The following is a 70,513-nucleotide window of genomic DNA, read 5'->3' as shown; positions in this document are numbered from 1 at the left end:
GGGTGAGGGGAGGTGAGAATTGTTGGAGTGTGAGGGGGCTGAGAATTGTTGGAGGGCGAGGGGAGGTGAGAATTGTTGGAATGTGAGGGGAGTGAGAATTGTTGGAGTGTGCGAGGGTGTGAGAAATGTTGGAGGGTGAGCGGAGGTGAGAATTGTTGGAGTGTGAGAGGAGTGAGAATTGTTGGAGGGTGCGCGGATGTGAGAAATGTTAGAGGGTGAGGGGAGGTGAGAATTATTGGAGAGTGAGGGGAGGTGAGAATTGTTGGAGGGTGCGGGTAGATGAGAATTTTTGGAGGATGAGGGTAGGTGAGAATTGCTGTCGGGTGCGAGGGTGAGTATTGTTGGAGGGTGAGGGGAGGTGAGAATTGATGGAGGGTGAGGGGAGCTGAGAATTTTTGGAGGGTGAGTGGGACCTGGAATTGTTGGAGGGTGTGAGGGACGTGAGAATTGTTGGAGGGTGCGGGGAGGTGAGAATTGTTAGAGGGTGCGAGGGAGTGTGAATTGTTGGAGGGTGCGGGGAGGTGAGACTTGTTGGATGGTGACGGGAGGTGGGAATTGTTGGAGGGTGAGGGGAGCTGAGAATATTTGGAGAGTGCAAGAGAATGAGAATTGTTGGAGGGTGCGGGGTGGTGAGAATTGTTGCAGGGTGAGGGGAGGTGGGAATTGTTGGAGGGTGAGGGTTGGTGAGAATTGTTCAAGGTTGAGCGGATGTGCGAATTGTTGGAGGGTGTGGGGCGGTATGAAATGTTGTTGGGTGCGAGGAGGTGAGAATTGTTGGAGGGTGCTGGAGATGAGAATTGTTGGAGGGTGAGGGAAGGTGAGAATTGTTGGAGGATGTGTGGAGGTGAGAATTGTTGGAGGCTGACGGGAGGTGAGAATTGTTGGAATTTGAGGGGAGTGAGAATTGTTGGAGTGTGCGATCGAGTGAGATTTGTTGGAGGGTGAGGGGAGGTGAGAATTGTTGTAGATTGAGGGGAGGTGAGAATTGTTGGAGGGTGCGGGTAGATGAGAATTGTTGGAGGATGAGGGTAGGTGAGAATTGCTGTAGGGTGCGAGGGCGAGTATTGTTGGAGGGTGAGGGGAGGAGGGAATTGTTGGAGGGTGGGGGCAGGTGAGAATTGTTGGAGGGTTCGGGGAGGTATGGATTGTTGGAGGGTGCGTGGAGGTGAGAATTGTTGCAGGTTGAGGGGAGGTGTGAATTGTTGAAGGGTGAGGGGAGGTGAGAATTGTTGGAGGGTGAGGGGAGGTGAGAATTTTTGATGGATGTGAGCAGGTGAGAATTGTTGGAGGGTGAGGGGAGGTGCGAATTGTTGGAATTTGAGGGGAGTGAGAATTGACGGAGTGTGCGATCGAGTGAGAATTGTTGGAGGATGAGGGGAGGTGTGAATTGTTGAAGGGTTAGGGGACGTGAGAATTGTTGGAGGGTGAGGGGAGGTGAGAATTGTTGAAGGATGTGAGCAGGTGAGAATTGTTGGTGGGTGAGGGGAGGTGAGAATTGTTGGAATTTGAGGGGAGTGAGAATTGTTGGAGTGTGCGATCTAGTGAGAATTGTTGGAGGGTGAGGGGAGGTGAGAATTGTTGGAGGGTTAGGGGAGTGAGAATTGTTGGAGGGCGAGGGCAGGTGAGAATTGTTGGAATGTGAGGGGAGTGAGAATTGGTGGAGTGTGCGAGGGAGTGAGAATTGTTGGAGGGTGAGCGGAGATGAGAATTGTTGGAGGGTGAGGGGAGTGAGAATTGTTGGAGGGTGCGCGGATATGAGAAATGTTATAGGGTGAGGTGACGTGAGAATTGTTGGAGATTGAGGGGAGGTGAGAATTGTTGGAGGGTGCGGGTAGATGAGAATTTTTGGAGGATGAGGGGAGGTGAGAATTGATGTAGGGTGCGAGGGTGAGTATTGTTGGAGGGTGAGGGGAGGTGAGAATTGATGGAGGGTGAGGGGAGCTGAGTATTTTTGGAGGGTGAGAGGGACCTGGAATTGTTGGAGGGTGTGAGTGACGTGAGAATTGTTGGAGGGTGTGAGGTGAGAATTGTTGGAGGGTGCGGGGAGGTGAGAAATGTTGGAGGGTGCGGGGAGGTGAGAATTGTTGGAGGGTGACGGGAGGTGGGAATTGTTGGAGGGTGAGGGGAGCTGAGAATTTTTGAAGAATGCAAGGGAATGAGAATTGTTGGAGGCTGAGGAGAGGTGAGAATTGATGGAGTGTGAGGGGAGCTGAGAATTTTTGGAGGGTGAGAGGGACCTGGAATTGTTGGAGGGTGTGAGGGACGTGAGAATTGTTGGAGGGTGCGGGGAGGTGAGAATTGTTAGACGGTGCGAGGGAGTGTGAATTGATGGAGGGTGCGGGGAGGTGAGACTTGTTGGATGGTGACGGGAGGTGGGAATTGTTGGAGGGTGAGGGGAGCTGAGAATATTTGGAGAGTGCAAGGGAATGGGAATTGTTGGAGGGTGTGGGGTGGTGAGAATTGTTGCAGGGTGAGGGGAGGTGGGAATTGTTGGAGGGTGAGGGTTGGTGAGAATTGTTCAAGGTTGAGGGGACGTGCGAATTGTTGGAGGGTGAGGGGCGGTACGAATTGTTGTTGGGTGCGAGGAGGTGAGAATTGTTGGAGGGTGCTGGAGATGAGAATTGTTGGAGGGTGAGGGAAGGTGAGAATTGTTGGAGGATGTGTGGAGGTGAGAATTGTTGGAGGCTGGCGGGAGGTGAGAATTGTTGGAGGATGAGGGGAGGTGAGAATTGTTGATGGATGTGAGCAGGTGAGAATTGTTGGAGGGTGAGGGGAGGTGAGTATTGTTGGAATTTGAGGGGAGTGAGAATTGACGGAGTGTGCGATCGAGTGAGAATTGTTGGAGGGTGAGGGGAGGTGTGAATTGTTGAAGGGTGAGGGGAGGTGAGAATTGTTGGAGGGTGAGGGGAGGTGAGAATTGTTGAAGGATGTGAGCAGGTGAGAATTGTTGGTGGGTGAGGGGAGGTGAGAATTGTTGGAATTTGCGGGGAGTGAGAATTGTTGGAGTGTGCGATCTAGTGAGAATTGCTGGAGGGTGAGGGGAGGTGAGAATTGTTGGAGGGTGAGGGGAGTGAGAATTGTTGGAGGGCGAGGGCAGGTGAGAATTGTTGGAATGTGAGGGGAGTGAGAATTTTTGGAGTGTGCGAGGGAGTGAGAATTGTTGGAGGGTGAGCGGAGATGAGAATTGTTGGAGGGTGAGGGAAGTGAGAATTGTTGGAGGGTGCGCGGATGTGAGAAATGTTAGAGGGTGAGGGGACGTGAGAATTGTTGGAGAGTGAGGGGAGGTGAGAATTGTTGGAGGGTGCGGGTAGATGAGAATTTTTGGAGGATGATGGTAGGTGAGAATTGCTGTAGGGTGCGAGGGTGAGTATTGTTGGAGGGTGAGGGGAGGTGAGAATTGATGGAGGGCGAGGGGAGCTGAGAATTTTTGGAGGGTGAGAGGGACCTGGAATTGTTGGAGGGTGTGAGTGACGTGAGAATTGTTGGAGGGTGTGAGGTGAGAATTGTTGGAGGGTGCGGGGAGGTGAGAAATGTTGGAGGGTGCGGGGAGGTGAGAATTGTTAGAGGGTGCGAGGGAGTGTGAATTGTTGGAGGGTGTGGGTAGGTGAGAATTGTTGGAGAGTGACGGGAGGTGGGAATTGTTGGAGGGTGAGGGGAGCTGAGAATTTTTGGAGAGTGCAAGGGAATGAGAATTGTTGGAGCATGCGGGGTGGTGAGAATTGTTGCAGGGTGAGGGGAGTGGGAATTGTTGGTGGGTGAGGGGAGGTGAGAATTGTTCAAGGTTGAGGGGACGTGAGAATTGTTGGAGGGTGAGGGGAGGTGAGAATTGTTGGAGGGTTAGGGGAGTGAGAATTGTTGGAGGGCGAGGGCAGTTGAGAATTGTTGGAATGTGAGGGGAGTGAGAATTGGTGGAGTGTGCGAGGGAGTGAGAATTGTTGGAGGGTGAGCGGAGATGAGAATTGTTGGAGGGTGAGGGGAGTGAGAATTGTTGGAGGGTGCGCGGATATGAGAAATGTTATAGGGTGAGGTGACGTGAGAATTGTTGGAGATTGAGGGGAGGTGAGAATTGTTGGAGGGTGCGGGTAGATGAGAATTTTTGGAGGATGAGGGTAGGTGAGAATTGATGTAGGGTGCGAGGGTGAGTATTGTTGGAGGGTGAGGGGAGGTGAGAATTGATGGAGGGTGAGGGGAGCTGAGTATTTTTGGAGGGTGAGAGGGACCTGGAATTGTTGGAGGGTGTGAGTGACGTGAGAATTGTTGGAGGGTGTGAGGTGAGAATTGTTGGAGGGTGCGGGGAGGTGAGAAATGTTGGAGGGTGCGGGGAGGTGAGAATTGTTGGAGGGTGACGGGAGGTGGGAATTGTTGGAGGGTGAGGGGAGCTGAGAATTTTTGAAGAATGCAAGGGAATGAGAATTGTTGGAGGCTGAGGAGAGGTGAGAATTGATGGAGTGTGAGGGGAGCTGAGAATTTTTGGAGGGTGAGAGGGACCTGGAATTGTTGGAGGGTGTGAGGGACGTGAGAATTGTTGGAGGGTGCGGGGAGGTGAGAATTGTTAGACGGTGCGAGGGAGTGTGAATTGATGGAGGGTGCGGGGAGGTGAGACTTGTTGGATGGTGACGGGAGGTGGGAATTGTTGGAGGGTGAGGGGAGCTGAGAATATTTGGAGAGTGCAAGGGAATGGGAATTGTTGGAGGGTGTGGGGTGGTGAGAATTGTTGCAGGGTGAGGGGAGGTGGGAATTGTTGGAGGGTGAGGGTTGGTGAGAATTGTTCAAGGTTGAGGGGACGTGCGAATTGTTGGAGGGTGAGGGGCGGTACGAATTGTTGTTGGGTGCGAGGAGGTGAGAATTGTTGGAGGGTGCTGGAGATGAGAATTGTTGGAGGGTGAGGGAAGGTGAGAATTGTTGGAGGATGTGTGGAGGTGAGAATTGTTGGAGGCTGGCGGGAGGTGAGAATTGTTGGAGGATGAGGGGAGGTGAGAATTGTTGATGGATGTGAGCAGGTGAGAATTGTTGGAGGGTGAGGGGAGGTGAGTATTGTTGGAATTTGAGGGGAGTGAGAATTGACGGAGTGTGCGATCGAGTGAGAATTGTTGGAGGGTGAGGGGAGGTGTGAATTGTTGAAGGGTGAGGGGAGGTGAGAATTGTTGGAGGGTGAGGGGAGGTGAGAATTGTTGAAGGATGTGAGCAGGTGAGAATTGTTGGTGGGTGAGGGGAGGTGAGAATTGTTGGAATTTGCGGGGAGTGAGAATTGTTGGAGTGTGCGATCTAGTGAGAATTGCTGGAGGGTGAGGGGAGGTGAGAATTGTTGGAGGGTGAGGGGAGTGAGAATTGTTGGAGGGCGAGGGCAGGTGAGAATTGTTGGAATGTGAGGGGAGTGAGAATTTTTGGAGTGTGCGAGGGAGTGAGAATTGTTGGAGGGTGAGCGGAGATGAGAATTGTTGGAGGGTGAGGGAAGTGAGAATTGTTGGAGGGTGCGCGGATGTGAGAAATGTTAGAGGGTGAGGGGACGTGAGAATTGTTGGAGAGTGAGGGGAGGTGAGAATTGTTGGAGGGTGCGGGTAGATGAGAATTTTTGGAGGATGATGGTAGGTGAGAATTGCTGTAGGGTGCGAGGGTGAGTATTGTTGGAGGGTGAGGGGAGGTGAGAATTGATGGAGGGCGAGGGGAGCTGAGAATTTTTGGAGGGTGAGAGGGACCTGGAATTGTTGGAGGGTGTGAGTGACGTGAGAATTGTTGGAGGGTGTGAGGTGAGAATTGTTGGAGGGTGCGGGGAGGTGAGAAATGTTGGAGGGTGCGGGGAGGTGAGAATTGTTAGAGGGTGCGAGGGAGTGTGAATTGTTGGAGGGTGTGGGTAGGTGAGAATTGTTGGAGAGTGACGGGAGGTGGGAATTGTTGGAGGGTGAGGGGAGCTGAGAATTTTTGGAGAGTGCAAGGGAATGAGAATTGTTGGAGCATGCGGGGTGGTGAGAATTGTTGCAGGGTGAGGGGAGTGGGAATTGTTGGTGGGTGAGGGGAGGTGAGAATTGTTCAAGGTTGAGGGGACGTGAGAATTGTTGGAGGGTGAGGGGCGGTCCGAATTGTTGTTGGGTGCGAGGAGGTGAGAATTGTTTTGAGGGTGCTGGAGATGAGAATTGTTGGAGGGTGAGGGAAGGTGACAATTGTTGGAGGATGTGAGGAGGTGAGAATTGTTGGAGGCCGAGGGGAGGTGAGATTTGTTGGAATTTGAGGGGAGTGAGAATTATTGGAGTGTGCGATCGAGTGAGAATTGTTGGAGGGTGAGGGGTGGTGAGAATTGTTGGAGGGTGAGGGTAGGTGAGAATCGCGGTAGGGTGCGAGGGTGAGTATTGTTGGAGGGTGAGGGGAGGAGGGAATTGTTGGAGGTTGAGGGGAGGAGGGAATTGTTGGAGGGTGAGGGCAGGTGAGAATTGTTGGAGAGTTCGGGGAGGTATGAATTGCTGGAGGATGCGAGGAGGTGAGAATTGTTGGAGGGTGAGGGCAGGTGAGAATTGTTGGTGGTTTCGGGGAGGTAGGAATTGTTGGAGGGTGAGTGGAGGTGAGAATTGTTGGAGGGTGAGGGGAGGCTTGAATTGTTGAAGGGTGAGGGGAGGTGAGAATTGTTGGAAGGTGAGTTGAGGTGAGCATTGTTTGAGGGTGAGGGGAGGTGAGAATTGTTGAAGGGTGAGGTGAGGTGAGCATTGCTTGAGGGTGAGGGGAGGTGAGAATTGTTTGAGGGTGAGGGGAGGTGAGAACTGTTGGAGGGTTAAAGCAGGTGAGAATTGTTGGATGGCGCAGGAGGTGGAAATTGTTGGAGGGTGAGGGGAGGTGAGAATTGTTGGAGGGTGAGGGGAGCTGAGAATTTTTGGAGGGTGCGAGGGAGCTGAGAATTGTTGGAAGGTGTGAGGGACGTGAGAATTGTTGTAGGGTGTGAGGTGAGATTTGTTGGAGGGTGCGGAGAGGTGAGAATTGTTGGAGGATGCGGGGAGGTGAGAATTGTTAGAGGGTGTAAGGGAGTGTGAATTGTTGGAGGGTGCGGGGAGGTGAGAATTGTTGGTGGGTGACTGGAGGTGGGAATTGTTGGAGGATGCGAGGAGGTGAGAATTGTTGGAGGGTGAGGGCAGGTGAGAATTGTTGGTGGTTTGGGGAGGTAGGAATTGTTGGATGGTGAGTGGAGGTGAGAATTGTTGGAGGGTGAGGGGAGGTTTGAATTGTGGAAAGGTGAGGGGAGGTGGGAATTGTTGGAGGGTAAGGTGAGGTGAGCATTGTTTGAGGGTGAGGGGAGGTGAGAATTGTTGGAGAGTGAGGGGATGTGAGAATTTTTGGAGGGTGCGGGGAAGTGTGAATTGTTGGATGGTGCGGGGAGGTGAGAATTGTTGTAGTGTGACGGGAGGTGGGAATTGTTGGAGGGTGAGGGCAGGTGAGAATTGTTGGACGGTTCAGGGAGGTATGAATTGTTGGAGGGTGAGTGGAGGTGAGAATTGTTGGAGGTTGAGGGGAGGTGTGAATTGTTGAAGGGTGAGGGGAGGTGAGAATTGTTGGAGGGTGAGGGGTGGTGAGAATTGTTTGAGGGTGAGGGGAGGTGAGCATTGTTGGAGGGTGCAAGCAGGAGAGAATTGTTGGATGGCGCAGGAGGTAAAAATTGTTGGAGGGTGAAGTGAGGTGGGAATTGTTGGAGGCTGAGAGGAGTGATAATAATTGGAGTGTGAGGGAAGTGAGAATTGTTGGAGGGTGAGGGGGGTTGAGAATTGTTGGAATGTGAGGGGAGTGAGAATTGTTGGAGTGTGCGATGGAGTTAGAATTGTTGGAGGGTGAGGGGAGGTGAGAATTGTTGGAGGATGAGGGGAGTGAGAATTGTTGGAGGGTGAGGGGAGGTAAGAATTGTTGGAATGTGAGGGGAGTGAGAATTGTTGGAGTGTGCGAGGGAGTGAGAATTGTTGGAGGGTGAGGGAGGTGAGAATGGTTGGAGCGTGTGAGGAGGTGAGAATTGTAGGAGGCTGAGGGGAGGTGAGAATTGTTGGAATATGAGGGGAGTGAGAATTGTTGCAGTGTGCGATTGAGTGAGAATTGTTGGAGGGTGAGGGGAGGTGAGAATTGTTGGAGGATGAGGGGAGGTGAGAATTGTTGGAGGATGCGAGGAGGCGAGAATTGTTGGAGGGTGTGGTGAGGTGAGCATTGTATGAGGGTGAGGAGAGGTGAGAATTGTTGGAGAGTGAGGGGATGTGAGAATTTTTGGAGGGTGCGGGTAGATGAGAATTTTAGGAGGATGAAGGGAGGTGAGAATTGCTGAAGGGTTTGAGGGTGAGTATTGTTGGAGGGTGAGAATTGTTGGAGGGTGAGAGGAGCTGAGAATTTTTGGAGGGTGCGAGGGAGTTGAGAATTGTTGGAGGGTGTGAGGTGAGAATTGTTGGAGGGTGCGGGGAGGTTAGAATTGTTGGAGGGTGCAGGGAGGTGAGAATTGTTAGAGGGTGCAAGGGGCTTTTAATTGTTGGAGGGTGCGGGGAGGTGAGAATTGTTGGAGTGTGACGGGAGGTGGGAATTGTTGGAGGGTGAGGGCAGGTGAGAATTGTTGGACGGTTCGGGGAGGTAAGAATTGTTGGAGGGTGAGTGGAGGTGAGAATTGTTGGAGGTTGAGGTGAGGTGTGAATTGTTGAAGGGTGAGGGGAGGTGAGAATTGTTGGAGGGTGAGGGGAGGTTAGAATTGTTTGAGGGTGAGGGGAGGTGAGCAATGTTGAAGGGTGCAAGAAGGAGAGAATTGTTGGATGGCGCAGGAGGTGAAAATTGTTGGAGGGTGAAGGGAGGTGGGAATTGTTGGAGGCTGAGGGGTGTGAGAATAGTTGGAGAGTGAGGGAAGTGAGAATTGTTGGAGGGTGAGGGGAGGTGAGAATTGTTGGAGAATGAGGGGAGTGAGAATTGTTGGAGGGTGAGGGGAGGCGATAATTGTTGGAGGGTGAGGGGAGCTGAGAATTTTTGGAGGGTGCGAGGGAGCTGAGAATTGTTGGATGGTGTGAGGGACGTGAGAATTGTTGGAGGTTGTGAGATGAGAATTGTTGGAGGGTGCGGGGAGGTGAGAATTGTTAGAGGGTGCGAGGGAGTGTGAATTATTTGAGGGTGCGGGGAGGTGAGAATTGTTGGTGGGTGACGGGAGGTGGGAATTGTTGGAGGATGCGAGGAGGTGAGATTTCTTGGAGGGTGATGGTCGGTGAGAATTGTCGGAGGGTGAGGGCATTGTGAATTGTGGGCGGGTGCGTGGATGTGAGAAATGTTGGAGTGTGAGGGGAGGTGAGAATTGTTGGAGGGTGCGGGTAGATGAGAATTGTTGGAGGATGAGGGGAGGTGAGAATTGTTGGAGGGTGCGAGGGTGAGTATTGTTGGAGGGTGAGGGGAGGTGAGAATTGTTGGAGGGTGAGGGGAGCTGAGAATTTTTGGAGGGTGCGAGGGAGCTGAGAATTGTTGGAAGGTGTGAGGGACATGAGAATTGTTGGAGGGTGTGAGGTGAGATTTGTTGGAGGGTGCGGAGAGGTGAGAATTGTTGGAGGATGCGGGGAGGTGAGAATTGTTAGAGGGTGCGAGGGAGTGTGAATTGTTGAAGGGTGCGGGGAGGTGAGAATTGTTGGTGGGTGACTGGAGGTGGGAATTGTTGGAGGATGCGGGGAGGTGAGAATTGTTGGAGGGTGAGTGCAGGTGAGAATTGTTGGTGGTTTCGGGGAGGTAGGAATTGTTGGAGGGTGAGTGGAGGTGAGAATTGTTGATGGGTGAGGGGAGGTTTGAATTGTTGAAAGGTGAGGGGAGGTGAGAATTGTTGGAGGGTGAGGTGAGGTGAGCATTGTTTGAGGGTGAGGGGAGGTGAGAATTGTTGGAGAGTGAGGGGATGTGAGAATTGTTGGAGGGTGCGGGTAGATGAGAATTTTAGGAGGATGAGGGGAGGTGAGAATTGTTGAAGGGTTTGTGGGTGAGTATTGTTGGAGGGTGAGGGGAGGTGAGAATTGTTGGAGGGTGAGCGGAGCTGAGAATTTTTGGAGGGTGCGAGGGAGCTGAGAATTGTTGGAGGGTGTGAGGTGAGAATTGTTGGATTGTGCGGGGAGGTTAGAATTGTTGGAGGGTGCAGGGAGGTGAGAATTGTTAGAGAGTGCGCGGAAGTGTGAATTGTTGGATGGTGCGGGGAGGTGAGAATTGTTGTAGTGTGACGGGAGGTGGGAATTGTTGGAGGGTGAGGGCAGGTGAGAATTGTATGACGGTTCGGGGAGGTATGAATTGTTGGAGGGTGAGTGGAGTTGAGAATTGTTGGAGGTTGAGGGGAGGTGTGAATTGTTGAAGGGTGAGGGGAGGTGAGAATTGTTGGAGGGTGAGGGAAGGTGAGAATTGTTTGAGGGTGAGGGGAGGTGAGCATTGTTGGAGGGTGCAAGCAGGAGAGAATTGTTGGATGGCGCAGGAGGTAAAAATTGTTGGAGGGTGAAGGGAGGTGGGAATTGTTGGAGGCTGAGAGGAGTGATAATAGTTGGAGTGTGAGGGAAGTGAGAATTGTTGGAGGGTGAGGGGAGTTGAGAATTGTTGGAATGTGAGGGGAGTGGGAATTGTTGGAGTGTGCGATGGAGTTAGAATTGTTGGAGGATGAGGGGAGGTGAGAATTGTTGGAGGATGAGGGGAGTGAGAATTGTTGGAGGGTGAGGGGAGGTAAGAATTGTTGGAATGTGAGGGGAGTGAGAATTGTTGGAGTGTGCGAGGGAGTGAGAATTGTTGGAGGGTGAGGGAGGTGAGAATGGTTGGAGCGTGTGAGGAGGTGAGAATTGTTGGAGGCTGAGGGGAGGTGAGAATTGTTGGAATATGAGGGGAGTGAGAATTGTTGGAGGGTGAGGGCAGGTGAGAATTGTTGGAGGTTTCGGGGAGGTATGAATTGGTGGAGGGTGAGTGGAGGTGAGAATTGTTGGAGGTTGAGGGGAGGTGTGATTTGTTTAAGGGTGAGGGGAGGTGAGAATTGTTGGAGGGTGAGGGGAGGTGAGAGTTGTTTGAGGGTGATGGGAGGTGAGCATTGTTGGAGGGTGCAAGCAGGAGGGAACTGTTGGAAGTCGCAGGAGGTGAAAATTGTTGGAGGGTGAAGGGAGGTGGGAATTGTTGGAGGCTGAGGGGAGTGAGAATAGTTGGAGTGTGAGGGAAATAAGAATTGTTGGATGGTGAGGGGAGGTGAGAATTGATGGAATTTGAGGGGAATGAGAATTGTTGGAGTGTGCGATGGAGTGAGAATTGTTGGTGGGTGAGGGGAGGGGAGAATTGTTGGAGGATGAGGGGAGTGAGAATTGTTGGAGGGTGAGGGGAGGTAAGAATTGTTGGAATGTGAGGGGAGTGAGAATTGTTGGAGTGTGCGAGGGAGTGAGAATTGTTGGAGGGTGAGGGAGGTGAGAATGGTTGGAGCGTGTGAGGAGGTGAGAATTGTTGGAGGCTGAGGGGAGGTGAGAATTGTTGGAATATGAGGGGTGTGAGAATTGTTGCAGTGTGCAATTGAGTGAGAATTGTTGGAGGGTGAGGGGATGTGAGAATTGTTGGAGGATGAGGGGAGTTGAGAATTGTTGGAGGGTGAGGACAGGTGAGAATTGTTGGAGGGTTCGGGGAGGTATGAATTGTTGGAGGGTGAGAGGAGGTGAGAATTGTTGGAGGTTGAGGGGAGGTGTGAATTGTTTAAGGGTGAGGGGAGGTGAGCATTGTTGGAGGGTGCAAGCAGGAGGGAACTGTTGGAAGTCGCAGGTGGTGAAAATTGTTGGAGGGTGAAGGGAGGTGGGAATTGTTGGAGGCTGAGGGGAGTGAGAATAGTTGGAGTGTGAGCGAAATAAGAATTGTTGGAGGGTGAGGGGAGGTGAGAATTGATGGAATTTGAGGGGTATGAGAATTGTTGGAGTGTGCGATGGAGTGAGAATTGTTGGTGGGTGAGGGGAGGTGAGAATTGTTGGAGGATGCGGGGAGTGAGAATTGTTGGAGGGTGAGGGGAGGTGAGAATTGTTGGAATGTGAGGGGAGTGAGAATTGTTGGTGTGTGCGAGGGAGTGAGAATTGTTGGTGGGTGAGGGGAGGTGTGAATTGTTGGAGGGTGCGAGAGAGTGAGATTTCTTGGAGGGTGATGGTAGGTGAGAATTGTTGGAGGCTGAGGGGAGTGAGAATAGTTGGAGTGTGAGGGAAATAAGAATTGTTGGAGGGTGAGGGGAGGTGAGAATTGATGGAATTTGATGGGAATAAGAATTGTTGGAGTGTAAGATGGAGTGAGAATTGTTGGTGGGTGAGGGGAGGGGAGAATTGTTGGAGGATGAGGGGAGTGAGAATTGTTGGAGTGTGCGGGGAGGTGAGAATTATTGGAATGTGAGGGGAGTGAGAATTGTTGGAGTGTGCGAGGGAGTGAGAATTGTTGGTTGGTGAGGGGAGGTGTGAATTGTTGGAGGGTGCGAGAGAGTGAGATTTCTTGGAGGGTGATGGTAGGTGAGAATTGTTGGAGGCTGAGGGGAGTGAGAATAGTTGGAGTGTGAGGGAAATAAGAATTGTTGGAGGGTGAGGGGAGGTGAGAATTGATGGAATTTAAGGGGAATAAGAATTGTTGGAGTGTAAGATGGAGTGAGAATTGTTGGTGGGTGAGGGGAGGGGAGAATTGTTGGAGGATGAGGGGAGTGAGAATTGTTGGAGGGTGAGGGGAGGTGAGAATTGTTGGAATGTGAGGGGAGTGAGAAATGTTGGAGTGTGCGAGGGAGTGAGAATTGTTGGTTGGTGAGGGGAGGTGTGAATTGTTGGAGGGTGCGAGAGAGTGAGATTTCTTGGAGGGTGATGGTAGGTGAGAATTGTTGGAGGGTGAGGGGATTGTGAATTGTGGGCGGGTGCGCGGATATGAGAAATGTTGGAATTTGAGGGGAGTGAGAATTGTTGGAGTGTGCGATCGAGTGAGAATTGTTGGAGGGTGAGGGGAGGTGAGAATTGTTGGAGGATGAGGGGAGGGGAGAATTGTTGGAGGGTGCGGGTAGATGAGAATTCTTGGAGGATGAAGGTAGGTGAGAATTGCTGTAGGGTGTGAGGGTGAGTATTGTTGGAGGGTGAGGGGAGGAAGGAATTGTTGAAGGGTGAGGGCAGGTGAGAATTTTTGGAGGCTTCGGGGTGGTATGAATTGTTGAAGGGTGAGTGGAGGTGTGAATTGTTGAAGGGTGAGAGGAGGTGAGAATTGTTGGAGGGTGAGGGGAGGTGAGAATTGTTTGAGGGTGATGGGAGGTGAGCATTGTTGGAGGGTGCAAGCAGGAGAGAATTGTTGGAAGGCGCAGGAGGTGAAAATTGTTGGAGGGTGAAGGGAGGTGGGAATTGTTGGAGGCTGAGGGGAGTGAGAATAGTTGGAGTGTGAGGGAAATAAGAATTGTTGGAGGGTGAGGGGAGGTGAGAATTGATGGAATTTGAGGGGAATGAGATTTGTTGGAGTGTGCGATGGAGTGAGAATTACTGATGGGTGAGGGGAGGTGAGAATTGTTGGAGGATGAGGGGAGTGAGAATTGTTGGAGGGTGAGGGGAGGTGAGAATTGTTGGAATGTGAGGGGATTGTGAATTGTGGGCGGGTGCGCGGATGTGAGAAATGTTGGAATTTGAGGGGAGTGAGAATTGTTGGAGTGTGCGATCGAGTGAGAATTGTTGGAGGGTGAGGGGAGGTGAGAATTGTTGGAGGATGAAGGTAGGTGAGAATTGCTGTAGGGTGTGACGGTGAGTATTGTTGGAGGGTGAGGGGATGAGGGAATTGTTGAAGGGTGAGAGCAGGTGAGAATTGTTGGAGGGTTCGGGCAGGTATGAATTGTTGGAGGGTGAGTGGAGGTGAGAATTGTTGGAGGTTGAGGGGAGGTGTGAATTGTTGAAGGGTGAGGGGAAGTGAGAATTGATGGAGGGTGAGGGGAGGTGAGAATTGTTTGAGGGTGATGGGAGGTGAGCATTGTTGGAGAGTGCAAGCAGGAGAGAATTGTTGGAAGGCGCAGGAGGTGAAAATTGTTGGAGGGTGAAGGGAGGTGGGAATTGTTGGAGGCTGAGGGGAGTGAGAATAGTTGGAGTGTGAGGGAAATGAGAATTGTTGGAGGGTGAGGGGAGGTGAAAATTGATGGAATTTGAGGGGAATGAGAATTGCTGGAGTGTGCGATGGAGTGAGAATTGTTGGTGGGTGAGGGGAGGTGAGAATTGTTGGAGGGTGAGGGGAGGTAAGAATTGTTGGAATGTGAGTGGAGGTGTGAATTGTTGAAGGGTGCGAGTGAGTGAGATTTCTTGGAGGTTGATGGTATGTGAGAATTGTTGGAGGGTGAGGGGATGTGAGAATTGTTGAAGGGTTTGAGGGTGAGTATTGTTGGAGGGTGAGGGGAGGTGAGAATTGTTGGAGGGTGCGGGTAAATGAGAATTTTAGGAGAATGAGGGGAGGTGAGAATTGTTGAAGGGTTTGAGGGTGAGTATTGTTGGAGGGTGAGGGGAGGTGAGAATTGTTGGAGGGTGCGAGGGAGCTGAGAATTGTTGGAGGGTGTGAGGTGAGAATTGTTGGAGGGTGCGGGGAGGTGAGAATTGTTGGAGGGTGCGGGGAGTGAGAATTGTTACCGGGTGCGAGGGAGTGTGAATTGTTGGAGGGTACGGGGAGGTGAGAATTGTTGGAGTGTGACGGGAGATGGGAATTGTTGGAGGGTGAGGGCAGGTGAGAATTGTTGGACGGTTCGGGGAGGTATGAATTGTTGGAGGGTGAGTGGAGGTGAGAATTGTTGGAGGTTGAGGGGAGGTGTGAATTGTTGAAGGGTCAGGGGAGGTGAGAATTGTTGGAGGGTGAGGGGAGGTGAGAATTGTTTGAGGGTGAGGGGAGGTGAGCATTGTTGGAGGGTGCAAGCAGGAGAGAATTGTTGGATGACGCAGGAGGTGAGAATTGTTGGAGGGTGAAGGGAGGTGGGAATTGTTGGAGGCTGAGGGGAGTGAGAATAGTTGGAGTGTGAGGGAAGTGAGAATTGTTGGAGGGTGCGGGGAGGTGAGAATTGTTGGAAAGTGAGGGGAGTGAGAATTGTTGGAGTGTGCGATGGAGTGAGAATTGTTGGAGGATGAGGGGAGGTGAGAATTGTTGGAGGGTGCGAGAGAATGAGATTTCTTGGCGGGTGATGTTAGGTGAGAATTGTTGGAGGGTGAGGGGATTGTGAATTGTGGGTGGGTGCGCGGATGTGAAAAATGTTGGAGGGTGAGGGGAGGTGAGAATTGTTGTAGGGTGCGGGTAGATGTGAATTGTTGGAGGATGAGGGGAGGTAAGAATTGTTGGAGGGTGTGAGGGTGAGTATTGTTGGAGGGTGAGGGGAGGTGAGAATTGTTGGAGGGTGAGGGGAGCTGAGAATTTTAGGAGGGTGTGAGGGAGCTGAGAATTGTTGGAGGGTGTGAGGGAGGTGAGAATTGTTGGAGGGTGTGAGGTGAGAATTGTTGGAGGGTGCGGGGAGGTGAGAATTGTTGGAGGGTGCGGGGAGGTGAGAATTGTTACCGGGTGCGAGGGAGTGTGAATTGTTGGAGGGTGCGGGGAGGTGAGAATTGTTGGTGGGTGACGGGAGGTGGGAATTGTTGGAGGATGCGAGGAGGTGAGAATTGTTGGAGGGTGAGGGCAGGTGAGAATTGTTTGTGGGTGACGGGAGGTGGGAATTGTTGGAGGATGCGAGGAGGTGAGAATTGTTGGTGGTTTCGGGGAGGTAGGAATTGTTGGAGGGTGAGTGGAGGTGAGAATTGTTGAAGGGTGAGGGGAGGCTTGAATTGTTGAAGGGTGATGGGAGGTGAGAATTGTTGGAGGGTGCAGGAGGTGAGAACTGTTGGAGGATGAGGGGAGGTGGGAATTGTTGGAGGCTGAGGGGAGTGAGAATAGTTGGAGTGTGAGGGAAGTGAGAATTGTTGGAGGGTGAGGGGAGTGATAATTGTTGGAGGGTGCGGGGAGGTGAGAATGTTTCAGGGTGAGGGGGTGAGAATTGTTGGAGGTTGAGGGGGGGTGAGGTTTATTAGCGGGTGTGAGGGAGTGAGAATTGTTGGAGGGTGGGGGTGTGGTGAATTGTTGGAGGGTGAGGGGGATGAGAATTGTTGGAGGGTGCGGGGAGTGAGAATTGTTGTCAGGTTTGGACCGTGAGCATTGTCAGGGTTGGGCAGTGAGCATTGTCAGGGTTGGGCGGTGAGTATTGTCAGGGTTGGGCAGTGAGCATTGTCAGGGTTGGGCGGTGAGTATTGTCAGGGTTGGGCGGTGAGCATTGTCAGGGTTGGGCGGTGAGCATTGTCAGGGTTGGGCGGTGAGTATTGTCAGGGTTGGGCAGTAAGCATTGTCAGGGTTGGGCGGTGAGTATTGTCAGGCTTGGGCGGTGATCATTGTCAGGGTTGGGCAGTGAGCATTGTCAGGGTTCGCGGTGAGCATTGTCATGGTTGGGCGGTGAGCATTGTCATGGTTGGGCGGTGAGCATTGTCAGGGTTGGGCGGTGAGCAATGTCAGGGTTGAGCCGTGAGCATTGTCAGGGTTGGGTGATGAGTATTGTCAGGGTTGGGCGGTGAGCATTGTCATGATTGGGCGGTGAGCATTGTCAGGGTTTGGCGGTGAGCAATGTCAGGGTTGAGCCGTGAGCATTGTCAGGGTTGGGCGGTGAGCATTGTCAGGGTTGGGCAGTGAGCATTGTCAGGGTTGGGCAGTGAGCATTGTCAGAGTTGGGCGGTGAGTATTGTCAGGATTGGGCGGAGAGCATTGTCAGGGTTGGGCATTGAGCATTGTCAGGGTTGGGCGGTGAGCATTGTCAGGGTTGGGCGGTGAGCATTGTCAGGGTTGGGCGGTGAGCATTGTCAGGGTTGGGCAGTGAGCATTGTCAGGGCTGGGCGGTGAGCATTGTCAGGGTTGTGCAGTGAGCATTGTCAGTGTTGGGCGTTGAGCATTGTTAGGGTTGGGCAGTGAGCATTGTCATGGTTGGGCGGCGAGCATTGTCAGGGTTGGGCAGTGAGTATTGTCAGGGCTGGGCGGTGAGCATTGTCAGGGTTATGCGGTGAGCATTGTCAGGGTTGGACGGTGAGTATTGTCAGGGTTGGACGGTGAGCATTGTCAGGGTTCGGCGGTGAGCATTGTCAGGGTTGGGCGGTGAGCATTGTCAGGGCTGGGCAGTGAGCATTGTCAGGGCTGGGCGGTGAGCATTGTCAGGGTTGGGCAGTGAGCATTGTCAGGGTTGGGCGGTGAGCATTGTCAGGGTTGGGCAGTGAGAATTGTCAGGGTTGGGCGGTGAGTATTGTCAGGGTTGGGCGGCGAGCATTGTCAGTGTTGGGCGGTGAGCATTGTCAGGATTGGGCGGTGAGTATTGTCAGGGTTGGGCAGTGAGCATTGTCAGGGTTGGGCGGTGAGCATTGTCAGGGTTGGGCGGTGAGCATTGTCAGGGTTTGGCGGTGAGTATTGTCAGGGTTGGGTGGTGAGTATTGTCAGGGTTCGGCGGTGAGCATTGTCAGGGTTGGGCGGTGAGCATTGTCAGTGTTGGGCGCTGAGCATTGTCAGGGTTGGGCAGTGAGCATTGTCAGGGATGGGCGGTGAGCATTGCCAGGGTCGGGCGGTGAGTATTGTCAGGGTTGGGCGGTGAGCATTGTCAGGGTTGGGCGGTGAGTATTGTCAGAGTTGAGCGGTGAGCATTGTCAGGGTTGGGCGGTGAGCATTGTCAGGGTTGGGCGGTGAGCATTGTCAGGGCTGGGCGTTGAGCATTGTCAGGGTTGGGGGGTGACTATTGTCAGGGTTGGCGGTGAGCATTGTCAGGGTGGGCGGTGAGCATTGTCAGGGCTGGGCGGTGAGCATTGTCAGGGTTGGGGTGAGCATTGTCAGGGTTGGGCGATGAGCATTGTCTAGGTTGGGGGGTGAGTATTGTCAGGGTTGGGCGGTGAGTATTGTCATTTTTGGGCGGTGAGCATTGTCAGGGTTGGATGAGTATTGTCAGTGTTGGGCGGTGAGCATTGTCAGGGTTGGGCGGTGAGCATTGTCAGGGTTGGGCGGTGAGCATTGTCAGGGTTGGGTGATGAGCATTGTCAGGGTTGGGCGGTGAGCATTGTCAGGGTTGGATGGTGAGCATTGGCTGGGTTGGACAGTGAGCATTGTCAGGGTTGGGCGGTGAGTATTGTCAGGGTTGGCCGGTGAGCATTGTCAGGGTTGGGCGGTGAGCATTGTCAGGGTTGGGCGGTGAGCATTGTCATGGTTGGGCGGTGAGCAGTGTCAGGGTTGGGCAGTGAGCATTGTCAGGGTTGGGCGGTGAGCATTGTCAGTGTTGGGCAGTGAGCAGTGTCAGGGCTGGGCGGTGAGTATTGTCAGTGTTGAGCGGTGAGCATTGTCAGGGTTGGGCTGTGAGCAATGTCAGGGTTGGGCGGTGAGCATTATCAGGGTTGGGGGGTGAGCATTGTCAGGGTTGGGCGGTGAGCATTGTCAGGGTTGGGCAGTGAGCATTGTCAGGGTTGAGCGGTGAGCATTGTCAGGGTTGAGCGGTGAGCATTGTCAGGGTTGGGCTGTGAGCATTGTCAGGGTTGGGCGGTGAGCATTGTCAGGGTTGGGGGGTGAGCATTGTCAGGGTTGGGCGGTGAGCATTGTCAGGGTTGAGCGGTGAGCATTGTCAGGGTTGGGCGGTGAGCATTGTCAGGGTTGGGCAGTGAGCATTGTCAGGGTTGGGTGGTGAGCATTGTCAGGGCCGGGCGGTGTGCATTGTCAGGGTAGGGCGGTGAGCATTGTTAGGGTTGGCGTTGAGCATTGTCAGGGTTGGGCGGTGAGTATTGTCAGGGTGGGGTGGTGAGCATTGTCAGGGTTGGGCGGTGAGCATTGTCAGGATTGGGGGTGAGCATTGTCAGGGTTGGGCGGAGAGCATTGTCAGGGTTGGGCGGTGAGCATTGTCAGGGTTGGGCGGTGAGCATTGTCAGGGTTGGGGGGTGAGCATTGTCAGGGTTGGGCAGTGAGCATTGTCAGGGTTGGGCAGTGAGCATTGTCAGGGTTTGGCGGTGAGCATTGTCAGGGTTGGGCAGTGAGCATTGTCAGGGTCGGGCGGTGAGCATTGTCAGGGTTGGGCAGTGAGCATTGTCAGGGTTGGGCGTTGAGCATTGTCAGGGTTGGGCAGTGAGCATTGTCAGGGTTGGGCGGTGAGCATTGTCAGGGTTGGACGGTGAGCATTGTCCGCGTTGGGTGGTGAGCATTGTCAGGGTTGGGCGGTGAGTATTGTCAGGGTTCGGCAGTGAGCATTGTCAGTGTTGGGTGGTGAGCATTGTCAAGGTTGGGGGGTGAGCAATGTCAGGGTTGGACGGTGAGTATTGTCAGGGTTGGGCGGTGAGTATTGTCAGGATTGGACGGTGAGCATTGTCCGCGTTGGGTGGTGAGCATTGTCAGGGTTGGGGTGGTGAGCATTGTCAGGGTTCGGCGGAGAGCATTGTCAGGGTTGGGCAGTGAGCATTGTCAGGGTCGGGCGGTGAGCATTGTCAGGGTTGGGGGGTGAGCATTGTCAGGGTTGGGGGATGAGCATTGTCAGGGTTCGGCGGAGAGCATTGACAGGGTTGGGGGGTGAGCATTGTCAGGGTCGGGCGGTGAGCATTGTCAGGGTTGGGGGGTGAGCATTGTCAGGGATGGGGGATGAGCATTGTCAGGGTTCGGCGGAGAGCATTGACAGGGTTGGGGGGTGAGCATTGTCAGGGTTGGGTAGTGAGCATTGTCAGGGATGGGCGGTGAGCATTGTCAGGGTTGGGTTGTGAGCATTGTCATGGTCGGACGGTGAGCATTGTCAGGGTTGGGGGGTGAGCATTGTCAGTGTTGGGTGGTGAGCATTGTCAGGGTCGGACGGTGAGTATTGTCATGGTTGAGCGGTGACCATTGTCAGGGTTGGGCGGTGAGCATTGTCAGGGTTGGGCAGTGAGCATTGTCAGGGTTGGGTGGTGAGCATTGTCAGGGCCGGGCGGTGTGCATTGTCAGGGTTGGGCGGTGAGAATTGTTAGGGTTGGCGGTGAGCATTGTCAGGGTTGGGCGGTGAGTATTGTCAGGGTTGGGTGGTGAGCATTGTCAGGGTTGGGCGGTGAGCATTGTCAGGATTGGGGGTGAGCATTGTCAGGGTTGGGCGGAGAGCATTGTCAGGGTTGGGCGGTGAGCATTGTCAGGGTTGGGCAGTGAGCATTGTCAGGGTTGGGCGGTGAGTATTTTCAGGGTTGGGCGGCGAGCATTGTCAGTGTTGGGCGGTGAGCATTGTCAGGATTGGGCGGTGAGTATTGTCAGGGTTGGGCGGTGAGTATTGTCAGGGTTGGGCAGTGAGCATTGTCAGGGTTGGGCGGTGAGCATTGTCAGGGTTGGGCGGTGAGCATTTTCAGGGTTGGGCTGTGAGCATTGTCAGGGTTGGCGGTGAGCATTGTCAGGGTTGGGCGTTGAGTATTGTCTGGGTTGGCGGTGAGCATTGTCAGGGTTGGACGGTGAGCATTGTGAGGGATGGGCTGTGAGCATTGTCAGGGTTGGCGGTGAGCATTGTCAGGGTTGGACGGTGAGCATTGTCAGGGATGGGCGGTGAGCATTGTCAGGGTTGGGCGGTGAGCATTGTCAGGGTTGGGCAGTGAGCATTGTCAGGGTTGGGCGGTGAGCATTGTCAGGGTTGGGCAGTAAGCATTGTCAGGGATGGGCGGTGAGCATTGTCAGGGTTGGGCTGTGAGCATTGTCAGGGTTTGGCGGTGAGTATTGTCAGGGTTGGGTGGTGAGTATTGTCAGGGTTCGGCGGTGAGCATTGTCAGGGTTGGGCGGTGAGCAATGTCATGGTTGGGCGCTGAGCATTGTCAGGGTTGGGCAGTGAGCATTGTCAGGGATGGGCGGTGAGCATTGCCAGGGTTGGGCGGTGAGTATTGTCAGGGTTGGGCGGTGAGCATTGTCAGGGTTGGGCGGTGAGTATTGTCAGAGTTGAGCGGTGAGCATTGTCAGGGTTGGGCGGTGAGCATTGTCAGGGTTGGCCGGTGAGCATTGTCAGGGCTGGGCGGTGAGCATTGTCAGGGTTGGGGGGTGACTATTGTCAGGGTTGGCGGTGAGCATTGTCAGGGTTGGATGAGTATTGTCAGTGTTGGGCGGTCAGCATTGTCAGGGTTGGGCGGTGAGCATTGTCAGAGTTGGGCGGTGAGCATTGTCAGGGTTGGGCGGTGAGCATTGTCAGGGTTGGGCGGTGAGCATTGTCAGGGCTGGGCAGTGAGCATTGTCAGGGTTGGATGGTGAGCATTGGCTGGGTTGGACAGTGAGCATTGTCAGGGTTGGGCGGTGAGTATTGTCAGGGTTGGGCGGTGAGCATTGTCAGGGTTGGGCGGTGAGCATTGTCAGGGTTGGGCGGTGAGCATTGTCAGGGTTGGGCAGTGAGCATTGTCAGGGTTGGGCGGTGAGCATTGTCAGGGTTGGGCAGTAAGCATTGTCAGGGATGGGCGGTGAGCATTGTCAGGGTTGGGCTGTGAGCATTGTCAGGGTTTGGCGGTGAGTATTGTCAGGGTTGGGTGGTGAGTATTGTCAGGGTTCGGCGGTGAGCATTGTCAGGGTTGGGCGGTGAGCAATGTCATGGTTGGGCGCTGAGCATTGTCAGGGTTGGGCAGTGAGCATTGTCAGGGATGGGCGGTGAGCATTGCCAGGGTTGGGCGGTGAGTATTGTCAGGGTTGGGCGGTGAGCATTGTCAGGGTTGGGCGGTGAGTATTGTCAGAGTTGAGCGGTGAGCATTGTCAGGGTTGGGCGGTGAGCATTGTCAGGGTTGGCCGGTGAGCATTGTCAGGGCTGGGCGGTGAGCATTGTCAGGGTTGGGGGGTGACTATTGTCAGGGTTGGCGGTGAGCATTGTCAGGGTTGGATGAGTATTGTCAGTGTTGGGCGGTCAGCATTGTCAGGGTTGGGCGGTGAGCATTGTCAGGGTTGGGCGGTGAGCATTGTCAGGGTTGGGCGGTGAGCATTGTCAGGGTTGGGCGGTGAGCATTGTCAGGGCTGGGCAGTGAGCATTGTCAGGGTTGGATGGTGAGCATTGGCTGGGTTGGACAGTGAGCATTGTCAGGGTTGGGCGGTGAGTATTGTCAGGGTTGGGCGGTGAGCATTGTCAGGGTTGGGCGGTGAGCATTGTCAGGGTTGGGCGGTGAGCATTGTCATGGTTGGGCGGTGAGCAGTGTCAGGGTTGGGCAGTGAGCATTGTCAGGGTTGGGCGGTGAGCATTGTCAGTGTTGGGCAGTAAGCAGTGTCAGGGCTGGGCGGTGAGTATTGTCAGGGTTGAGCGGTGAGCATTGTCAGGGTTGGGCGGTGTGCATTGTCAGGGTTGGGCAGTGTGCATTGTCAGGGTTGGGTGGTGAGCATTGTCAGGGCCGGGCGGTGTGCATTGTCAGGGTAGGGCGGTGAGCATTGTTAGGGTTGGCGGTGAGCATTGTCAGGGTTGGGCGGTGAGTATTGTCAGGGTGGGGTGGTGAGCATTGTCAGGGTTGGGCGGTGAGCATTGTCAGGATTGGGGGTGAGCATTGTCAGGGTTGGGCGGAGAGCATTGTCAGGGTTGGGCGGTGAGCATTGTCAGGGTTGGGCGGTGAGCATTGTCAGGGTTGGGGGGTGAGCATTATCAGGGTTGGGCAGTGAGCATTGTCAGGGTTGGGCAGTGAGCATTGTCAGGGTTTGGCGGTGAGCATTGTCAGGGTTGGGCAGTGAGCATTGTCAGGGTCGGGCGGTGAGCATTGTCAGGGTTAGGCAGTGAGCATTGTCAGGGTTGGGCGGTGAGCATTGTCAGGGTTGGGCAGTGAGCATTGTCAGGGTTGGGCGGTGAGCATTGTCAGGGTTGGACGGTGAGCATTGTCCGCGTTGGGTGGTGAGCATTGTCAGGGTTGGGCGGTGAGTATTGTCAGGGTTCGGCAGTGAGCATTGTCAGGGTTGGGTGGTGAGCATTGTCAAGGTTGGGGGGTGAGCAATGTCAGGGTTGGACGGTGAGTATTGTCAGGATTGGACGGTGAGCATTGTCCGCGTTGGGTGGTGAGCATTGTCAGGATTGGGGTGGTGAGCATTGTCAGGGTTCGGCGGAGAGCATTGTCAGGGTTGGACGGTGAGCATTGTCAGGGTTGGGCAGTGAGCATTGTCAGGGTCGGGCGGTGAGCATTGTCAGGCTTGGGGGGTGAGCATGGTCAGGGTTGGGGGATGAGCATTGTCAGGGTTCGGCGGAGAGCATTGACAGGGTTGGGGGGTGAGCATTGTCAGGGTTGGGCAGTGAGCATTGTCAGGGATGGGCGGTGAGCATTGTCAGGGTTGGGTGGTGAGCATGGTCAGGGTCGGACGGTGAGCATTGTCAGGGTTGGGGGGTGAGCATTGTCAGTGTTGGGGGGTGAGCATTGTCAGGGTCGGACGGTGAGTATTGTCAGGGTTGGGCGGTGAGCATTGTCAGGGTTGGGCGGTGAGCATTGTCAGGGTTGGGGGGTGAGCATTGTCAGGGTTGGGCAGTGAGCATTGTCAGGGTTGGGCAGTGAGCATTGTCAGGGTTTGGCGGTGAGCATTGTCAGGGTTGGGCAGTGAGCATTGTCAGGGTCGGGCAGTGAGCATTGTCAGGGTTGGGCAGTGAGCATTGTCAGGGTTTGGCGGTGAGCATTGTCAGGGTTGGCGGTGAGCATTGTCAGGGTTGGGTGGTGAGCATTGTCAGTGCCGGGCGGTGAGCATTGTCAGGGTTGGGCGGTGAGCATTGTCAGGGTTGGGGGGTGAGCATTGTCAGGGTTGGGCGGTGAGCATTGTCAGGGTTGGGCGGTGAGCATTGTCAGGGTTGGCGGTGAGCATTGTCAGGGTTGGGCAGTGAGCATTGTCAGGGTTGGGCAGTGAGCATTGTCAGGGTTTGGCGGTGAGCATTGTCAGGGTTGGGCGGTGAGCATTGTCATGGTTGGGCGGTGAGTATTGTCAGGGTTGGGCTGTGAGCATTGTCAGGATTGGCGGTGAGCATTGTCAGGGTCGGGCGGTGAGCATTGTCAGGGTTGGACGGTGAGCATTGTCCGCGTTGGGTGGTGAGTATTGTCAGGGTTGGGCAGTGAGCATTGTCAGGGTTGGGGGGGTGAGCATTGTCAGGGTCGGGCGGTGAGCATTGTCAGGGTTGTGTGGTGAGCATTGTGAGGGTTGGGGGGTGAGCAATGTCAGGGTTGGACGGTGAGTATTGTCAGGGTTGGGCGGTGAGTATTGTCAGGATTGGACGGTGAGCATTGTCCGTGCTGGGTGGTGAGCATTGTCAGGGTTGGGGGTTGAGCATTGTCAGGGTTGGCGGTGACCATTGTCAGGTTTGGGCGGTGAGTATTGTCAGGGTTGGGCAGTGAGTATTGTCAGGGTTGGGCGGTGAGCATTGTCAGGGTTGGGCAGTGAGCATTGTCAGGGATGGGCGGTGAGCATTGTCAGGGTTGGGCTGTGAGTATTGTCAGGGCTGGGCGGTGAGCATTGTCAGGGTTGGGCAGTGAGCATTGTCAGGGTTGGGCGGTGAGCATTGTCAGGGTTGGGCAGTGAGCATTGTCAGGGTTGGGCGGTGAGCATTGTCAGGTTTGGGCGGCGAGCATTGTCAGGGTTGGGCGGTGAGCATTGTCAGGATTGGGCGGTGAGTATTGTCAGGGTTGGGCGGTGAGTATTGTCAGGGTTGGGCAGTGAGCATTGTCACGGTTGGGCGGTGAGCATTGTCAGGGTTGGGCAGTGAGCATTGTCACGGTTGGGCTGTGAGCATTGTCAGGGATGGCGGTGAGCATTGTCAGGGTTGGGCGGTGAGTATTGTCAGGGCTGGGCGGTGAGTATTGTCAGGGTTGGGCGGTGAGCATTGTCAGGGTTGGGCGGTGAGTATTGTCAGGGTTGGGCAGTGAGCATTGTCAGGGATGGGCGGTGAGCATTGTCAGGGTTGGGCGGTGAGTATTGTCAGTGTTGGGCGGTGAGCATTGTCAGGGTTGGGCGGTGAGCATTGTCAGGGCTGGGCGGTGAGCATTGTCAGGGTTGGGGGGTGACTATTGTCAGGGTTGGCGGTGAGCGTTGTCAGGGTGGGCGGTGAGCATTGTCAGGGTTGGGGTGAGCATTGTCAGGGTTGGGCGATGAGCATTGTCTGGGTTGGGGGGTGAGTATTGTAAGGGTTGGGCGGTGAGTATTGTCATTGTTGGGCGGTGAGCATTGTCAGGGTTGGGGTGAGTATTGTCAGGGTTGGGGTGAGTATTGTCAGTGTTGGGCGTTGAGCATTGTCAGGGTTGGGCGGTGAGCATTGTCAGGGTTGGGCGGTGAGCATTGTCAGGGTTGGGCGGTGAGCATTGTCAGGGTTGGATGGTGAGCATTGGCTGGGTTGGACAGTGAGCATTGTCAGGGTTGGGCGGTGAGTATTGTCAGGGTTGGGCGGTGAGCATTGTCAGGGTTGGGCGGTGAGCATTGTCAGGGTTGGGCGGTGAGCATTGTCAGGGTTGGGCAGTGAGCATTGTCAGGGCTGGGCGGTGAGTATTGTCAGGGTTGAGCGGTGAGCATTGTCAGGGTTGGGCGGTGAGCATTGTCAGGGTTGGGCAGTGAGCATTGTCAGGGTTGGGTGGTGAGCATTGTCAGGGCCGGGCGGTGTGCATTGTCAGGGTTGGGTGGTGAGCATTGTTAGGGTTGGCGGTGAGCATTGTCAGGGTTGGCCGGTGAGTATTGTCAGGGTTGGGGGTTGAGCATTGACAGTGTTGGGCGGTGAGCATTGTCAGGGTTGGGCGGTGAGCATTTTCAGGGTTGGGCGGTGAGCATTGTCAGGGTTGGGCGGTGAGCATTGTCAGGATTGGGGGTGAGCATTGTCAGGGTTGGGCAGAGAGCATTGTCAGGGTTGGGCGGTGAGCATTGTCAGGGTTGGGCGGTGAGCATTGTCAGGGTTGGGGGGTGAGCATTGTCAGGGTTGGGCAGTGAGCATTGTCAGGGTTGGGCAGTGAGCATTGTCAGGGTTTGGCGGTGAGCATTGTCAGGGTTGGGCAGTGAGCATTGTCAGGGTCGGGCGGTGAACATTGTCAGGGTTGGGGGGTGAGCATTGTCAGGGTTGGGGGGTGAGCATTGTCAGGGTTCGGCGGAGAGCATTGACAGGGTTGGGGGGTGAGCATTGTCAGGGTTGGGCAGTGAGCATTGTCAGGGTTGGGTGGTGAGCATTGTCAGGGTCGGACGGTGAGCATTGTCAGGGTTGGGGGGTGAGCATTGTCAGGGTTGGGGGGTGAGCATTGTCAGGGTTCGGGGGAGAGCATTGTCAGGGTTGGACGGTGAGCATTGTCAGGGTTGGGCAGTGAGCATTGTCAGGGTTGGGCAGTGAGCATTGTCAGGGTTGGGTGGTGAGCATTGTCAGGGTCGGGCGGTGAGCATTGTCAGGGTTGGGCGGTGAGCATTGTCAGGGTTGGACGGTGAGCATTGTCAGGGTTGGGCGGTGAGCATTGTCAGGGTTGGCGGTGAGCATTGTCAGGGTTGGGCAGTGAGCATTGTCAGGGTTGGGCAGTGAGCATTGTCAGGGTTTGGCGGTGAGCATTGTCAGGGTTGGGCGGTGAGCATTGTCAGGGTTGGGCGGTGAGCATTGTCAGGGTTGGGCAGTGAGCATTGTCAGGGTTGGGCAGTGAGCATTGTCAGGGTTTGGCGGTGAGCATTGTCAGGGCTGGGCGGTGAGCATTGTCATGGTTGGCGGTGAGCATTGTCAGGGTTGGGCGGTGAGCATTGTCAGGTTTGGCGGTGAGCATTGTCAGGGTTGGTCAGTGAGCATTGTCAGGGTTGGGCAGTGAGCATTGTCAGGATTTGGCGGTGAGCATTGTCAGGGTTGGGCGGTGAGCATTGTCATGGTTGGGCGGTGAGTATTGTCAGGGTTGGGCTGTGAGCATTGTCAGGGTTGGCGGTGAGCATTGTCAGGGTCGGGCGGTGAGCATTGTCAGGGTTGGACGGTGAGCATTTTCCGCGTTGGGTGGTGAGTATTGTCAGGGATGGGCAGTGAGCATTGTCAGGGTTGGTGGGGTGAGCATTGTCAGGGTCGGGCGGTGAGCATTGTCAGGGTTGTGTGGTGAGCTTTGTGAGGGTTGGGGGGTGAGCAATGTCAGGATTGGACGGTGAGTATTGTCAGGGTTGGGCGGTGAGTATTGTCAGGATAGGACGGTGAGCATTGTCCGCGTTGGGTGGTGAGCATTGTCAGGCTTGGGGGTTAAGCATTGTCAGGGTTGGCGGTGAGCATTGTCAGGGTTGGGCGTTGAGTATTGTCAGGGTTGGGCAGTGAGCATTGTCAGGGTTGGGCGGTGAGCATTGTCAGGGTTGGGCAGTGAGCATTGTGAGGGATGGGCGGTGAGCATTGTCAGGGTTGGGCTGTGAGCATTGTCAGGGCTGGGCGGTGAGCATTGTCATGGTTGGGCAGTGAGCATTGTCAGGGTTCGGCGGTGAGCATTGTCAGGGTTGGGCAGTGAGCATTGTCAGGGTTGGGCGGTGAGCATTGTCAGGGTTGGGCGGCGAGCATTGTCAGGGTTGGGCGGCGAGCATTGTCAGGATTGGGAGGTGAGTATTGTCAGGGTTGTGCGGTGAGTATTGTCAGGGTTGGGCAGTGAGCATTGTCAGGGTTGGGCGGTGAGCATTGTCAGGGTTGGGCAGTGAGCATTGTCAGGGTTGGGCTGTGAGCATTGTCAGGGTTGGCGGTGAGCATTGTCAGCGTTGGGCGGTGAGTATTGTCAGGGCTGGGCGGTGAGTATTGTCAGGGTTGGGCGGTGAGCATTGTCAGGGTTGGGCGGTGAGTATTGTCAGGATTGGGCAGTGAGCATTGTCAGGGTTGGACGGTGAGCATTGTCAGGGATGGGCGGTGAGCATTGTCAGGGATGGGCGGTGAGTATTGTCAGGGTTGGGCGGTGAGCATTGTCAGGGTTGGGCGGTGAGCATTGTCAGGGTTTGACAGTGAGCATTGTCAGGATTGGGAGGTGAGTATTGTCAGGGTTGGGCGGTGAGTATTGTCAGGGTTGGGCAGTGAGCATTGTCAGGGTTGGGCGGTGAGCATTGTCAGGGTTGGGCAGTGAGCATTGTCAGGGTTGGGCTGTGAGCATTGTCAGGGTTGGCGGTGAGCATTGTCAGGGTTGGGCGGTGAGTATTGTCAGGGCTGGGCGGTGAGTATTGTCAGGGTTGGGCGGTGAGCATTGTCAGGGTTGGGCGGTGAGTATTGTCAGGGTTGGGCAGTGAGCATTGTCAGGGTTGGGCGGTGAGTATTGTCAGGGTTGGGCGGTGAGCATTGTCAGGGTTGGGCGGTGAGTATTGTCAGGGTTGGGCGGTGAGCATTGTCAGGGTTGGGGGGTGAGTATTGTCAGGGTTGGGCGGTGAGTATTGTCAGGGTTGGGCGGTGAGCATTGTCAGGGATGGGCGGTGAGCATTGTCAGGGTTGGGCGGTGAGTATTGTCAGGGTTGGGCGGTGAGCATTGTCAGGGTTGGGCGGTGAGCATTGTCAGGGTTGGGCGGTGAGTATTGTCAGGGTTGGGCAGTGAGCATTGTCAGGGATGGGCGGTGAGCATTGTCAGGGTTGGGCGGTGAGCATTGTCAGGGTTGGGCTGTGAGCATTGTCATGGTTGGCGGTGAGCATTGTCAGGGTTGGGCGGTGAGTATTGTCAGGGTTGGGCAGTGAGCATTTTCAGGGTTGGGCGGTGAGCATTGTCAGGGTTGGGCAGTGAGCATTGTCAGGGATGGGCGGTGGGTATTGTCAGGGTTGGGCGGTGAGCATTGTCAGGGTTGGGCTGTGAGCATTGTCAGGGTTTGGCGGTGAGTATTGTCAGGGTTTGGCGGTGAGTATTGTCAGGGTTGGGTGGTGAGTATTATCAGGGTTCGGCGGTGAGCATTGTCAGGGTTGGGTGGTGAGCATTGTCAGGGTTGGGCGGTGAGCATTGTCAGGGATGGGCGGTGAGCATTGTCAGGGTTGGGCGGTGAGTATTGTCAGGGTTGGGCGGTGAGCATTGTCAGGGTTGGGCGGTGAGTATTGTCAGGGTTGAACGGTGAGCATTGTCAGGGTTGGGCGGTGAGCATTGTCAGGGTTGGGCGGTGAGCATTGTCAGGGCTGGGCAGTGAGCATTGTCAGGGTTGGGGAGTGAGTATTGTCAGGGTTGGCGGTGAGCATTGTCAGGGTTGGCGGTGAGCATTGTCAGGGTTGGGGGGTGAGTATTGTCAGGGTTGGGCGGTGAGCATTGTCAGGGCTGGGCGGTGAGCATTGTCAGGGTTGGGGTGAGCATTGTCAGGGTTGGGCGATGAGCATTGTCTGGGTTGGGGGGTGAGTATTGTCAGGGTTGGGCGGTGAGCATTGTCAGGGTTGGGGTGAGTATTGTCATTGTTGGGCGGTGAGCATTGTCAGGGTTGGGGTGAGTATTGTCAGTGTTGGGCGGTGAGCATTGTCAGGGTTGGGCGGTGAGCATTGTCAGGGTTGGGCGGTGAGCATTGTCAGGGTTGGGCGGTGAGCATTGTCAGGGTTGGGCCGTGAGCATTGTCAGGGTTGGACGGTGAGCATTATCAGGGTTGGGAGGTGAGCATTGTCAGGGTTGGGTGGTGAGCATTGTCAGGATTGATAAGTGAGCATTGTCAGGGTTGAGCGGTGAGCATTGTCAGGGTTGAGCGGTGAGCATTGTTACGGTTGGGGGGTGAGCATTGTCATGGTTGGGCCGTGAGCATTGTCAGGGTTGGACGGTGAGCATTGTCAGGGTTGGACGGTGAGCATTGTCATGGTTGGGGGGTGAGCATTGCCAGGGTTGATCAGTGAGCATTGTCAGGGTTGGGCGGTGAGCATTGTCAGGGTTGGGGGGTGAGCATTGTCATGGTTGGGCCGTGAGCATTGTCAGGGTTGGGGGGTGAGCATTGTCATGGTTGGGCCGTGAGCATTGTCAGGGTTGGGCGGTGAGCATTGTCAGGGTTGGACGGTGAGCATTGTCAGGGTTGGACAGTGAGTATTCTCAGGGTTGGGCGGTGAGCATTGTCAGGGTTGGGCGGTGAGCATTGTCAGGGTTGGACGGTGAGCATTGTCAGGGTTGGACGGTGAGCATTGTCAGGGTTGGACGGTGAGCATTGTCAGGGTGTGGGCGGTGAGCAATGTTGGTGTTGGCGGTGACCATTGTCAGAGTGTGGGGGGTGTGTGTTGAGCAGTGTCAGAGTTATCATTGGTGCTAGTCTCTTTCGTCACTCAATCTCATTTACTTGGAGATGTGCTCGTGCTTAGGGTTTTCACGTGCTAAGAACAGCATAATATAGGGAAATCAGCAAAAATTAGAGGTCAGGGTTGGGGTGAGTATTGTCAGTGTTGGGCGGTGAGCATTGTCAGGGTTGGGCGGTGAGCATTGTCAGGGTTGGGTGGTGAGGACAGGACCATCAGCGAAGGCTCCAAAGGAGCCATTCCTGACTCCATGTCATGGAGTCATGCGTAAGTTCCCTGGAACTTCGGTAAAGATTGCAGCTCTTCACCGCTATTGGAATTGGAAAATCTGAGCCAATATGTTCACTTCTCTCTGAAAACTTTGGGAGAAAAGTAAATCCAGATAAGAACTCAAACTAGGGAAAGGAAATTTGGAAAATTCCTCTCCAACCCTCTGTGATGAATCTATTTCACACGGTAACTCTGGCTCTGATTGGGCGGCATGGTGGCACAATCGTGAGCGCTGCTCCCTTATCGCGCCAAGGACCCGGTTTTGATCCCGCCCCAGGTCACCGTTCGTGTGGAGTTTGCACATTCTCCCCGTGTCTGCGTCGGCCTTACCCCCACAACCCAAAGAGATGTGCAGGGTAGGTGGATTGACCACGCTAAATTGCTCCTTAATTGGGGAAAAAAGAATTGGGTACTTTAAATTTATTTTTAAAGACCTCTGGTTCTGATAAACGGAATACAGTACCTAACATTTGTACAAGGTGATTCCCGGCCAGGACAGAAACTGGTCCAACCCTTTCTTGAAGGTATTCAGCAAATGAACATTCACTACATTCTCAAGGAAAAAAATTAGCTGCTGACATCTAAGCTAGCTCTGGTCTTATAAAGCTTAAGATTATGAGTTCTGGTCCTTCCTAACATTTAGCTGATATAAACTGTCCACATGAACACAAGCTATTCACTAAATCATCTAAAAAACCACAGACAAATTACCTCCAAGTTATCAGGAATATTTACTCTGTTATGTTTGAATCAAAATTGTGCTTAGTTGAGCATATTTTTTAACGTCACAATTATTGCAGCAGCATTTCAAACCAAGAATAGTTCTTACAATCAGTGAATATAAGAAAAAGTAAAGAAATGTTACATTCAGCAGTATGCTTTTCTGCCAAGTTTTTCTTGTGGTTGTGGTATTAGTTGATAGGTAAAATGCTAATATTAAATGTTATAAAGAGCATTTCATAATAAAATAATTGTAGCACAAAATACAAATTGCTGTACTTCATTGATGTCTCCTTTGCCAGGTAGCATCCTCAATTATTTGAGGACTGCTGAACCAAAGATTATGCTGTGATTTTTACCACAGGTCGGCAAGGGGGCAAACCGCTAAACTTCAGTTAGCACGGGGTTCAATCCGTGGTTGGTTTCACTCTGAACCATATGCTAGCCATCAAGCCAACGGGGCTAACCGACCCCCCCACTGCTCTCTAGATCATCCAAAGAACAGGGCCCATCTTATCATAGAGTGTCTACAGTGCAGAAGGAGCCCATTCAGCCCATCGAGTCTGCACCAATCATCTGAAAGAGCCCCCATGTCCCCACCCTATCCACATAACCCAGTAAGCCTACCTAATCTTTTGGTCAGTAAGGGGAAATTTAGCATAGCCAAACCACCTAACCTTCACATCTTTGGACTGGGGGAGGAAACCGGAGCACCTGGAGGAAACCCACGCAGACACGGGGAGAACATGCAAACTCCACAACGTTGAGAATTTTCATCGGCACTCTAAAAGAGCAGCTGACTTTAAGACCCAAACTCAATCCCCAGTCTTTGCTGTGTGAACTGATATCAGTATGGGTGACAGAAGGTAGAGGACAATTGACCTTACCAAACATGACATGAAAATTGTAAAGCTATTGAGGTAATCTTGCTCCTGGTTGGCCCTTGTGGAAATATGCATATGTGCATGGTAGGTGAAGACAAAATTGGACCTGACCATGATGCCCCAGTAGTCAAACACCTTAGCATGATTTTCTGTCAAAGATCCATCGCCTTAGCAGAGCAGAGGGATGGATGAGAACAAATTAATGAGGGGATAAAAACTTGACTATCCCTATTCAAAAAAACAAAATGTTTAAACTTTTGCCAATGCACAGTGGATTTGATCTCCCTTGCGCTGGAAGATAAAGATCAAAGCTCTGTTTCTTCAAACCAGCGCGTGTGCTGGACTGTATCAAATTAGAATTTGATGCATGTGCTGTGCTTTACAGCTGGACAGGACCATTTACAATAGCCTGATTCCAATCCATTTGTTTTAGAGGCAGATTTAAACTGGAGGTGGGAGTTTTACTGTATGCTAAACATCAGAATAAATAAATTCAAAACATCTGTGCATCTGAACCTACAACTGATGTGTAAAGGGCCACAATATATTTACTGAACCATTCTTGTCATGGATTATTAAGATTCTTAGTTATAATTATATTTTATCCCCCGTTCAAAAATTTCCCTTCCAACTCTAGTGTCCTTGTTTCCTGCGCAACAAAGGTACTAAAAATTAATTCTATTTGTTTTAGTGTTAATATCTACAACAATTAAGTCAATGAAAATGTATTGCTCTAGCCGTGTAATGACAAAGGCATGATGAGTTGAAACTGAGGGTAAGAATTAAGCAAATCAATCAGCAAAGTGGGCGAATTTATTTCATACATTTCGTACTTTGCAATTAGATAACTACGTTTATGATTAAATTATAGCTCCGAGCAAACCCTAAGCAGCACAATTTTTCCAACATGCTGATAGTCATTCAGTGAGAAAGGTAAAAATAACAGCTGAGTTATAAACTAGTGGTCTGTAGTGATGACATCATAAATTATTTAAAAAGGGCATATTCAGTACGACCATAAAGCCATCAATCATAACAGATGCTGATGACAAAAAACAGCTTCACTCACTTCCTATCAACACTGAGAACAATTCTATCTTGCAGGTGGCTGTGAAGTGCCAGGGTGACCCAATGTCACTTGCATTGTGTCTCTACCCTTTGAACAGTTAGGCTAGTCCTTCTCAATCTTAGAATCGAATGAGTAAATAAATTCTCAGCTCACCCACATATTCTTTCAGAGTACACACTTCAATTTCTCTAACAATGGGAAAAAATAGAAAAGCAAAAATCCCTTTAAGAGTATGGATGAATTTTTTATAGAATGCCAGGATTGAGCTACAAAAAGTTTTTTTTTGTGCCTGTGTTTGTAATGGTCAGAGTCACAGCACTCAGAGGGTTCTCTAGGGATTTTGGTGTTTTTAAATACAATTTGTTAACCTCCAGATGTTCAGTCCATAAGTCACATTATTCCTTTTGTTGGAAAAAGCATAAATACCCCCTGTATTTAAGGATCAGTCGGGGCTCTATTGAATTGATGCAAAATGTTTTCATTTTCTTTGTATATTTTGACATTATTTCAAAGTATAATGACAATGAATTTTAGTTAAAGTATACACTTATGACCAAGGTATGCCATATATGTCTGTGGATGATTGTGGATCATTTAAATAACAAAACACTTATCTTATCAACATTGAGAATTCTCATCAGTATGCACCTTTTTGTTTTAGCAAATCAGTGTATTCAGAATAAAATAGTTTGCCAGCAGATAACCCTAATTTACAGAAATATAGGAAATGAAAGACACAATACCCCATTAAAAAAATTTCTAATGTATGGCATCAAAGCAGTTCTAACTTGAAAGAACAGTCACCAATTAAATGTTTCAAGACAGTAATTTAAAGTTTATTGTCTTCATTACCTAAAAGTGATCAGCCAGACTTATGGGTATGACTGGAAGGATAGGCTCCTGTCGGGTAGCAACCTGTAGTCTTCATCATATTCATATGGGGTTCACTGAAGGCTCTGAAGGTTAAAAAGGGGGAAAACTTATTGCATTTAAAAGGTTTGGCAGGAATTCCATTTCAACTTAGCATTATTTTGAGAACATTTCTGAATTAATGTTCGAAAGATGGGACTGAAACCTTTAAGTATAGCAGCCCATTATCACCATATGCATATTGGAGGAAATATGATTATTTTATATCTATAGTGTTCACCTCATTCCAACCCAAGTAATGTTTTATAACATTAATACCCATAGGAATTAACCGAAGCATATTCTGAACTCACTGAATTTGTTTTTTGTCACTTCTGCTAAATAGTGCTTTTTTTTCAAATGACTGTTTAGCACATTTCTAATAACAATAAAAATGAACAACTCTCATTCACCCATTGAAATAAAAAATTGAGATATTTTAAAAATTGCAATGCAGCAGCAAATTCATATGATCAATGAAATGTAAAATGCCAGGCCATTTGGTAATTTCTATCTTGAATTATTTTGAGAATGATGTGCACCTTTTTACATCGAGAGCAACCATTCCGTACCATTGTGACATTGTCCATATCAGCTGTTTTCCTTCAGAAATCACCCCCCTGCCAAAAAAAGGCCATTTTATATTGCAAAACATATGAAGAAGTTTCTGGTTGGCAGATTGCAGACTAGGAAGTGTGTTCACTTGTAGGACAATTATATTGGAAACATTACCATGGGGGTCAGCTCTGTCAACTGTTTTCAGTGGTGCAGTTACCATCTTTTTTTTAAAAAAGCAGTCTCAGATTAAAACATATGTGCTGCCTTACCCAAAGTTCATTGCTGCTAATTAGTAGCAGTTGGGACTTTTCTACCAGTCATTATTTCTACACAGAGCTGCCAAATGTTACCAACTGCTACAGATTCACCAAGCGCAAAGTATCCAGCTGCCCACCACCCGCCAGAACAGCATGTCTATTTGCTGCTTCCTGTCATCTTTAAACACCTGTGAAGAAAAACATCCACTGGGCAAATACATCTTTCTCCTCTCGGTCTCTAATTATGCAGAAATACCTGCTATAGATATCATTGCAGCAAACTCTCTCGTTCAATTCTACCACCACAGGCAAAATTTGTAATAAATCATTTTCACTGTTACCTCCCAGTTGAAATCAATGTATGCATTATAGATTTTGTAGTTCTGAGTGTGCTTTATGAGTAACAGGTCAGAAATAATAACACAATCCAGGATGTCAATAAAGATGTCTGTTTAAAATAAGAGGGAAGGGAAAGTGTCTTTGAGATTCAGCAAAAAAATGTAAGAAGAATGCCACAACTTTGATTAATAATTGATTAAATAAACTGTTCAACATCAAAGACAGGAAGAAGAGCTGCTTGGCTGAAAGGCTAGACTGTTAAATGGTACTTTGTTGTCTTAAATGTTTCTCAGATCAGCAGCTTTACATAGTGAGTCCTGCATTAATGCTAGTGGTTGTAAGGAATGGGCAGTAAGTATAAATATTATATATATATATATTAGCAATAAACAAAATTAACCTTTGCCACGATAAGCTTGGGCTCCAGGTAGCTTTTACATCAAAATAAATGGGGTATGAGAAATAAATCTGGTCATTCTAGCACAGATAAAGCCAGAGGAGAACATGTTTATAAAGCATGACACATCTGATTCAAACAGTTTCCATAAATATGCACAAGAATACTACAAAATATGACTCACTAAATTTGCATGTTAGGTCACCCCCTTAACCTATAAACTCAGATTTGGGTGACATCCTAAGTATTCTGTAATTATACTGCAGATATTGGTATGACATGTGTTAGGTACCATCTTCCAAGTGGTGTGAGGCAGCATTAAAGAGTAACATTACAAATATTAAACAGTTGATGCCAAACTGAGAACATTTGTCATGATAAAAAAATCAGTTTAAAATATACTTTCATCTTGGTTTTGGTTATACGACAGCTGGATTGAAGTACAAAGTAAGTTCCTGAGATGGTGTTGTGCCTGACAAAGAAACCTTAACCAAGTTTGTTCTTGAAGTAACATTATTTGGGTGAGCTGCCAGTGCCCGTCAGGCCTGCACAGGTAGCATGGTCATATTAAATGCATGAATTCTGGCTGCTTGCAACACCAGCATTGGCTTGTCGAGATGTCCCAGGATGGGGAGTGGGGCAAGAATGTTTGTGGGGGGTTAAAAATATTATGGAGTCAGGGAAATATTCCCGTTCTCCCAGCTCCACAGGAATATTTAAAGAAATGATAAAATCCAATCTTTTTGTTATAAGTATTGCTCAGGCTGTGGCAATTACTGAAGCATCCTGAGCAGAATAGCCCCAACCCCTACTCCACACTGTAATGTCCAGTTTGATAGAGGGGGCCTAAAGCAGACATTTGGGGCAGGATTCTCTCAGCCCGGGGCCAGGCCGGAGAATCCCCAAGACCGGGCCACGCCCCCCTGACGCCGGCATGCGATTCTCCGCAGAGCGGAGAATCGGCGCCATTGGCGCAGGCGTGGTTGGCGCGGCGCCGGTCACGGGCCGCTCTATGCGGCCGGCCCACCAATTCTTGGCCCAGGAAAGGCCAAGCGGCCGTAGTGAAAATGCTGAGTCCCGCCGGCGCCGTCCACACCTGCTCACAGCCGGCGGGAACTCTGCGTGGAAGTGTCAGGGGGCGACCTGGAAGGGGGGGGGCTCCGACCCCGGGGGGTCGGCCTGGCTAACCGATCGGCGGGCCGGCCTCCCTGTCCCACGGCCTCCTTTCTTCCGCGCTGGCCCCTGTACTCCTGCACCATGTTGCGTCGGGCCGGCGCGTTGAAGGAGGCCACAGCGCATGCGCGGATCCTGTGGCACCCAGTTTGTGCCAGGATTTGCAGCTGGAGCGCCGTGAACCGCTCCAGCACCGTGCTGGCCCCCTATAGGGGCCAGAATTACTCCGGGCAGCGGCCCATTCACGCCGTCGTAAAACGCGATGCCGTTTACGACGGCATGGACACTCTGCCGCATGATGGGAGAATCCCGCCTGAGGTCTGTTGCCTGAATTAGGTGGAATGATGCCTGAACAATAGTGCTACCCAATATTGGACATACGGATATTGGTCTCTGAAATTCAGCCATGTTTTGTACCCATGGTCGAATTTCTACCCCCGACTTACTTCAAATATGCAGGACAGAAATCAAACTGAATCATTCTGAGAGAATTTAGTCTTTGGAAACCTTCAAATATATTGGTCATTGGTTCCATTGCTGCTGAACAGGCAACAAGATTGGAACTAAGTTTGGAAGTAAATATTACTACAAGGGTAATGATCTTAAATGAACAGTTAAATTGGGCAGGCTATATGAGGAAGCCTTTTTTAATATTTATGAAAGAGTTTAAATCAACATATATTTTACGGGACTTCCGGGTGCGGCGATGACCAGCTGAGTCGCACGTTTCGGCAGCTCCCGGTGAAACGGGCTTTTGGGCTCTTGATAGGAGCCCCAACGGCAATTTTGACGGCTAAAAACACTGTGCGGTAAACCAGAAGGGAATTCCCCCCTGGATACGGATGGAAAAAGGAGGAGAAAGTGGCCGGATTGCAGTGGATCCTTTAGAACAGTGGCAAGGAAGGCAAGCAAAAACCAAGATGGGGACGGAAGGTGGCAGTTTAACATGGGGCCCTGAACAACAAGAGTTCTTGAAATGCTGTGTGGAAGAGCTCAAAAAGGAAATGAAGAAAGAGCTGTTGGCCCCGATACTACAGGCGATCGAAGGGCTAAAGGAGGAACAAAAGACCCAGGAGCGGGAGCTTCGGGTCGTGAAGGCAAAGGCAGCCGAGAATGAGGACGACATACAGGGCCTGGTGGTGAAGACGGAGATGCATGAGGCACATCAGAAACGATGTGTGGAAAGGTTGGAGGCACTGGAGAACAACGCAAGGAGGAACAACTTGAGGATTCTTGGTCTTCCTGAAGGTGCGGAGGGAGCGGACGTCGGGGCATATGTGAGCACGATGCTGCACTCGTTAATGGGAGCGGAGGCCCCGGCGGGTCCTTTGGAGGTGGAGGGAGCATACCGAGTGATGGTGCGAGGACTGAGAGCAGGAGAAATTCCCAGAGCCATAGTGGTGAGATTCCTCCGTTTTAAGGATAGAGAAATGGTCCTTAGATGGGCAAAGAAAACTCGGAGCAGTAAATGGGAGAACGCGGTGATCCGCGTTTATCAAGACTGGAGTGCGGAGGTGGCGAGAAGGAGGACGAGCTTTAATCGGGCCAAGGCGGTGCTTCATAAAAAGAAGATAAAATTTGGAATGCTGCAACCGGCAAGACTGTGGGTCACATATCGAGGGAGGCACCACTACTTTGAGACGGCGGATGAAGCATGGACTTTTATTGTGGAAGAAAAACTGGAATGAGCGGGTTATTAAAAAGAACGTTTGAACAAAGTGGTGGGGCGAATGTGGGGGGCGAAGAGGGGGGTTAAAAAGGGGGGAAAGAGGAGTTTTATGTACTAATCCTGCGATGTGGTAACTTTTCTCTCTTCCACAGGTGGTGATGGGGGGAGGAGGGGAGGTGGAGGAGATGGGGCGTTGGCCATTGGGGGCGGGGCCAAGGGAGAAGCGCGGGCTTGGTTCCCGCGCTATGATAATCATGGCGGGAATAGAGAAGCAGGAAGGAGGGGGCGTCGCACGGTGCGAGCCGAGGTCACGGGGGGAAGCCGAGGTTGGCCAGAGTTTGCTGACTTCTGGGAGCAACATGGGGGGAGTAATTACGCTAGCGGGGGATCTAGCGGGGGGGGGGTGGGAGGGGGGAATTACTGGGTTGCTGCTGCTGGGGAGAGGGGGGAGCTGGTATGGGAGGGGATGGGCGGGGGGGCACCGCCTGGGGGAGATACAGCTGCGTGGGAACCGGGTGAGGAGCTGGAAAAAGGGGATGGCTAATCGACAAGGGGTGGGGGGTAGGAAGCCCCCCAACCCGGCTGATCACGTGGAACGTGAGAGGGCTGAACGGGCCGATAAAGAGGGCACGGGTACTCGCACACCTTAAGAAACTTAAGGCAGATGTGGTTATGTTACAGGAAACGCACCTGAAACTGATAGACCAGGTTAGGCTACGCAAAGGATGGGTGGGGCAGGTGTTCCATTCGGGGCTAGATGCGAAAAACAGGGGGGTGGCTATATTAGTGGGGAAGCGGGTAATGTTCGAGGCAAAGACTATAGTGGCGGATAACGGGGGCAGATACGTGATGGTGAGTGGCAAACTACAGGGGGAGACGGTGGTTTTGGTAAACGTATATGCCCCGAACTGGGATGATGCCAATTTTATGAGGCGGATGCTAGGACGCATTCCGGACCTAGAGATGGGAAAGCTGATAATGGGGGGAGATTTTAATACGGTGTTGGAACCAGGGCTGGATAGGTCGAAGTCCAGGACTGGAAGGAGGCCGGCAGCAGCCAAGGTACTTAAAGATTTTATGGAGCAGATGGGAGGTGTAGACCCGTGGAGATTTAGCAGACCTAGGAGTAAGGAGTTCTCGTTTTTCTCCTATGTCCATAAAGTCTACTCGCGAATAGACTTTTTTGTGCTGGGAAGGGCGTTGATCCCGAAGGTGAGGGGAATGGAGTATACGGCTATAGCCATTTCGGATCACACTCCACACTGGGTAGACTTGGAGATAGGGGAGGAAACAGGAGGGCGCCCACCCTGGAGAATGGACATGGGACTAATGGCAGATGAGGGGGTGTGTCTAAGGGTGAGGGGGTGCATTGAAAAGTACTTGGAACTCAATGATAATGAGGAGGTCCAGGTGGGAGTGGTCTGGGAGGCGCTGAAGGCGGTGGTTAGAGGGAAGCTGACATCAATAAGGGCACATAAAGGGAAGCAGGAGAGTAAGGAACGGGAGCGGTTGCTGCAAGAACTTTTGAGGGTGGACAGACAATATGCGGAAGCACCGGAGGAGGGACTGTACAGGGAAAGGCAAAGGCTACATGTAGAATTTGACTTGCTGACTACGGGCACTGCAGAGGCACAATGGAGGAAGGCACAGGGTGTACAGTACGAATATGGGGAGAAGGCGAGCAGGTTGCTGGCCCACCAATTGAGGAAAAGGGGAGCAGCGAGGGAAATAGGGGGAGTGAGGGATGAGGAAGGAGAGATGGAGCGGGGAGCGGAGAGAGTGAATGGAGTGTTCAAGACATTTTATAAAAAATTATATGAAGCTCAACCCCCGGATGGGAGGGAGAGAATGATGGGCTTTTTGGATCGGCTGGAATTTCCCAAGGTGGAAGAGCAGGAAAGGGTGGGACTGGGAGCACAGATCGAGGTAGAAGAAGTGGTGAAAGGAATTAGGAGCATGCAGGCGGGAAAGGCCCCGGGACCGGATGGATTCCCAGTCGAATTCTATAGAAAATATGTGGACTTGCTCGCCCCGGTATTGACGAGGACCTTTAATGAGGCAAAGGAAAGGGGACAACTGCCCCCGACTATGTCTGAAGCAACAATATCGCTTCTCTTAAAGAAGGAAAAGGACCCGCTACAATGCGGGTCCTATAGACCTATTTCCCTCCTAAATGTAGATGCCAAGATCCTGGCCAAGGTAATGGCAATGAGAATAGAGGAATGTGTCCCGGGGGTGGTCCACGAGGACCAAACTGGGTTTGTGAAGGGGAGACAGCTGAACACGAATATAAGGAGGCTGTTAGGGGTAATGATGATGCCCCCACCAGAGGGGGAAACGGAGATAGTAGTGGCGATGGATGCCGAGAAAGCATTTGATAGAGTGGAGTGGGATTATTTGTGGGAGGTGTTGAGGAGATTTGGTTTTGGAGAGGGGTATGTTAGATGGGTGCAGCTGTTGTATAGGACCCCGATGGCGAGCGTGGTCACGAATGGACGGGGATCTGCATATTTTCGGCTCCATAGAGGGACAAGGCAGGGATGCCCTCTGTCCCCATTATTGTTTGCACTGGCGATTGAGCCCCTGGCGATAGCGTTGAGGGGTTCCAAGAAGTGGAGGGGAGTACTTAGAGGAGGAGAAGAACACCGGGTATCTTTGTATGCGGACGATTTGTTACTATATGTGGCAGACCCGGCGGAGGGGATGCCAGAAATAATGCGGATACTTGGGGAGTTTGGGGATTTTTCAGGGTATAAATTGAACATGGGGAAAAGTGAGTTGTTTGTGGTGCATCCAGGGGAGCAGAGTAGAGAAATAGAGGACCTACCGTTGAGGAAGGTAACAAGGGACTTTCGTTACCTGGGGATCCAGATAGCCAAGAATTGGGGCACATTGCATAGGTTAAATTTAACGCGGTTGGTGGAACAAATGGAGGAGGATTTCAAGAGATGGGATATGGTATCCCTGTCACTGGCAGGGAGGGTGCAGGCGGTTAAGATGGTGGTCCTCCCGAGATTCCTCTTTGTGTTTCAGTGCCTCCCGGTGGTGATCACAAAGGCTTTTTTTAAAAGGATTGAAAAGAGCATCATGGGTTTTGTGTGGGCCGGGAAGACCCCGAGAGTGAGGAAGGGATTCTTACAGCGTAGCAGGGATAGGGGGGTGCTGGCACTACCGAGCCTAAGTGAGTATTATTGGGCCGCTAATATTTCAATGGTGAGTAAGTGGATGGGAGAGGAGGAGGGAGCGGCGTGGAAGAGATTAGAGAGGGCGTCCTGTAGGGGGACTAGCCTACAGGCTATGGTGACAGCCCCATTGCCGTTCTCACCGAGGAACTACACCACAAGCCCGGTGGTGGTGGCTACACTGAAGATTTGGGGACAGTGGAGACGGCATAGGGGAAAGACTGGAGCCTTGGGGGGGTCCCCGATAAGAAACAACCATAGGTTTGCCCCAGGGGGAATGGATGGGGGATATGGAATGTGACAAAGAGCAGGAATAACGCAACTGAAAGATCTGTTTGTGGATGGGAAGTTTGCGAGTCTGGGAGCGCTGACCGAGAAATATGGGTTGCCCCAAGGGAATGCATTCAGGTATATGCAACTGAGGGCTTTTGCGAGGCAACAGGTGAGGGAATTCCCGCAGCTCCCGACACAAGAGGTGCAGGACAGAGTGATCTCAAAGACATGGGTGGGGGATGGTAAGGTGTCAGATATATATAGGGAAATGAGGGACGAAGGGGAGACTATGGTAGATGAACTAAAAGGGAAATGGGAAGAAGAGCTGGGGGAGGAGATCGAGGAGGGGCTGTGGGCAGATGCCCTAAGCAGGGTAAACTCGTCATCCTCGTGTGCCAGGCTAAGCCTGATTCAGTTTAAGGTATTACACAGGGCGCATATGACTGGAGCACGGCTCAGTAAATTTTTTGGGGTGGAGGATAGGTGTACGAGGTGCTCGAGAAGCCCAGCGAATCATACCCATATGTTTTGGTCATGCCCGGCACTACAGGGGTTTTGGATGGGGGTGACAAAGGTGCTTTCAAAAGTAGTGGGGGTCCGGGTCGAACCAAGCTGGGGGTTGGCTATATTTGGGGTTGCACAAGAGCCGGGAGTGCAGGAGGCGAGAGAGGCCGATGTTTTGGCCTTTGCGTCCCTAGTAGCCCGGCGCAGGATATTGTTAATGTGGAAAGAAGCCAAGCCCCCGGGGGTGGAGACCTGGATAAATGACATGGCAGGGTTTATAAAGCTAGAGCGGATTAAGTTCGTTCTAAGGGGGTCGGCTCAAGGGTTCACCAGGTGGTGGCAACCGTTCGTCGAATACCTCGCAGAAAGATAGATGGAATGGAAAAAAGAAGGCAGCAGCAGCAGCCCAGGATCGGGGGTGGGGTGGGGGGGGGGGTGGGGGGGGAGGAGGAACCAGAAGGACTCTCAGGGTTGTTAATATATACTGTATAATATGTATAGGTCGTTGCTACAGATAATTATATATTGGACTGTTAAATTATATTTTTGGAGAGTGTTACTTGTGATAAGGCAGTTGCCAATTAGGGTTAGTTTTCATTTTTGTTATTTATTATTTATTCATTTTCTGTTTATAAAATAGGTCATTGTTATTTGTGTTGTTATAATATTGTGTAAAGGATGCACAATGTACTGTGTTGGTTGACCAAAAATTTTCAATAAAATATTTTATTAAAAAAAAACATATATTTTACAACTGCTATCGCACATTTTTATTACATGGTACTTGTGGAAAGAGAATGTCAATAGATTAAAGTTCCTTGGGGCAGGATCTTACGGTCCTTCCCACTGGCGGGAGTGTCCCGTCGAATGTGATCCCCTATGGTTCTCCGGTGGTTCAGCCAGAGAGCCATGCAAAACAGAGGGACTGGAATATCCTGCTGGAGGCCAATGGTGACTTGCCTTCACTGCTGGAAAATACGCTCAGGCACTTAACTGGTTAGAGGCAGCCTACCTAGAGCAGTCGGCCAATTAGAGGCCAGCAGCTCTATTAAATGGCATCACGACCAGGGAGGCAGTAACTGCTGCCGGTACGTCCCCTGAGGCATAGTATTTTCACTAGATGCCAGACTGCAGGTGAATATAGTGGGGAGGGTAATATAGTGGAGTTGCCAAAATGGGTGGTCAGCAGCAAAGACAAGAGGGTGCCACTACCCGCCCCCTCACTACCCAATGCTGGATTCATCGATCAGGCAATGAGTATCTTTGAATGAGGGACTTCCCCCTGAACAAGAAGAAGGTCAAAGGTGCCCCCGCCCTCCGCTCACCACGAGAACAATTGAGACTCTTAAGTGTCAAATTAGTGGCTGCTTACGGCCTTCATCTCACCACAATTGGTATTCTACCAGCAGTAGATGGGGTCTTATACCACATGGGGAAGCTGTTCTGGGAGGGCCCTCCTAATTGGGCACTCTCTGGCACATGAAGGGGCCCCACCAAAAGGGTACCCCCAATGGAAGTGCTCCCCGAGCCCTTTTCAATAATTACCCCCCTAACTGGCATATGTGTCTGGCCAACTTACTTTCATTCCGGGGCCTCCTCCATCTTGGATGCTGCAAGGCCTGCAGCAGTCCCAGCAGTGACTACCATTGGTGCTGTGGGGACTGAAGAGCTGCCGCACCTCCAAGTGGCCGGAGGCTCTTGAAATGTGACCTCCATCCTTAAAGGCACATGAGCCTCAATGACAGGAATTTAATTGTCTGACTGACATTGAATTTCTATCAGGGCTCCAAAAATTGATTGCAGCATTCTTCTCTCTGGCCGTCACACCTGTGGGACTGTTAAATTCAGTCTATAGTCTTCTATTTTCCACTTATTAGTCATGTCTACAAATCATATATTGGGGATGTTTATGGAGTTATATTTGAAAGGATAACATTAACTAAAATATGAGCTTGTCCACATTGGAAGGAAGAATGGAAAATCAGTATATTGTTTAAATGTAGAGAGATTTTAGAATTCTGAAATACAGAAGGATCTGGGTGCCCTGGTACATAAATCACAAAATGTTAGAATGCAGATAGAAGTAATTAGGAAGGCAAATTGATTTTTAATAACATACTTAGTCATAACTTGTGCTGCTGAAAAACCACTCTAGCACTGGAAAACTAATTTTATATTTGTGTAATATCAAATTTTACCATTATGATGACAAATAAATTGTTTTTACATATAATATAAATTATTTTGTTCAACATTTGTTTACAATATTTCAACTTCTAATGTATGTGTTTCAATCTTCATATTGCTCTCTCAATTCTTTAAGAAGTGAAGTCCTTTTTACTTTCTGGTTTACTGTCTGTGGGAATTCTTCAATATGAGTGGCTGCTTAGCCTGCATGACAGCATTCTGGTTGCTGGCCAGTGGAGATCCTCTTGAGTTGGCACCTGATTCAAATTAGGGTTTGAAAAGGAGAAATCAAAGCCATAGAAATCATTAGATCTTTGCGTGGAGATCTTTGTGGTCGACCAGATTACCCAGGGCATTCGGTGCTGATCATAACATTTGTGAGGAGTAGAACATTTTTTCTCTTTCTATCTGAGGTAGCACAAGTCAAATGAAAGCCAGAGTTTCTATGCCAACTGCCCGAGACATAGCTCAACCTCAGAAAAGCAGGCTAACTTCACCAGCATAATCAATCAATCAATTTCCCACACTATTTATTATTTCAGTCTCTCTGATGGCAAATGCCCAGTTACAAGAATTGGAACACAGTTGTTTCTCATTTCACTTAAAACATCAACAATCAGAGAATGGAAAAATGGGAACAGAGTCCCATAACGAGGGCTGAATTCCTCAGTGTAGAAGGAGATTGGAATGTCATTTTTAAATCGTGTCCTGATCTCTCGCACCTCCCTTCTCCGACGAGACTCCCGAACCCCTAAAGCTCCAACTCACCTATAAAGGGGTCCTTGGGTCGTCCCGCACCCCCTGCAGGAAGATTGCCAGCTTGTCAACTTGGCACTGCCAGCCTGCCCCATGCAATGCCCCTGCCAGCTGACAGTGCCACCTGGCACCATGTCACCTCGCCTGAGATCTTCAAAGCGAAGGGGTTCGACCCGAGTGCCTTGGTTAGATCATAGGTGTGCACATTAGAGTGAGAATAGTTGTCTCACACGAATGTGCAGATTTTCTAAAGCGTGATCCACCCATAATGGATCTCTCGGCACCTACCAGCCATGTTGTGCCATGTTGTGTTACCTTTAGGGCGTAAAGCAGCTGGTCGATCACGCCATTTATGTTTGGCTCAAAGTTAGCAAATCTTCTGGGGTCAGAAATGCAATGGCTTATACTTATCATAGATCATAGAATTAACACTGCAGGAGGAGGCCATTCAGCCCATTGAGTCTGCACCGGCCCTTGGGAAGAGCACCCTTTTTAAGCCCACGCTTCCACCCTATCCCATAACCCAGTAACCCCACCTATCCTTTTTGGACACTAAGGGCAACTTATCATGGCCAATCCACCTAACCTGCACATCTTTGGACTGGGGGAGGAAACCGAAGCACCCGGAGGAAACCCACGCAGACTCGGGGAGACCGTGCAGACTCCCACAGACAGTTACCCATGCGGGATTCAAGTCTGGGACCCTGGAGCTGTGAAGCAACTGTGTTAACCACTGTGCTACCATGCTGCCCATTATATACCTTCCTTTGCCAAATTTTGAATCAAAAAATATAACTTCAGTTAGGTTTTATTATGCTGTTAATGTAATCTTGTAAAGGTAATGAATGCAGTATAAACTCCCGTCTATCACAGGAAGTGCCATAAAAAACCCTTCATATCCACTTACGTGAGGCAAAATTGCATCCTCTGGAGTTCAGAAATTGAGACAAGCTGCAAATACTTCAATCACAAGAGCCGTTTTGCACAGTAGGGCACTAAATCTGAAGATAAGCTTGATAAACATGGTCACTGGTACTGGAAACATAATGCTACACCAAAAAGCTTTCAATTGCAATAATATTTGATAACCCACTATCATGTTAGTGGAGCTGGTGACAAATTATTTGAAAACAAGCAATATCATAATCTTGGCAAATTAATGTGTGGAAGTAGCACGCTCAGGAATGGTTTCTTTTATTTTCTTTCATACAGGAGGAAAATGGCACTAAAATACTCAGTCGTAATCTCAGGAACACTACTCCTGATTGTATTTGTATAAGGATTGTGCAATTACTTAACTTTCACATGCAATGGTTAGTTAGTTAGTTATTTCGTAGTTAGTTAGTTAAATGTGCATAACTAATCAGTTAAGAGTGAATAACTGGAAAGTGACAACCAGGAATCTGGAATTTCACTATATCCCGTCTCACAGGTTCTTTTCCTGGAGTTGATTTCTTAGAAATGATTTAATTGATCAATTTTTCAAGTTTATTATGCCATGTTATATTTGCATATGTTTCAGTGCCACTTGATGGATGTGAAATTATGATTTGGATTAGATCAATCGTGCCTGTGACTGATAAGATGCTGTAGTAATTCAGAAATCTTCATTCTTCCTCCAGCACTATTTCTCATTGAAGTTCTAAGATCAATTTTGAAATGTGTATGTGAAAGAAAACAGTTCTTTAAATATTAAATGGATGGATGAGCCAAGAGAGAAAATAATTTCACATTCAGTAGCCCTGGATAATTAATGTTGACATTTGCAGCGAGCTAGATGCCACAGTGTTTGCTAGACCATTGTCATTTAACTTTGCATAGCTTTATTTGATTTTAAGTGTAGGAAAGTGGTTTCTATTCTCTGATAACCATTAAGGGCCCTAAGTAAGTGAGTCAGTTTCATTTTCAAGGAACACAGCTCTTGAACATAAAGATGACCTGAAATCTTTCACCCATTTACATTAATTTAATAATTTTGTCAAGGATTAAATGAGGACAGAGAATGCTAAAACAAACTGTTTCTCGATCTATGATCCATCAACCCACACTTGAGCAGTGACTGTTTGATGCTGCAATAGGTTTTGAATTGGAACAAGCATGTCTCTCAGAACCATAAGTACAGTAAATGCATAAAACCGTTTTTTTAATGTAATGCTATTGAAACTTTAAATGTTAATCTCCACTAATACTAATATTATATCTATAACCATTCATTTTCTAAATCTTAAAAAAGAATATGAAATGTCTTTCTTAATTTAAAAAAATACAACTTTTTAAACTGTCTTCTTTATTGTTCATCAATTTTTCATTTAATTGCACGAATTTTAATTTTCCACTCTCTCCTTGCAGTTTTCACTTAATTCTTAATTTTCTCTGGGTTGTTTAATTATTCCTTTATGACAATATAGTTTTGTCCATATTATTTAGCTGTTGAACACAAGTCAGTGTTCAACACAGACCTATCTAATTTTCATGTTGACAGTTTCAGTATTGGGGCAGCACAGTGGTGCAGTGGTTGGCACACTGGTGCAGTGGTTAGCACTGCTGCCTCATGGCACCAAGGGCCCAGGTTTGATCCCGGCCCACGTCACTGTCCATGTGGAGTTTGCACATTCTCCCAATATATGCAGGGTAGATGGATTTGCCACATTAAATTGCTCCTTAATTGGGAAAATTTATAAGGAAAAGACAATTGTAGTATTCATTTATTTCTGTCTGTGCAGAGATAAGAATTTGAAACTTTACACACTGTATATTTAACACTGACACTGCAAATTGTAATTGAGCAATGAATAATAATGGATAATAACACTAAATTGTAATTTCCTTGTCTTGCATATTATAGAGCACATAAAACAATAAGCATGACTTAAAACTAACTACCAATGTAACTTAGGGTTCAGACAATTTATTTTGACTATACTTTGATATCAGTCTTTGACAGACACCTTAACCAAATTTACAGATTTTAGCTACTTGGTCAGATACCATCATATTTTCCTCATGATTAACATGCACAAAGTAACATAAATAATATAATATAATAATAACATGTGATCTTTCAATAAATTCTCATACAAACTGAATTAATTAATTTATACATTTACAATAAAAAAGCTAATTAACTTATGGAAGTTATACTCATGTTACCAAATACTCTCAACATGGGTAATCAATACATGTTTGAAGTTACTACGCTAAGTGCTCAATAATGCATTACTGCATCTCATCTAGTACGTTTACATTCAATAATACATAGAAGATATCTGTAGCAAAATCTGAAGAATCATTATTAATGAATGTGATTCAATTTAATATTTTTAATATTAAAATTTTAATATTTTTAATATAATATTTAATATATCAACTCTGTGGTACAAGATAAAGGACACAAAAAACAATTTTCAGAATCAGGAAAACATAATTAGAGCCACAAAACTCATCCTATTTTGACAGAAGTTCGCTGAAATATTTAAAAATATTATGAGTAAAGGCTTATAATTTTTATTTTGAGTACCCAATTATTTTTTTTCCAATTAAGGGGCAATTTAGCGTAGCCAATCTACCTACCCTGCTCATCTTTGGGTTGTGCGGGTGAGACCCACGCAAACACAGGGAGAATGTGCGAATACCACACATACAGTGACCTGGGGCCAGGATCAAACCGAGGGTCTCAGCGCCTTGAGGCAGCGGTGTTAACCACTGTGCCACCATGCCACCCTGGGAAAAAGCTTGCACATCCAAAATATTTCACCTAATTTCAAAATATGATGCCACTTTCATGCTAATCCTCTATGATCTTCTTAACTTTAAATAATATAAAATATAAGTATCAATGAGAAAAGACATGAACCACTCCAATATACTATTTCTGAAGCATGCTAAGATCATTTTGTGATGTGAAAATGGGGGTAAATTTTTACCTTCACTGCCTGGGTAGTATCCAACAGCCTGTCACAAGTCCACTGTAGAATTCACCTTATTGAATCAATGACATAAACATTCGGTATGTTATGCAATGGACGAATAACTAATTCCACCAGTTAACACAATATAACTAAGAAAAAATAGACTCCAAGAACATTCGACAAAATTCAAATGCAAGCAGAAATGTGAAATATGATAATGTCATAGATTAAAAAGATATCTTTCTACCATTAACAAATCTACCTACCCTTACGAGGCTTTCTAATGCCTGCCAGGCCAGAGTAGGGCCTGAGTAGGATTGCCACCCTTCTGATTGTCCAGGAGTATCATGGATTTTGAAGATGGATCTTCCAGGCACTGCTGTGACCAATCCAGGAGTAAATAGGAATTAGAGTTAGCAGAGTCAGTATTCCAATGGGAGGAGGCAGGTGTATATATAGATCAATAGGCATGTTGGCAGATCTGCTCACATAAGCAGGTTAGGTTAACTGTAGGCAGTAAAGTTCCAAAACAACAGGGGTGGGATTCTCCAACACCTGCTGGGTCGGAGAATCCCCAGGGTTCTTGCCCCGGTGTGGGACAGGGCGTGAATCCCACCCCGCCGCTCTGACACCAGTTGCTGTATTCTCTGGCACAGGTTTTTGGGCGGGGTGGGGATCACACCGCGCCGGTCGGGGGCCATTGGCAGCGCCCCCCCCCCCCCCCTCCGGCAATTCTCCGGGCCTCGATGGGCCGAGCGGCCGTCGGTTTCTGGCCAGTCCCACCGGCGTGGATTGGACATGGTCCCACACGGCGGGACCTGGCTGGTAGGCCGGGTGGTGCGGTCCCGGAGGGGGGTACGGGGGGGTATCCGGCCCGTGGAGGGCTCCCATGGTGGTCTGGCCCGCGATCGGGGCCCACCGATCCGCAGGCGGGTCTGTGCCGTGGGGGCACTCTTCCTTCTGCTCCGGCCCATGTAGGGCTCCGCCATGGCCAGCATGGAGAAGACACCCCTCTGCGTATGCACTAGAATACGCCAGCCAGTCTGGCATGCGTGGAACCGCGCCGGCGGTTCTGCGCATGGGCTAACTCGCGCCGGCCCTTCGGCGCCGGCTGGCGCAACGCCAACCCCTCTGGTGCTGGCCTAGCCCCCGGATGTGCGGAGGATTCCGTAACTTCCGGTCGGCCTGACGCCGGAGTAGTTCGCGCTGCCTTTTACACCGGCGTCGGGCCATCGCGGGGATTCGGGAGAATCCCGCTTATGGATTGCAGCGGTTCAAGAAGGCAGCACATCATCACCTTCTCAAGGGCAATTAAGGGTGTGCAATAAATGCTGGCCTAGCCAGTGTCCCTTGAACGAAGAAAAATAAAGAAACAGAACATGTTTCATTTTGATGACCTTTCATCATTTTTGATAGAAGGCATTGATCTGAAATGTTGAGTGCTATTCAGTGGACTTGAAAGGGTGTGATTTACTGACCACCCTGCCGCATGTTTTTCGGTAGCCCAACAGTGGGATCTACCGGTCCTGCCATTGTCGATGGGCTTTCCTGGTGACAGTATCTCTCTTCGCTGGGAAACCCGTGCGCCGGTGTGGGACAGCAGGTTTCCGTTGTGCGAACAGTTGATAAATCTGGTTTGGGGTACATTTGACAGGGTGTTTTTTGATGGCTGCAGCACCGAGATTCCTCCTGCCATTCAACGGCACTTTGCCGTTTTTGGGGGCCTCGGGAAATTTCTCCCTATCAGGCCATGCTTTAGTCGATTTCCTGAGCAATACCGGCTCCTTGCAGATTGAGGCGCCATTTTCACTGGACGCTCTGATCTCTGCAGCCTCCCCCCTTTCTGGACCATCCCTTCATCCCTCCAACCTTCTCATGGCCCCTGGAACCCCCCTCCTCACTCCCCCCCTAATGGGCATGGACCTCAGGCAGTGCCAGTCAGGCACCCGGGCATCTTGGCACTGCCAACCTGGCATCCAGCCTGCCCTGACCTCGACCATCTGGGGAAGCTGTAATGGCCAGCGAGACTCACCAAGGGGTCATCACGCTTGAACCACGTTTGTGGAAACCAGTGCTAAACTGCGCCCGGTCGAGTTCTTACAGGCATGGCCGTTGACTCCCGGGTGCCAAGTGAATGCGAGGCAAATCCAGCCTAATGAATCGTTTAACTATTCTGACCTGGATCATGCCCAGTGAGGGCGAAGCCTGATTTGGGCTCTCGCTGGATTCACCCATTGCGGCCGGCTCTGGGCTGGTGGCAATGCAGTGGCTGAATCGCGCCTGTTAACTCTGGGCGGGATTCTCCAGTCCCCCAGCCTTATTTCTCGGCCGTATGCCATTCGCTGGGGGCGGGATTCTATCTTCCCGCCACTTATCAATGGGATTTCCCATTGAAACCACCCCACACAACTGCGAAACCCGCTGGCGTGGGTGTGCTGCCAGTGGGAAAAGTCAATCCCAACAAGCAGTTAATTCTGGCCTCTGTTTCTCTCTCCAAAGACTGCCAGACCAGCTGAGTATTTCCACCATTTTCTGTTTTTATTTCAGATTTCCAGCATCTACAGTATTCTGCCTTTCACACAGACATTTGCACTTTGGTTGCAACAGTAACCATTTTGGGTAAGTTTTTGTGATAAGCCTTGTTATTCCAATCATTATTTTTCCACTGCCCACACCACCTTCCGACTGTCCCAATTTCCCAATATCCAGTTCTCCCCTGCCAGTTAGTAAAAACATTTTTTATGGGCTCATTGAAAACAAAAATACTAAACCATAGAGGACCCAACTTTTATAAGGCAAGTGGTATAACGTTTGTAACACCGTGCGAGGGCCATGTGATAATATCTCCAGGAGTTAGTCCAAAGCTAGGCCGCAGCATCCCATTTCCACCCACATAGGAGGGCAAAGGTCATGGGTATCTCGCTTCTTATATTCCCTAGCTTGATCTGTAGGGCTTTCTGGCTGCTGCTTTAGATCAGCAATGAGAAAGCTCCGAGACTTGGAGAACAGCTGCAGACTGATCTGCTCTGTCATTGATTTGTACGTCTGCCAAGGGCAATCCTGTGTGAACCTGCATCTGGGTCATGATGAGCCTTTCACCCGGGGGCTCCATCCATCCAATGCAATAAAAGTCTTCACTACATCTGCACTATGGAGTAGTCAAACCTTAGGAAATGTACACTTTATGTATTTTAATCCAGTGCTGCTAACATTGTAGGACTGTATATTTGATGTGTTAAAGATACTGGGTAAGATTCTCCGGTCTCCGATGCTGAAATCGCGTTCGGCGATTGGCTGGAGAATCCCTGTCGGTACTGAATTCGGGGGGAGGCGACGCTTTTGCAATTGGCAACCCCGTCCAAAACGGCGTACTCGCAGAGTACACTTCACACTGTCCGGACGGCCTCAGGACGTCACCTGAGGCCCTCCCCGATGCGTGGGGCGAGTGTGCTATTTTTTTTCGGGAACCGGCGTGGCAGCTGCGGACTGAGTCCACTGCCGTCACAGTCGGGGGGGGGGGATTCGATATGCGGGCAGGGAAGGCTTTGGCGGGGACTGGGGGCACTGGTGGGGGTGGTCCAGGGATTGCGAGCCTGGCCAAAGGGAGGCACTATTTGGCAGCCTGGGTCCGCGCGTGGCCGCTGCCATGTTGCACGGCCCGGCCGCTACAGGCCGCCGCCGTGCACATGTGCGACCACGGACCTAGCAATTCTCTGGCCTCATCCGCAGCTAGAGCCGGGGGCTTTATGCTGCGTGCCTGCTAACCCTCCACCAGACGGAGGATCAGTGGAGGTTTTGCACCGTTTCTCCGGGCATAAAACGCCGCTCTTCCCACACCGGCATCAGCACATAGTCTCCCAAACAGAGAATCCAGTCCACTACATTTGTTCTTCATCTCGATGTTGCTGCTTCAGTTGAAATAAAGTTTGAGTGTTGAAGTAGTCTCCTATCTATTCATCGGTGGTTCAGTGGTAGAATTCTCACCTAGCCTGCGGGAGGCCCGGTTTCAATTCCTGGCCGATGCAACGATTTGTAGGCACTCTTTCCCAGGGTGGAAGGGTCAGCTTTAAGGTCTGTGGGGCAAAGTTTAGAGGAGGTGGGTGAGGCAGGTTTTTTACGCAGCGTGGTGAGTGCCTGGCATGTGTTGCCAGGGGAGGTTGTGGAAGCAGATACATTACCGGCGTTCAAAAGGCTTCTTGACAAACACATGGATAGGATGGGTATAGAGGGATACGGCACAAGGAAGTGCTGAGGGTTTTGTCCAAGAATGGTAGCATGACCGGTGCAGGCTTGGAGGCCCGAAGGGCCTATTCCTGTGCTGTATTGTTCTTTGATCTTTGTTCTCCACGTTTTGAGTGATTATATGCTGAAGCAGTGGCTAACTGGCCCATCACATTTTCTACAACCTCAAATAACACGCTTGTGTTATTTGAGGAAAGAACAGGATGGCAACATTGCCACGAGGCAGCAAAATCATTGCTGCTTATCCCCACAGGTAAAAGGTAAAGTTGCTATCGTCCCAGATGACCGTAAGCTGCTTTTCCCTTTGAGGGGGAGAGCTGACTGGTGGTGATTTAACCTGAGGATCAACACACCTCATGCGAGGGGCAAGGTTGAGAAGGTGGGCTTCATGAACAACTAGTACTGCTATGCTTCGTATGATCATTTATATGCACAGGAGTAAATCTCCAGGCAGCATTCGGAAGAGTGAAGAACTACCTTATGGCTTTTTCTATCTAATCCCCCGCTTATGAAGATGGTTAGAGAAACTCTTGCATTCTAGAACCAATCCCTATCCATTGCAGTATTCACAATACTTACTCTGACTGGAGATAGGCGGCAGGATTCTCCGTTTCTGAGACGAAGTGGTGGCGCCAAAGCAGCATTCGTGGACTTTGACGACAACAAAACTGGTGCCACACCTGGACTGATTCCGCTAATGTTAATGGGGGGGGGGGGGGGCACCGGCGCCACATGGAACACAATCGATCCTAATGAGAAACGGTGCCGGTTTCGCGATTGAAACTCAGGAGGCTGACACGTTGCAGCCGCAGAGACACACTTCACTCCCCACACACACCATCCCAGCCAACAAGATGGCAGCGAGGAGAGCGGCACCCCATTCCACCAATGCCAAGCTCGAGACCCTCCTTGACGCCATGGAGGAGAGGAGGATGACCCTGTACCCCAGCCCGGGAAGGAGGTTGCCAGCTGCCGCCGTTCGTCGTGTCTAGGCGCAGATGGCAGAGGCAGCCAGATACCGTCCGGACTGGTCAGACAGTGCCGGAAGAAACTGTACAACCTCCTCAGGGCGGCCAGGGTGAGTAGGTAGCACTGTGCCCCTGGCACTAACCCATCCCACACATCCATATGCCTAAACCCTCCAGTCCATGTGGTCAAACCCCCACCCTGCCCCCATATCGGCACCCATACCGGTCGGCATGGCCGAGTGCCCTCGCCATTGAGGCTACCAGCTGCCCACCCGCTGGACTGTATGAGTCGGATTATCTAACACTGTCATTTTCTATTCCCGCCCACCCCCCCAAACCAGAAGAAGGCCGCGCATAACAGCCAGGAGCGGGAGAAGGCTGGAGGGGGCCCACTGGACGTGGCCGAGCAGAGGGCCCTGGATGTGACCGGCGGCCAGGAAGAAAGGGAGGTCAACGAGGTAGAGCTCGGTCACCGGCGAGGAAGTGAGACCCCGCTTAAATGGTTCCCCATGAAAAGTGTGCCAACCCCTCCCCCAATGTCACCCCCACAGCACCTTCACCGCCACATCACCCTCACACCACCCCCACACCACCACCCCTCACCCTCACCTCTCCCGGCCCGCGGTCTAATCATGTGTCTTGTCTTGTGTCTTACAGGACCCGCTGGGGATGGGGAGGGTCCATCTGGTGTCCCCAGCCTGTGCCACAGCCGGAGCCCCCCCTATGAAAGCAGCTCGGACACCAGCCCTCCGCCCGAGACTCAGGGGATCCCGGAGCTCGGGTCGGTGGATGGCAGTGATTTTCCATCACAGCTGTCTCCAACACCCCCCACCATCCCAGAGACACTCACCTTAGTTGGGCTTGTTAGTAAAGAAGCTCCTGGGACACTATCTGGTGCACACCAAACAGCTGACCCAGTACAGCAGATGGAGGTAGGAACACCTGAGGAGACGGACGTTCCGAGGGCAGGCCGACTCCAACAAGTAGCTGCCGTCCATACGGGTCTCAAGCTTCTGGAACAGACAGGCCCATCTAAAATGGAGATGCAGTCGCAGACCAGGAACCACATGAAGGGTTGTCCATTGTGGTGATAAGCATCACTGTAAATACACAAGGGGTTAATGTAAATACACTACGACTAAGTAAACACTAGAGGGAGCACCAGAGACATCATGACATGCAAACATACAGCTAATGAACACATAGAATAGGACACGACCAATGGGCAGTCTAGACACCCAGAGCTGACACTACCCCAAGGGGACATTACACAACCCATATATAAGGACAGGGCACACATGCTCTGTCTCTTTCCACAGGCGACACTTAGAGAGTAGGACAGGGACACATCAGAAGCATCACATCCACCACATGGCTTAGAGCAGACTGGTTAGTTAGACTGAGTTACTACAGCAAGATTAGCAGGAGAGTCAAACTCATAGAGAACTGTGCTAATGGTTCAATGAATCACGTTGAACTTACTTCAAAGTCTGTAGTATCTTTTGGTCAAAAGCTGCATTGAGTTGCAGCCTGTGTTATCCCAGAGTACATAACACAACAGTCGGTGAGCATCCAGTACCTGCAGGTGCAGTTGGAGAGTCCAACTGCATGCAGCAGCAGGACGTGGTGCCGACAATGCATGAAACCCAGGCCAACACTGCACGGGCTGGGTCCGCGGTGGAGGCATTGAGGGCGACGGTTTCGGCAATGGATCAGCATGTCCAAGCCCTGGGGCATTCTGTGCAGGCACTGGCCAAGACACAGGAAAGGGTTGCCACCACACAGGCGACCATGTCTCTGATCCACCAGGAAATTGCAGCGGCGCTCCTGAGCGTGGCCCAGTCACAACAGGCCATGGCTGGGAACATCGGCGGCATTGCCCAGGTGCTGGCCGACATGGCACAGACACGGAGGGAGGTGGCCCAGTCCCAGAGTGAGATGGCGCAATCACTGGCTGATGTGACACAAACCCAAAATGTGGTGGCATAGTTGCAGTGTGATGTGGCGCAGTCCCAGACGGAGATGGTCCACTCCCTGTGCTCCATTGCCACAAGCGTGAAGACTCTGGTCTAGACCAGAGCAGGCCTCCAGGATTGACAGCGCCAGGTGGCGGGGGATCATCAGAGGATATTTCCCCTCGCACCCCGCCCCGCGGAGTAGCTCGGGGGTCATCGGGCACCCCGAAAGAGGAGGAGGTGTAGGGCCCGTGCCGGTGAATCCCGCAGGGGAGGTGCCGGAACACCGCAGCACCTCGGGCTCCCCCCCTCCCCACTCCTGTCCTTGGTGCATCTCGTGGGTAGATGGCAGAATGGGGCTGCACCATGCCACCCAGCGCACCCGAGCAGCAGCCGTGCCCATCCAGACCCGGAGTCCCCAGAAGACGCCCGCCAACGGGGACCCAGATCACAGGGCGGTAATCACAGCAGGCCGCCTCCGCTCCTGCTGTACCATCTGGGGAACCACCTAGACGTAGTGTTAGGGCCCATAAGGCCAGGAGGTTAGACATTAGTTAAGTTGGCATGGGTGCAGGGCACAGTTTAGTTATAGGGGCTAGGGCACAAATCTGTATATATTAGTTCACATTAAAAACCTGTAGCCACCATTGCAACCTGCCTCAGTGCTCTGCCTGCTCCCCCCCCCCCCCCCCCCCTGCACCCTCCCTCCCCCCCAGTCGGTGACCTCCCCCCCCCACAGTCGGTGAATCTGGAGCCGTTCAGAGAGTCCCATGCGTGTTGGCCCTAGCGCTCATGTCGTGCAGCCTGTCATGCCTGCCTGGGCCGCATGTCCCACCCATCCTTGCCCTCCCTCGCATCCTCCTCGTCAGACAAGACCTGGCATTCCCCCTCGTCCTCCAGCACACAGCCCCGCCGCTACGCGATGTCGTGGAGGACACAGCAGGTCACCACGATGCGGGTGACCCTCTCAGCGTCATAGTGGAAGGCACCTCCAGAGCGCTCCAGGCACCTGAAACACATTTTCAAGAGGCTGAAGCACCGCTCGATTATGCTCCTGGGCACTGCATGGGCTTCGTTGAAGCGGGTCTCCATATCAGTCTATGGGCTACGAGTAGGCGTCATCAGCCACGATCACAGTGGATAGCCCCTATCACCCAGGAGCCACCATCCCCAGCCCGGCGGACATCTCGAAGGGGCTTTTCACAGTAACTTCATTGAAGCCTACTTGTGACAATAAGTGATTATTATTATAATTAACATGTCAGGAATCATTGAGTGTTCGGGATGAAGGAGTCCTGCACACTGCCCAGGTACCGGGCACAGACGTGCATGATGCACAGCTGATGGTCACATATCAGCTGCATATTCATCAAGTGGAACCCCTTTTGGCTGGTGTGGAGCGGCCTGTCATCTGCAGGTGCTCGTAGGGGGACAGGCATCCCATTCATCACCCCCTAGAGCCGGAGCATCCCGGTAATGGTGGTAAATCCTGCCGCTCGGTCATCGTGATGGGCTCAGTCTACATTGAAGTGGATGCATTGAGCCGTCTGGGCACATAAGGCCTCCATGACACCACGGAGGTCTGTTAGGTCCCCTGAAAGGAGCCTATTGTGTTGGCCGCTCTGGATCCGTGGAACACATACAGGTCACCAACACTTGAAATAGTGCAACACTATTTTATGGAATCATTAACTGTTTAACATACTCTCACTGTGGGTTAACACAATACTAGCTTTAACTAAAGACCTTTGCCTTGTCCTAACCAGTCGATGCACTCAGCACATGGTGAATGTCTGTGCTGAAGGCTGTGAGATCTGTCCTACTAGCAAGCTACAGCTCGAATGAGCGGGAACTCTGATGCCCCCTGTCTTTATAGTGCGTGTGCTCTAACTGGTGATTGGCTGCGGTGTTGTGTGTGTTGATTGGTCCCACTGTGTGTCCATCAGTGTGTGTCTGCACCATGATATACTGGTGTATATTATGACATCCCCCTTTTATAAAAGAATGTACATGTGTGGCAATAAATAGTATATGGTGAGAATGTCCCTGACCACGTGTGTGCGAAAGACATATTTACAGGACTATGTACATGAGAACTAAGCTATTTACATGGGAAGGTGCCTGGTGCAGAAAAACAGTATGCAACAAGAATAACGAGATGAACACTATATACAAACCATGATAGCACAATTGCTTCACAGCTCCAGGGTCCCAGGTTCGATTCCGGCTTGGGTCACTGTCTGTGCGGAGTCTGCACATCCTCCCCGTGTGTGCGTGGGTTTCCTCCGGGTGCTCCGGTTTCCTTCCACAGTCCAAAGATGTGCAGGTTAGGTGGATTGGCCATGATAAATTGCCCTTAGTGTCCAAAATTGCCCTTAGTGTTGGGTGGGGTTACTGGGTTATGGGGATAGGGTGGAGGTGTTGACCTTGGGTAGGGTGCTTTTTCCAAGGGCCGGTGCAGACTCGATGGGCCGAATGGCCTCCTTCTGCACTGTGAATTCTATGATATTGTAAGTCCACAAAGTTCACAAATTAAGTCTCTGACGTGGGTGACGAATTCTGGTTGACCGCCTCAAGGGTGGGTCGGGAGCCGCCGGCTGAGGAGCGGGCTGGACTGCGGCAGAGTGAGGAGGATGCAGAGTGACCGGGATCTCTGCATAGTCACGGCAGGGTCAGCAGGAGGACGAGGCGACAGTGGAGGATCACGTAGCGAGCGTGGAACGAGACAAAGGGCATGTCGGTTGCGATGCAGAATGGAGTCATCCGGTAGACAAACCAGGAACGAGCGGGGGGCCCCTGCCGAAGGACAACAGCGGTTGCAGACCAGCCACCATCCGGAAGATGGATGCGGACATTGTCATCTGGAGCCAGAGCAGGGAGATCAGCTGCACGGGAGTCATGAGCCGCCTTGTGCTGTGCACGAGACAGCTGCATCCGTCGAAGGACCGGTCGAGGTCTGGGACATGAGTGGACCGCACCGTCGTCCTCAGGGTACGACCCATGAGCAATTGGTCTGGCGACAGGCCAGTGGACAGTGGGGCGGAGCGATAGGCCAGCAAGGCGAGGTAGAAATCGGACCCAGCATTGGCAGCCTTGCAGAGGAGCCGTTTGACTATGTAGACGCCCTTCTTCACTTTGCCGTTGGATTGGGGGTACAGGGGACTGGATGTCACATGTGCATTATTGTACCACCAGGCAAAGTTGGACCATTCTTGGCTGGCGAAGCAGGGGCCATTGTCCGACATAACTGTGAGTGGGATGCCGTGTCGAGCAAAGGTGTCCTTACAGGCACGGATGACTGCAGGCGATGTGATATCGTGCAGCCGTATCACCTCCGGGTAATTTGAAAAGTAGTCCACGATCAGGACATAGTCCCTACCCAGCGCGTGGAACAGGTCGATGCCCACCTTGATCCAAGGTGACGTGACCAACTCATGGGGCTGCAGGGTCTCACGTGGTTGGCCGGCTGGAAGCGCTAACAAGTGGGGCAGTTGAGCACTGTGTTGGCTATGTCGTCATTAATGCCGGGCCAGTACACTGCCTCTCGGGCCCGTCGGCGGCACTTTTCCACGCCAAGATGGCCCTTGTGTAGCTGTTCCAGGACGAGCTGGCGCATGCTATGTGGGATGACAATGCGGTCCAGTTTCAGAAGAACCCCGTCTACTGCCGCCAGATCATCTCTGACATTATAGAACTGAGGGCATTGGCCCTTGAGCCACCCGTCTGTTAGGTGGCGCATGACACGCTGTAGCAAAGGGTCAGCCGCCGTCTCGCAGCGAATTTGGACGAGGCGTTCATCCGTGGCAGGTAGATTGGAGACCACATGGGCGTCAACCTGGCAGACAAATCCCGCTGGGTCACATGGAGTGTTGACTGCCCTTGAGAGAGCGTCAGCAATGATGAGGTCTTTGCCTGGGGTGTATACAAGCTGGAAGTCATATCGCCGGAGATTGAGAAGAATACGCTGGAGGCGAGGCGTCATGTCGTTCAAGTCTTTCTGTATTATATTGACCAGCGGGCGATGGTCGGTCTCGACGGTGAATTGAGGAAGTCCGTACACATAATCGTGAAATTTAACCACACCGGTCAGAAGGCCCAGGCACTCCTTTTCTATCTGCGCATTGCGTTGTTCCGTGGGGGTCATGGCGTGTGATGCATATGCAACTGGGGCCCATGATGAGGCCTCATCACGTTGCAGGAGCACTGCCCCAATGCCGGATTGGCTAGCATCGGTCAAACATTTGGTCTGTTTTGCTGGATCAAAGAAATCTAAGACAGGAGCCATGCTGAGTTTGGTTTTGAGTTCTCTCCATTCGTGCTCGTGGGCAGGGAGCCATTGGAAGTCTGTTGTCTTCCTGACCAGGTTCCTGAGAGCCGTCGTATGAGAGGCGAGGTTAGGGATGAAATTCCCTAAAAAGTTGACCATGCCCAGAAATCAGAGGACCACCTTCTTGTCCTCTGGCGTTTTCATGGCTGTGATAGCAGCCACCTTGTCCGCATCCGGCCGCACACCCAACTGGGAGATGTGGTCCCCGAGGAACTTGAGTTCCGTCTGACCAAAAGAGCATTTGGCCCTGTTGAGGCGGAGGCCCTGCTCACGTATGCGTTTGAACACGCGCTGGAGGCGACTGACATGCTCCTGCGGGGTGGACCAAATAATTATGTCGTCGACACAGACGCGAACAACTTCAATGCCTTCCATCATTTGTTCCATAATCCTATGGAACATTTCTGAAGCAGATATGATCCCAAACGGCATCCTGTTGTAACAATATCTGCCAAAGGGGGTATTAAATGTACACAGGTTCCTGCTAGATTTGTCGAGCTGGATTTGCCAGAATCCTTTTGAGGCATCGAGTTTGGTGAAGAGCTTGGCACGAGCAATCCCGCATGTGATCTCTTTGCGCTTGGGAATTGGATAATGCTCCCTCATGATATTGCGATTTAGATCCTTGGGATAAATGCAAATTCTCAATTCGCCGGAAGGCTTTTTTACACATACCATGGAACTGACCCAGTCGGTTGGTTCTGTGACTCTGGAAATCACTCCTTGGTCCTGGAGGTCTTGCAGCTGCTGCTTGAGGCGGTCCTTAAGGGGTGCTGGGACCCTGCGAGGTGCGTGCATCACAGGCGTGGCATTCTGTTTCAATAAGACCTTGTAGGTATATGGGAGCGTGCCCATGCCTTCGAAGACATCCTCTGAACTAGCTTCAACAGCTTGCATGCCTGCGCACAAAGCAGGGAGGCTTTCGAACAGCCCACAATTTCAAAAGGAAGGATGGCTTTGCGTGACCTGTGCGTCACTTCAAGTTGGCATGAGCCGCTGGCAGCAATGGCATTGCCATTGTAATCCAATAGCTGGCAGGTTGATGGAAGGATGGCTGGTTTGACATGAAGGCTTTGGAAGTCAGGCCACTCAATGAGATTGGCGGGGGCACCAGTGTCCAGGCGGAATCGTATTTGGGACCGGTTGACCGTCAGGGCGGCACACCACTCATCGTCTGGATCGATGCTGTATACCGACAGCGGCTGGTGTTTTGCTTTGGGGACACCCTGTTTTTTGTCACGATACCGACTCGAAAAGGCGCCTTCAGGTCCTCGGTGTCACTGCTGTGTGGGAGGTCCGCATCAGACTCGGTGACCGTGGTTTGAATTGCCCGGACATTCCTGCGAGGCTGGCTGAAGCGATATGAATTGGCAGGCTGAGCTGCTCGGCAGAAGGCAGCAAGGCCAAGTCTGCCACATCTTAGGCATTGTCGAGATTTGGCAGGGCATTGCCGTTTTAAATGGGCGGAGCCACAGTTGCCGCACGTTGTAGCATCAGCACGTTCGCAGTGCGGTCGTGCGTGGTGCGCACCTGCGCATTACATTCTTTGATGTCGCTGTCCCCTCGTTTGGTGCGCACAAGCGCGGGAGTCCGCGAAAAGTTCGCGAAATAGCCGTCCTCATCCAGGCTGAGGCCCTGAGTTGCTGAATTGCTTGGACCCGTTCCGCTTCGTGGGGACCTTGCCGCGCCATTTCAGCCGCTTGGATGTTGGCATACCAACTCGTGGCGTATTCGTGTAGGACACAGGTCTCAATGGCGGTCGCTAGGATGAGCTACTTTACTTTGAGGAGCTGCTGTCGTAGGGGGTCCGACCGAAAACGATCTGGTCACGTATGATGGAGTCACAGGTGGGCCCGAAGCTGCAAGACTGCGCAAGGATGTGGAGGTGCGTGAGAAAGGATTGGAAAGGTTCATCCTTACCCTGCAAACGCTGTTGGAACACGTAGCGCTCAAAACTTTCATTCACCTCTACGCTGCAGTGAGTGTCAAACCTGAGGAGGACCGTCTTGAACTTTGTTTTATCATCATCATCCGCAAAGGTGAGAGAATTGAAAAGATGGATGGCATGTTCCCCGGCCGTGGATAGGAGGAGAGCAATCTTCCTGGTATCTGAGGTACCCTCCCTGCCTGTGGCCTCAAAGAAGAGCTGGAAGCGCTGTTGAATATCTTCCAGTTGGCCCCTAGGTTGCCGGCGATGTGGAGCGGCGGCGGCGGGCAGATGTTGTCCATGTTGCCGGATGACGGAATGCTGGTGGAAGGCAAATCACTTGCAGGTAGGTCGAAGAAGTACTAATATCCCTCACCTCCTGGTATCATGATGTGTTGGGTGATCTGGATCCGTGGAACACATACAGGTCACCAACACTTAAAATAGTGCAACACTATTTTATTGAATCATTAACTGTTTAACATACTCTAACTGTGGGTGAACACGATACCAGCTTTAACTAAAGACCTTTGCCTTGTCCTAACCAGTCGATGCACTCAGCACATTCTGAATGTCTGTGCTGCAGGCTGTGAGCTCTGTCCTACTAGGAAGCTGCAGTTCGAATGAGCGGGAACTCTGATGCCCCTTGTCTTTATAGTGCGTGTGCTCTAACTGGTGATTGGCTGTGGTGTTGTGTGTGTTGATTGGTCCCACTGTGTGTCAACAAAAGAACAAAGAAATGTACAGCACAGGAACAGGCCCTTCGGCCCTCCAAGCCCGTGCCGACCATGCTGCCCGACTAAACTACAATCTTCTACACTTCCTGGGTCCGTATCCTTCTATTCCCATCCTTTTCATGTATTTGTCAAGATGCCCCTTAAATGTCCCTATCGTCCCTGCTTCCACCACCTCCTCCGGTAGCGAGTTCCAGGCACCCACTACCCTCTGCGTAAAAAACTTGCCTCGTACATCTACTCTAAACCTTGCCCCTCTCACCTTAAACCTATGCCCTCTAGTAATTGACCCCTCTACCCTGGGGAAAAGCCTCTGACTATCCACTCTGTCTATGCCCCTCATAATTTTGTATACCTCTATCAGGTCTCCCCTCAACCTCCTTCGTTCCAGTGAGAACAAACCGAGTTTATTCAACCGCTCCTCATAGCTAATGCCCTCCATACCAGGCAACATTCTGGTAAATCTCTTCTGCACCCTCTCTAAAGCCTCCACATCCTTCTGGTAGTGTGGCGACCAGAATTGAACACTATACTCCAAGTGTGGCCTAACTAAGGTTCTATACAGCTGCAACATGACTTGCCGATTCTTATACTCAATGCCCCGGCCAATGAAGGCAAGCATGCCGTATGCCTTCTTGACTACCTTCTCCACCTGTGTTGCCCCTTTCAATGACCTGTGGACCTGTACTCCTAGATCTCTTTGACTTTCAATACTCTTGAGGGTTCTACCATTCACTGTATATTCCCTACCTGCATTAGACCTTCCAAAATGCATTACCTCACATTTGTCCGGATTAAACTCCATCTGCCATCTCTCCGCCCAAGTCTCCAGACAATCTAAATCCTGCTGTATCCTCCGAAAGTCCTCATCGCTATCCGCAATTCCACCAACCTTTGTGTTGTCTGCAAACTTACTAATCAGACCAGTTACATTTTCCTCCAAATCATTTATATATACTACAAAGAGCAAAGGTCCCAGCACTGATCCCTGTGGAACACCGCTGGTCACAGCCCTCCAATTAGAAAAGCATCCCTCCATTGCTACTCTCTGCCTTCTATGGCCTAGCCAGTTCTGTATCCACCTTGCCAGCTCACCCCTGATCCCGTGTGACTTCACCTTTTGTACTAGTCTACCATGAGGGACCTTGTCAAAGGCCTTACTGAAGTCCATATAGACAACATCCACTGCCCTACCTGCATCAATCATATTAGTGACCTCCTCGAAAAACTCTATCAAGTTAGTGAGACACGACCTCCCCTTTACAAAACCGTGCTGCCTCTCACTAATACGTCCATTTGCTTCCAAATGGGAGTAGATCCTGTCTCGAAGAATTCTCTCCAGTAATTTCCCTACCACTGAAGTAAGGCTCACCGGCCTGTAGTTCCCGGGATTATCCTTGCTACCCTTCTTAAACAGAGGAACAACATTGGCTATTCTCCAGTCCTCCGGGACATCCCCTGAAGACAGCGAAGTTCCAAAGATTTCTGTCAAGGCCTCAGCAATTTCCTCTCCAGCCTCCTTCAGTGTTCTGGGGTAGATCCCATAAGGCCCTGGGGACTTATCTACCTTAATATTTTTTAAGACACCCAACACCTCGTCTTTTTGGATCACAATGTGACCCAGGCTATCTACACCCCCTTCTCCAGACTCAACATCTACCAATTCCTTCTCTTTGGTGAATACTGATGCAAAGTATTCATTTAGTACCTCGCCCATTTCCTCTGGCTCCACACATAGATTCCCTTGCCTATCCTTCAGTGGGCCAACCCTTTCCCTGGCTACCCTCTTGCTTTTTATGTACGTGTAAAAAGCCTTGGGATTTTCCTTAACCCTATTTGCCAATGACTTTTCGTGACCCCTTCTAGCCCTCCTGACTCCTTGCTTAAGTTCCTATCTACTTTCCTTATATTCCACGCAGGCTTCGTCTGTTCCCAGCCTTTTAGCCCTGACAAATGCCTCCTTTTTCTTTTTGACGAGGGCTACAATATCACTCGTCATCCAAGGTTCCCGAAAATTGCCGTATTTATCCTTCTTCCTCACAGGAACATGCCGGTCCTGTATTCCTTTCAACTGCCACTTGAAAGCCTCCCACATGTCAGATGTTGATTTGCCCTCAAACATCCGCCCCCAATCTATGTTCTTCAGTTCCCGCCTAATATTGTTATAATTAGCCTTCCCCCAATTTAGCACATTCATCCTCGGATCACTCTTATCCTTGTCCACCAGTACTTTAAAACTTACTGAATTGTGGTCACTGTTACCGAAATGCTCCCCTACTGAAACATCTACCACCTGGCCGGGCTCATTCCCCAATAACAGGTCCAGTACCGCCCCTTCCCTCGTTGGACTGTCTACATATTGTTTTAAGAAGCCCTCCTGGATGCTCCTTACAAACTCTGCCCCGTCTAAGCCCCTGGCACTAAGTGAGTCCCAGTCAATATTGGGGAAGTTGAAGTCTCCCATCACCACAACCCTGTTGTTTTAACTCTTTTCCAAAATCTGTCTACCTATCTGCTCCTCTATCTCCCGCTGGCTGTTGGGAGGCCTGTAGTATACCCCCAACATTGTGACTGCACCCTTCTTATTCCTGATCTCTACCCATATAGCCTCACTGCCCTCTGAGGTGTCCTCTCGCAGTACAGCTGTGATATTCTCCCGAACAAGTAGCGCAACTCCGCCTCCCCTTTTACATCCCCCTCTATCCCGCCTGAAACATCTAAATCCTGGAACGTTTAGCTGCCAATCCTGCCCTTCCCTCAACCAGGTCTCTGTAATGGCAACAACATCATAGTTCCAAGTACTAATCCAAGCTCTAAGTTCATCTGCCTTACCCGTAATACTCCTTGCATTAAAACATATGCACTTCAGGCCACCAGACCCGCAGTGTCCCTAGGGGCTTCTGTGGGTGTTGCCCTCGGTGGGCTGCTGGTGGGTGGTGGCCAACTGGAAGAGAGGGTAATGTGGCAGGGTGGGAGGTGGCGGAGGTTGGATGCGGAGGTGGGGGTGCCGATATGGCCGGTGTCACTCTGCAGAAACAGGGGACAAGGTGGGTGGTCAGTGGGTGCACAGCAAGATGGCCACAGTAATGGCGGTCCACTGCCCCAGTCCCGTGGGGGTTCACCCCGGCAACTCGGCTTGTTCCCCCCGCCCTCCCCTGCACCATGATATACTGGTGTATATTATGACAGAGCCCGTGGTGTAAAGGCTCAGGGCGACCATCACCTTGACAGCCACCGGAAGCGGGTGACCGCCCCCATTCCTCCACGGTGCCAGGTGCGCCATCATCTGGCAGATATGTCGCACTGTCTCTTTGCTCAGCTGGAGTCTTTGACGCCATGCCCGGTCCGGCAGGTCTTCGAACGACAGGCCATGCGGCGCCTCCTTGGCACTTCCTTCTCCTTGGCCTGTTCGGCGGCCGGCCCGTCAACCTGGGCGGCTGCCACCTGCACCTCTGCTGCCCGCTCCGCTGCTGCAGCTTCCTCTTCTACCTCGAGCAGTGCCAGCTTGTACAGCCACTGGGCATCCCCCAGTGTTGCGGTGTCTAGCAGGAAGGCCTCCTTTGCTGGTTGAATTCCAATATCCATTGTCTGCAGGGGGTGAAAGACCGACATGTTTGCATGATGCATATCCCCATGCCCAACCAGGTCCACTGGGCTACATGGTGGCCCCGGTTGGCACTGCGGGAGTTGCACCCGCATGTCCCTGCACCCCCCCCCCCAAACCCCCCTCACCACCCCACTCCCAGTCCCGCATCCGTGGCCCCGTCGGTGGCCGGCACCATTAGGGCCTCTGGCCCTGGAGTCTGCCTCTGATGCCAGGGTTACCATTGACTGGCACTGCCCTTGCCATGCATATGCACCATGGCCCCCCTAGGGGCTTCTGTGGGTGTTGCCCTTGGTGGGCTGCGGGTGGGTGGTGGCCAACTGGAGGAGAGGGTAATGTGGCAGAGGGGTTGTGGCGGAGGTTGGATGCAGAGGTGGGGGTGCCGATATGGCCGGTGTCACTCTGCCGAAACAGGGGACAAGGTGGGTGGTCAGTGGGTGCACAGCAAGATGGCCACAGTTATGGCGGTCCACTGCACCAGTCCCGTGAGGGTTCACCCCGGCAACTCGGCTTGTTCTCCCCACCCTCCCCTGGCCCTGGCATGTCCCTCCCATCCCAGCCAGCCCGGCCAGTGTCCGGCCCAGCAGCCTGCAGTCGCTCCTCTCTGTGTTATACCTCCTCTCTCTCTCCCTCATCATCCACCACACCGGTTTGAAGACTTTTGAAAGCACAAGTGAACCGTGCCATCGGAACTCGGCCCATCGGAGGAGGAGAACTGCGGAGCCCCTGGAGAATACTGGATTGGGCCCGCTAATGAGATGCAAACGGTGTTTACTGTACATGCATTCCGGTACACATTGACGCCACTGTCAAGGTGACGTGGAATCATCATTTGTTCTCAACATGTCTTAATGTGCCACCTAGGAAAAGACAGCCTGTAACAGAAGAGAGTGGGAGAAGACTGGAGGGGGCGTCCTGGACCTCTGGGCTCTCACCCATTCTTAACAGAGGGTGATGGCATTATCGAGGGAGGTGCAGGAGAGGGCTATCTCCGAGGTGGAGGGCGGCATGCGACAACCAAGTGAGCCCTTAATGCAAAATGATGTCCCTACAGCAAATAAGTCACCCCGCTCCCCCAGACCACTCCTTCCCAAACTCTCACAATCTGTCTTGTCTTTTCTCTTGCAGAATCACCAACGGACCAGATTGGCCCATCTGGGGTACCTCGCTCTCGGCCAAAATCCCAGCCCACCACACAGGACCAGTCTGGGGCTGACACTAACTTCTCGGCACTGCATTCACCTGCACCAGATGTGAGCGGGCCTCCAGGACTGGCAGCACCAGGTGACGGTGGAGTCTTCAGAGCTCACTCCAGTCTCATTCTGTCCTATGGAGTAACCCGGGGGCAATCAAGCACCCTGAAGGAGGGGGAAGAGAAGGGGCCCATGAGGAGCTGGAACAACTCAGCACTCCTGAATCCTCCAGACCTGACACATGCGCATCTGATGGGCAGCGGGCAGAACTGGGCGGCACCTCGTCACCTGTGACACCCGAAAGTCGGCCGGGCCCATCCAGGTCCAGGCCGTCCAGAGGACAGCCACCTTCAGCATCTCAGGTCACAAGGCAAAATATGCTGACAGGCTGCCTCCACGTCTTGATGCGCTCTCTGGGGTAACACCAAGAAAGAGCAGTAGCCACGTAAAACAGGAAAGTTAGACACCAGTTAAGTTGGCACGGGTGCACCACAACAGCAGATTAAAGTTAGGGGTTAGGGCACAATAATGTATATAATCACTATTGAACACCTTTTCACCAACATTCCAACCTGCCTCAATCCTCTGTCTGAAGGGTGTGAGGGATGGGCTGGGCTGGGTGTAGAGGACAGGCACGGCGATATATACGTGGCCTGATGCAGCGCCTCCTTCGCCCCTCTTCCTCGGCCTATTGGACGGCCAGCACTCAAGCCTCGCCAGCTGGCCCCTGCTCTCCTGGGGCTGTTCCTCTTGTGCAGGTCCTCTCTCAGCAAGCTCTGTGTCTCCAGCCTCTGTGTGTCCACAATGACAGCTGCGGCCAGGTAGATAATGAGCATTGCTGTCTGTGCTCTGAAAAACATTCTCTGCAGGGGTGAAAAGAGAAGTTGTGTTCGCAATATGAGTATTACCGTGCTCATCCAAATCCAAATCCAACAGGCTACAAGTTGGACCTTGAGTTTTGCATCAGATCCACCCTCCACATATCCTCCCCAGACTCACCCTCACCCCTCAGCTGTTCCCCCTCATATGTTACCTTCCACACTGAAGCCCTCTCCCCAATGGTGAGTGGCACCGGGCCTGTGATGTGGGCAGCCTCTATCCTCACCACCCTTCCCTGTCAACAGGGGTACTGGTGGCTGCCGCCACCCATGTCAGCAATAGGCTGTGGCCCATGTCCAGTTTCCCAAGTGGGGTCTGTTGTGGGTGTCCTCATTAGGTGGGCCATGTGTTATCCCTACTGCAGGCTGGCACCTGGTTGTGGGATGGAGAGAGCCACGATGTGCCACTGAGCATCACCAAGCTTAGTGGCTTGGTTGTAAGCAGGTCCTAAGATGGGGGTGAGGCAGGGAAGTGTGCATCTTCTGGGAGCTACTGCAGTGTGATGTGGGTGTGACACACAGGGTTTTGGCAACCTGTCCGGGGACAGGATTGATGGGAGCAGGAGTGCGGTGGGCAGGCAGGACTTAGAGACAGCTGATAGTCTTGCGGACTGGGATAGATGATAGTGTAACTGTTGAGTCCTCTGCCCTGTGAGGAGCAGTGTGCCAGGGCGGGTGCCAAAGGCCATGGTGCATGTGTCCTTTGTTTGGGGTGAGCTCTGTCATTCCCCTCCTTCCCCTGCAGTGGGGCTGTGCTTCTGATGAGAGCATTGAGGAGTGGCAGCACCTGGTGAGCCACTGATTGAGCTTGGCCATGCCCAACATGTTGATGGGTCAGCTGGGGTCTGAGAGTTTCTAGACGGGTGGCCTGGGTGGGCTCCCAAATGACCAGCGGGTCTGTGAACATTTACAGGACACAGTGAGCAGAATGAGCAGCCAGGCGCCAGTATCTTGTACCAAATGGGTGCATTTAAAACAAATACTGCAGCAATGGCGTTCTGAACCAGGCCACCCTGATCCTGAGGGGGTCATCCCGAATCCACAGAGCTGTCACAAAGTTGCTACCCGCTACACCCCCCCCAGCCCTGGCAGCCACCCCTAGCAAGTGGTACAATTTTTAACATTTGTTCAATCTTTGCTTACCTTCTCTCTCCCCCCTACAACAGCCATTGCACCCAGTCCCCTTTTGTAAATACCTGAATAACTGTAGTAAACCGCGCCTGCATGACTTCCACCTGAGAGGGGCGGAGCATCGCGGAGGCCCAGAGCATCGTGGGCCAAATGCTCCAATCACATTTAAATGAATGTAAATGCCGATTTTGCATTCTGCTGCCGCACACCTCATTATCCCCACCAGCGAGGGACCGCAGTGTGACACCCGGTTCGGCAGCAGGCCCGGAACTCTGTTTTGGCCAGATGTCGTATTCTCTGCCCGATCGTGGTTTACGTTTGCGGTATCATGAGGCAGAGAATTTCACTCATAAATGTGGAGGAATACAAAACAATCCACTTGGGTGTGAAGAATAGAAAAGGAAAATATTTTTAAAAAGATGGTTTCCTCGCTACGAT

General features: G+C 51.4%; 1 long non-coding RNA gene across 1 annotated transcript; it reads right to left on the bottom strand.

The window, feature by feature from the left end:
* Window positions 1-33,901: 33,901 nt before the first annotated feature.
* LOC140407783 (uncharacterized) lies at window positions 33,902-55,424 on the bottom strand. The gene is made up of 3 exons (XR_011939799.1): window positions 55,177-55,424; window positions 49,132-49,186; window positions 33,902-33,960 (listed from the first exon to the last, which is right to left on the bottom strand). It is a non-coding gene; the product is annotated as an uncharacterized lncRNA (long non-coding RNA).
* Window positions 55,425-70,513: the final 15,089 nt, after the last annotated feature.

This window comes from Scyliorhinus torazame, chromosome 2 (genome assembly GCF_047496885.1).
Source record: "Scyliorhinus torazame isolate Kashiwa2021f chromosome 2, sScyTor2.1, whole genome shotgun sequence".
NCBI lineage: Eukaryota > Metazoa > Chordata > Chondrichthyes > Carcharhiniformes > Scyliorhinidae > Scyliorhinus > Scyliorhinus torazame.
This window is presented reverse-complemented; position numbering and strand designations above follow the sequence as displayed.